The 72,089-nt window shown below is 47.0% G+C and overlaps 3 protein-coding genes across 7 annotated transcripts; 2 read left to right on the forward strand and 1 right to left on the reverse strand.

Moving 5' to 3' along the window:
- The first annotated feature begins 9,377 nt into the window (after positions 1–9,377).
- On the forward strand, positions 9,378–11,978 carry LOC117863193 (uncharacterized). 2 transcript variants are annotated; one of them, XM_034746809.2, is made up of 2 exons: positions 9,378–9,661; positions 10,572–11,978. In XM_034746809.2, exon 2 carries the CDS (start codon positions 10,601–10,603, stop codon positions 11,729–11,731), a length of 1,131 nt encoding a protein of 376 aa, XP_034602700.1. In that variant the 5' UTR covers positions 9,378–9,661; positions 10,572–10,600; the 3' UTR covers positions 11,732–11,978. The 2 variants fall into 2 exon arrangements, with proteins under 2 accessions (XP_034602700.1, XP_034602701.1); XM_034746810.2 differs by lacking the exon at positions 9,378–9,661 and adding an exon at positions 9,699–10,476.
- A 659-nt stretch (positions 11,979–12,637) lies between these two features.
- Positions 12,638–20,407, reverse strand: LOC117863192 (uncharacterized). Of its 4 annotated transcripts, XR_004642159.2 has the most exons (5): positions 20,106–20,407; positions 16,453–18,060; positions 13,575–13,697; positions 13,378–13,484; positions 12,638–12,877 (listed from the first exon to the last, which is right to left on the reverse strand). XR_004642159.2 is itself a non-coding variant. In XM_034746808.2 (2 exons), the coding sequence occupies exon 2, from the start codon at positions 17,935–17,937 to the stop codon at positions 16,762–16,764; it is 1,176 nt and encodes a 391-aa protein (XP_034602699.1). In that variant the 5' UTR covers positions 17,938–18,060; positions 20,106–20,407; the 3' UTR covers positions 16,113–16,761. The 4 variants fall into 4 exon arrangements, 1 of the variants encoding a protein (XP_034602699.1); XR_004642158.2 differs by lacking the exon at positions 12,638–12,877 and having other exon boundaries at positions 13,174–13,484; XR_004642160.2 differs by lacking the exon at positions 12,638–12,877 and having other exon boundaries at positions 13,174–13,484; positions 13,575–13,741.
- Positions 20,408–35,619: 15,212 nt separating this feature from the next.
- Positions 35,620–36,821, forward strand: LOC140223431 (uncharacterized). Its single transcript, XM_072295272.1, has 2 exons — positions 35,620–36,058; positions 36,487–36,821. The coding sequence occupies exons 1-2, from the start codon at positions 35,620–35,622 to the stop codon at positions 36,819–36,821; spliced, it is 774 nt and encodes a 257-aa protein (XP_072151373.1).
- Positions 36,822–72,089: the final 35,268 nt, after the last annotated feature.

The following is a 72,089-nucleotide window of genomic DNA, read 5'->3' on the forward strand; positions in this document are numbered from 1 at the left end:
GTGTTGAACTAGTTTATCCAAATTGTTGAACTAGTTTTGAAAAAATGTTGAATCTCTATATTTAAAGATATTGAATAAGAATGTTGATCTTTGTTTTCGCAAATGTGTTCTAAACTGTTTTATGATATTGGACACCACTGTGTTTTACGTCGGAATAAAGAAAGAAATAAAAAAGGATGAAAATAAATAAATTAACAAAAGTCTATGCTTTCGTGAGTTGTAGCATGTACCTCATGCTCACGCTGTCGGTGTTTAGACCCGGCAACCTAACGAGGGAGGTGCCCGAGGTAGTGTTTTGGTTAGTGGGGCTTGTTGAGATCAGAAACTTGAAGGTGACACACAATTTAGATTGATTCGGGTCGCTAGATTGAGTAATACCCTACGTCCTTTGTGTTGGTTGGATTGAATTGCTTTGGAGGGGGTCCCTGCCTTGCCTTATATTGCCGGGGTAGGGTTACAGGTCGGTTGGTTACAAGAATACTAGTCGGATACAACTAGAGAAGTTCTACTCTTATTACAATGAGTACTTTCCTAATCCTTGACTAGTTCCTATCTTTCCTGACTAGTTCCTATCTTTCCATATAGGCTATGCCGTCCTGCGCCATGGTCTCCATGTTAGATGCGTCTCGGTGTTCAGCCCCATATTTAGGACTGTCCAAACCTTCTGGTGGGCCCATAGATATATGTACGACAAGCCTCCAAGTACTTTTTAGTCAAATGTAGCAGTTCTGAGTACTTTTGCAAACTTCATCGACTAGTTTTGGTGCTCTTCGAGTACTTCATCTAGTTGAATCTTTAAAGGTACCTAAAAACTACCATGCAGCTAGAATGTGCTCAAACCTCATTAAATTCAGTCTCATAGTCTTCAATCTTGAATTTTATATGGAAGTGCGATGAAAGTCTCACTCCATATGGAGTAGCCCCCAAGCCTTAGGTTGAGTTGAAGAATCAGGCTGAGGGTCAATCTGTAATTTGCATCACTTTCCCCTTAAAACCTGGAGAAAAAACTTTTTTTTATCAATGGACACATGGCACAAAACCCCCGAGTCTTTTAGCCGACTAGTTCAGTGGGTATAAGGGTCAACCTTTGCTCCACGAGACCATCTCTGAGAAGAGATCTTATCTCCTCCTAAAATAAAGGTAACTGCCAATCAGGTGTCCAAAATTCTAAGATCCTTTAAATCAAAATCCCTTCATTTGCGTCATTGTTACCGTGCCGCTATGATAAATAACAGAGGAAGTTACCCCTTTTGTGTTACCCTTGCCATTTGCCTTTTCAACTTCCACACTTTAGCCCTAGTGCTGCCGCCACTATTCAATCTCAAACACTAGCGCCGCCGTCCTCCCACCAAGCAGCCGTCGAGCATATGCAACAGAAGAAGTTCGTGGCATCAAGGATGGGTAGGAAAGCTGCTGCATCCAAATCATGCGAAGGTGAGAAGAAAAAAAACATCTGACAAGAAGAAAGAGCTGCAGTTGCCGGCGCCCAAGTACAGGAAAACCAATCAGACTGCACCGCCAAATGCCATATGTGCCTGGAAGCGGTCAACTCTGAAGAAGGAGGATATCAAGGCACTCATAGCCGCAAATTTACTCCAAGATCAGGACTTCATCAACTGACGATCTGCATATGCCAATGCCTACCCTTTGGAGTCCTATCCCGATGAGACGGTAATTTTTGCCCATTTCATGGAGCGAGGCCTTGCATTGCCCTTTTCAAGTTTCTTCTAGGGTTTGCTGCATTATTATAAATTAGAGTTGGTGCATCTGAACCCCAATGGGATCCTCCATATTGCAATCTTCGTTCATTTTTGCGAAGCCTTTCTGGGGATCAAACTGCACTTTCAATTATTCTGGAAGTTTTTCCATGTGAATCCACAACCTTCAAAAGATTGTACTCTCTTGGTTGGAGGCGCCGGGATCCAGATGCGAGAGATAGCGAGCGGCCAGTATCTAGATTACGAGTTGATAGACTCCAATACCGGGTGGAAGGAAAAGTGGTGCTACATTGGCAACCATGATTTGAAACTACCCAAACTAACAGGGAATTACCCTTATGGAACAACCGCTGGCTTGATGAACCAAAACATGGAGATTGCCTCCAACTACCCGAGTTGATTAGTAGAATAGCGCAGTTGAAACAAGAGGACCTTACTGGAATCGGAGTGATGTCCAGCTTTATGAAGCGATGCCCCCTGTAGCAGAGGTGCCATGGCTATCAATACACCGGCCTGGACGATCCCTCCAGATTTTCTTTGGAAGAGATTAGCACTGATGAAGTCATGGCGAGGCTCAAACGGCTGTTCAAAAATGTGGGCGAGATCCCCACTACTGTGCGGGAATTCAGTGCTGCCAACCTGCCAAAGCCTGTAAGTACCCATGGCCGTAGCCCCCGAGTACTTATTTGAAGTTGTTGGGTTTGCTAAGTTGTCTTTCTTTGTAGGAAGATATTGATTTGTATTTCTCTGCTCCCCCTCCTCCCGGATCCGAAGAATCCTGTGAAGCTGCTCCTCGCGTGTTTACGTGGGAAGGCATGATAGGTGATGACCAAGAGGAGGAGGTAGTCGAGTCCTCTTGTGGCACTAGTTCTGATGCCGCAGATGAAGTCAAGACTCAGCCATCTGCTAAGGCTAGGTCTTCCTCCGGAGCAAAGAAATACTCGGCTGCTGATGAGCTTGAAGCTGTGATTCCTTCACCACCAAAAAAGAAGCGATCTGTTATCGCGAAATGGGTCATGAATAAGTCTGTACCCGCGGAAGATGTGCCTCCCATGGTAATTACTTATGAGCAGGGACAAGATCCTAAGTATTATGTACTCCCAAAAGGTGTTTTCAGTTGTCCGGGGTGGGTGCAGCGAGCACCTTCAAGGTCAGCATTGAGGAAGTCGGCTCCACCAAGGCCCGCATCAGCGTCAAGATGTGGGATCCTCCAAGTCGCTTGGTGAAGGATGCAACCGGGGTGGAGGAGAGTGGGGTTAAGGTTGGGGTTGTGCCCGATGGTGGGCTGGTTGGAGCAGCTGTGCAGAGCGGGTTGGGGGCGGGAGGCGGCGCCGCAAAGCAGGTTGGGGGCTGGGAGGCAGGAGGTGGTGGTGCGGAGGGAATTAGGTTGTGGGCGCCCAGGTTGGGGCGCTGGGTAGGAGCAGGGCCCGTTGGGGATGGGCTTGGGGGCGGGGAGGGGACGGGATGTGAGAGGTGGTGAGGAGGGGACGGGATGTGAGAGGCGGCGCGATGGGCTTGGGGGCGGGAGGCGACGCGGAGGGGTTTGTGGGTGGGTGGCGGTGCGATAGGGTTGGGGGCGACGGCTCGTTCGTGTGTGTGGTAGATGGGCCGAGTGGGTTAGGGTTTATTAGAAGGAGTTCTATTTTTCTTCCTTTCGGGAAATTTTTACCGATGGAAATTTAAGCACCGAACGTTTACTGGTTGCTACGAGGCAAGTGCGCATGGAAAAAAAGGCTCGCAAAAATCAATAAATGGTGCCAAATAAAAATATTTTGTTCGTGGGAGGATCAACAATCGGTTTAGTTCCCTATGTCAATTTACCGACGGACCGTTCAATGTTACATACATGAATGTCGACTGACCGTTCATGTTTACATGTGAAAACCTTTACCCACGGACGGTTTCTCTACAAAACAAGAACTGCCGACTTATCGCACATTGGGAAGCTTCACCGACTGACTGCTCATTGTTAATATTTGACTTTTACCAACGCCGACCATCGCCCACCGCCAACACCGACCCAATGCGCGCCAACGATGGTGACAAAGCCGATCAGGACGGTGCCCGGGGCAGAGGCCGACGGCCTATGCACGCCCGCAATCTACAAGTTGACCTCAAGGAGGCCGGCCTCAACGTCTTCACCACACTCCAGGCTAACCTGGGGTCTGCCTTCGCCGATCTGGAAAACCTTCCAGACTCGGAGCCACACCGGCGGATCCGGACACATATTCGCTTCGCCAACGCCTAGATCAAAGAGCAGCCTTGGAGCCGGTCAACATACTCCCGGTCCACATCTACCCGGTACTCTCGAAGCCGATCCGCTCATAGCAGATTTGGTCACCACCGAGGTGACCACGGTAACCGCGCAAGAGGTCGGTTGGAGCCCATCCGTGAAGAGGAGGTGGAGCAACCTGCTAACCCACCCGCCAACAACGCCCATCAACTCGACAACCGCCACTGTGGAAGGAGAAGCGATGGTGAGAACCGCGGCAGACAAGATCGGCAAAATGACCTCCGCAAATAGTTACGCAACAGCCGCGACCTCCACGCCGACCTCAACAACCGCCACGAAGAGCAGGAAGAGGCCGAGCTCCGCCACGGCGCTGAGTACGACCGCGACTATGGTGCTCCTGGACTCGACGGCAAGCTAAACCGTGACGCAGAACAGGAGGACCTTCGATGTCAAGAAGAGGAGATGCATCACCGTGCCGACTACAACCACATGTATGGCACCCCTGAAGACGCCTACATCCCACCTAGGCACAACAATGGTGGACACCCCAAGGCACCACCCGTCAAAACAACCTCGAGGACGACAATGACACGGCGATGGATGGTTTCGCCACTTTCACTCCCCGCCTCAGGGCTATTGAGTGGCCTACCTCGTTCAAGCCGGCTGTCAATGAAAAGTACAACGGCTGCTCCGACCTCACTATATGGCTCTAAACGTACAGCACCGCAGTGAAAGCCGCCAATGGCACCTACGACCAGATGGCCGCCTATTTCTCGGTGGTGATAGGTCCCGCCTCTCTCCTGTGGCTAGAGAACCTCCCACCGAGCAACATTGACACCTGGGTCATCTCGCCAGGGCTTTCACCTAGAACTACCAGGCTACCTACAGCCGACCTAGAAACACGGAGAATCTTGAGCAAGTCCGCCAGCAGAAGAATGAAACTCTCCAAGAGTACGTGAACCACTTCTTCGAGAACCGCAATAGGTTGGTCGGCGTCGAGGACCGCGACATCATCTGGTACTTTCACTCCAGCCTGATGAACCGCAACATGTTCTGCAAGTTGTATGAGGCTGCTCCCAAGATGGTCGAGTAGATGATGCAGCTCGTCAACCTTCAGGCCGACACAAAGGAGGTGGCGCAACTACAGTTCCAGGGTGGCAAGCATCACTAGAACAACGACCACGAACCACTGACCCATGAGGAATACCAAGCACAACTAGAGTCCTCCTGACTTCGAAAAAGGGCCCCCGAGGTCCTTACTGCCGAAGCCGATCCTGCCAGACCAACCACCTTCCTCCGGGAAGAATTTAATGACACCCTGAATGCTCCGTGCTCCTTCCATAAGGATGCACATCACAATCTCTAGGACTGCACAGTCCTCAAGAAAGAGCTCGGCACCCCGGTGGAGTACAAGCGACCTCACATAATGACTACCGCAGGGACAACAACCGTCGCGGCAACGGCCGCCGCGATGACCATGATGACCGCGGCAACCGTCGCCGCGACGATCGTCATGACCACCACCACGACGACCATGACCACCGCCGTGATGATCGCGATGATCATGACCGCCGCCTCAATGACCGTGGCAACCACCAACGCAACGACCGCAATGATCAACACAGAGAGGAGCAGCGTGACCAGCAAAACCCAGACGCCCACCGGGCCGGTAGCGACCAGAACGGGGAGTTCCAGCAACCAAAGCGTCAAGTCAACGTCATCATGGGCAGCCCCAAGGCATTCTGTAGCAACCGCAAACACAGGCTGCACCAGCGAGAGGTGCACTTCATCTCCATTCGGCCATTCCAGTATCTGCGCTGGTCAGAGATGCCCATAACCTTCTCCTGGGAAGATCACTGGGTACACATTCCACATCCCGGGTCCAACCCGGTGGTGGTTTGCCCGACCGTAGACCGGGCTCTCCTCCCCAAAGTGCTAATTGATGGTGGCGGCAGGCTTAACATCATCTTCACCAAAACCCTGAATCGCATGGACTTCAATTTCGACCGCCTCTAGCCCTGTGAAGACCCCTTTTTCTACAGCATCATGCCTGACAAAGGGTCCTATCCTATCGACAAAAGATCCTATCCTATCGGCGGAGGAAATGCGTGTGTGCAGATTGGAAAGCACGGCGGTGTGGCCTAGGGTTCACGGGTGCGGCGGCGGTGTGCTCCGTGGGCTGCGACGGTGGCGACGCGAGTGTGGCGAATGGAAATAAAAATGGAACCACGCCCCTTGGGCTTTTGAAGGATGTGACGGCGTAACCCTAGCGACGAAATCCGCAGGTTCGCCGTCTCGGCGCATGTGTCTGGGACGGAATCCACGAGTTTTCCGTTACGGTAAACGGCGTGCCTCCGTGGCTCCACCAGTCCTCGTACTAGGGGGCTGGGCGCCTAGTTTAGGTTAGCGTGCCTCCGTGGCTCTACCAGTCCTCGCGGTCAGGGGCTGGGTGCCTATTTCAGGTTGGCGTGCCTTCATGGATCCGCCGGTCCTCATCCTCAAGGGCTGAGCGCCTATTTCAAGGACGTGAAGATACTTAGAGTGCAAGTCAAGGAGGCCAGATGATTCAAATCAGCCCGGATATTGCGGGATACTTGTTGTAATCCGACTTGGGTTGCTTTCCGTGTAATAACCGGCTAAATTAGATTCAAACCGACTTGTAACCCTAGGTTGTCATCGTATATAAGGCGGCCAAGGGCGCCTACGATCTATTTGTCGTACCCGCGCAAAGCAATACAAACCAACAAAACACAGGACGTAGGGTATTACTCTCCGGAGGCCCGAATTTGTCTAAACTTTTATGTTCTCGTGATTACCTTCGAGTTCTTGATCTTGCAATCCTTCCTACCTACAAATCTACCACTTAAGTAACCCCTGATGGACTGCCGGGCTACTAAATCCGACAGTATCCATCCTCGCTGACCAGCGGAACGTCGGGCATTCACCGCTTAGACCTACCCCTTTTCAGCGAACCTCCAAATCAAGCTCCCAGGATCCGCCCTCTTCTCTTCCTCCTCTGTGAGACGCCACACCTGCAGAGTGTGGATGGCAAGCCTTGGAGAAGTTGCGACACAGACAAGACAGCAGGCACCATCCTCCATGTCCCCGACCACATACAACGCTGGGACTTGGGTCAAGCCTGGCACCGGCGGAAGGTCGGTGTAGGATAACTGCATCGACCCGTTGGATGCAGCCGGCTGAAGGTAGAGCAGCTTCCTGCCTCGTTTGCAGTAGATGCGCCCGGCGGCGTGCATTGCTTGTTTACATTTAGTTTGCTTCCTTGCGCCAAGCGCCAAGAGTGCGTGTGCGTGTGAGTAGTGGGGTGTTTGGTTCCTTTTGCTTATTTTTAGCAAGTGTCACATCAAATGTTTAGATACTAATTAGGAGTATTAAACGTAGGCTATTTACAAAACCCATTACATAAGTGGAGGCTAAACGGCGAGACGAACCTATTAAGCCTAATTAATCCATCATTAGCAAATATTTACTGTAGCAACACATTGTCAAATCATGGACTAATTAGGCTTAATAGATTCATCTCGCCGTTTAGTCTCCGCTTATGTAATGGATTTTGTAAATAGTCTACGTTTAATACTCCTAATTAGTATCTAAACATTCGATGTGACGGGTGCATAAAAATAAGCAACCGAACCAAACCAGGCCTAGGTCTATTCATGGTTTTCTACTTAGATGCAAATTGTTTTTGGTTTTCTGTATATGTTTGATGAGTAGTTTGTGGTGCCCTGTTGGTAGTACGGTCGTTTTGCTATGTGGTAGGAATTGGTCACTTTGAATTAGTATGCTGCAGAAATGGTGCTTATTGTTGTGTGTAGGGGATGTGGGGTGTAATTTCAAGAACAATTTTAACACTTCTCATTTTTGTTATGCGACATGAATATATGGTGTAGTTTTGGCCAATGAATTTTGACTCTAGTGTTGACCAATTCCTGAGCTCGTCACTGTATTATATCATGTTAAACTATCGTCTAATGGATAAGGCGAGCATTTTTTTTCCAAAAAAAACTCAAATTACCTAGAAATGCTCGTCTATTCATCACGGAAGGTCCTGGGACCATGCTTAACAATTTAACGTAAATATTTTCATACTTGTACTGATATGCAAATTATTTCTTCCTTGGTTTGATGATCTCGGGGTTAGAATGAGATGGTTATCTTGGTATCATGCTCTCCTCTATTTTTAAACATCCAAAGAATAAAATCCACATTGGAGCAGATAAAAAGAAGGAACCATGAAGCACCTCTTTGCCTCTTCACTCACCAAAGTGAAGTAAGAGGTGGGAGTGGGACTGCTCCCATGCAGTTGGCTATTCTAGAAAATGGTGAAGTTGGGTGTTGGAGAGTTGAGACTGTCCACCACCAAACATGTTATTTCCAACATGATTTTTGCCGTTTTATTCAAATGACATGTTCACAATGAACTTAGTTTTTTGAACGTTTAACTATTTATATGTCTAGTACTTGTTATAACCTTAAATCTATGACGTTTAAGGCAACTAGTTATTGTTTGTAAACTAATTCCTTTATCTAAACGTCACGTATTAAGGACGGACCTAGAACTCTGCAAGTAAAGCATGTCTGGACCAGCTCCATCGTGACTTAAACAGTTTGATCGGACACATCCATAAGCATCATCATCAGAGGTCCAGCACGTGCAAGCAAATCCATCACCATCCATGTGGCAGCCAAAGCCAAGGAGAGGATTTCTTCGCAGCCACTTGCCCATTCATCGTCACCCCGTCCCAACCCAACACACCACGCAGCCGCTGGTGGGCACACGCGACGCGACACCACCAGCCAACAAACACTCCCCGTCCGTCCTGTTCCTCGGGCCGGCCGGCCGGCTCCCTGCCCTCTGCGCTTACGGCTTGCTGCCGGCTGGCTGCCACCTCCCGTCCTATTATTGTCAGGAGTTGACAAACACCGAAAGGAAAAGAAGGACGATTCGCAAGATTCAGAACGAAAAAGGGAAGAACAAGAACCAAATTGGCGAGGAATAGTAGCTGCTTACTTTACTGAATGAGATCCAGTTACACAACAATCGCCTGGGAGACCGATGATTCGCTAGCTACTACTACTCTACCAACTACTAGGGTTCTGATAATGTTCTTCAATACCCATTACAGCAGGATGCCAAGTCCTAAATAGCATGGACTGGCTGATTAACTTAAGCAAATGTTTAAGAAGTAAACCACTGTTTAGTATCCGATAAGTAACAGTGTTAGGCGGGTGAAAAGGTAGACTTGATGCTAGCCCTCCATTGCGAGATGGACGGTCGAGGCGAAGTCGCTGAACCGTTCTCAAGGATGCCAGACTTCTCCCTTTGGCACTTAACTGACGAACTGCGCTTCTGAATGGCAAATGCATTGCTGATCCTGACAATTATAGACGAGACGCGCAAGCAAGCGCAACGGGGGCCGGCCGCCCCCGTCCCGTACTCCCGTGCCGTCCTGCCCCGCGCTCTCCATCCCCGCTCCGGCCCTCCCCCACACGGCCACCACCGCACAGCTAGCTACCGTCCAAATCGCGGCATATAATGTGGCCCGGCCATGGAGACTTTCCTCTCCTTCCCCTCCCCTCTCTCCTTCTCCCCTCACCGCCACCCCCGCATCTGGCCCGGATTAGCCTAGCCTGGCCGTTCCCCGGCTTCCCCTCCCCGGATCGCCCCACGACCCACCGCCAGCCACGCCAGGTACGTACGACGACGCCTCCTGTTCTCTCTCGCCTGGTTCTCCTTCTCGGCCACCACCCTGCCGTCGATGGGTGCCGATTGGGCGGTTCTTCTCGCTGTTCGGCGCCGCGGCGCCTCGGGACGGGCGGTTCTCGAACCTAGATGGGTGCGGCGCACTGTTTGGTGGTGGTGGCCGCGGGGAATGTTCGTCCGTTGCTATCGAATTCAGTAATTGTGGCCGTACGGGGCGATGGGAAATCGTACAAAAGAATAAGGAAGGCGTCGGGGCTCGGTTGTTGAATCCTGCGCCGCGCCTGCCGTCTCTAATTCCCTCTCGAATTTGTCGAGATGCGGATTTGGATCATCACCACCACGCTGCTGCTCATTCGTGATTTCTGGCATTTCGCTTGCTCCTCCCATCCTGTACGGCTGCTAAGAGAATCTCGGCTTCATTTCGTTTGGCCACGTTTTTGTTTTCTGCCACACTTGGAAGGCGCAATCGATAAGTTCTTGATGTCCGTAGTGGCTATTTCTCTAGTCTCTACGTAGGTATTTTATTCGTGGGGAATATTTGTTGAAATGCTGGTACGGAGGACGCTCCGAAAAAGAAAAGGAAGAATCAGGGGGGTTGTTGGGTTGGATTGGAGCCTGTGCCACATATTTTAACTCCAAATCCGTTGGGATAGGATTCTTTTTTCGGGCCTCTTTGTTTCTTTCCACTTTTTGCTGGAGCCGCCGATCTTGATGTCTCACCAAGAGCACCATCTCGGCTCTCCATTTCATCGGCCTTGTCTCTCAACCGGGGACCTCGTGGTGCCAACAAGATCTGACTAGTTGTCTGTCTATTCGTTTCAGCTTCTTCATTCTGTTTATGCAATTTAAAGCTTGAGGCCCTGCTGATTTGATTTGCGTTTTGTTATTTCGTGTGCAGTTGATCTAAGCTGGTGCAGCTGCGAAACAATGGCGACATCCAAGAAGGACCCCCCAAACCTCGGCAGAGGCAGGATGTCACCCAACCTCAGGCCGTCCAGCAGCGAGTCCTCCGGGTACGGGTATGGCGCTAGGCGGGCGCGGTCGGTCCCAAGCTCCCCGGACCGCAAATTTGGCTCCTCGGCGTCATCAGTGGCAGCCTCTGGCTCCCCAGATGTGCAGCGTCCGTCATTGTCCAGCGCTGGCCGGTCACGGACCATGGGCTCATCCATCCATGGCAGCAGGGCACAGCCATTCCCCGGTGCAGCCTCAAAGCCTACCCTGTCAAGGGCAAAATCCGACAATGTGAGCACCAGTTCGCAGCGACCTCCAGCGCTTGCTGTGCCGCCAAGCAACTCCTTCAAGGACATGGCCAAGACTGCACCTAAGGCATCGCCATCCAATTTGCTGAGGAGTAAAGCCTCTCCAAGGCCTACTGCTGACAGTTGCAAAGCGGTGGCATCTCCGAAACCCAGCAGCCAGAGAGTGGCATCGCCAAGTACTGCTCGAGGAGACAGAGTCCAGCCGGTGTCCACTGCACGCTCTCCTGGTGCAGCCGCAAAGAAGAGATTGGATGCTGTTAATGGTGCTACTGCCAGCTCAAAGGCTAAAAGTGTTTCTCAGAAGGCAATGGGGCCATCTGCAAGCAGGAAGGAGAAAGACAAGGATCCATCAATGCAGTGTAAGGAAACTGAGGCCTCATCCATAGAAGAGCATTTGCACGAGGAGCACCCTGATCCAGTTGATCCGAAATCCATGGACGTGACTGTACCTGATCAGCATGAACCATCTTCCAATCAACCAGAACAAGTCAAAAATGCGGAGGACTCCAAGGGACACCTCTCTGTAGAGAAAGCAGGCGCCAATGAGTTGCATAATGGAGGGCAAGATGCCAATGGCAGCATCAAAACTATATATGAATGTGGGCTTGTTGAGAAGGTGGCTGACCAAAGAGCAGACAGGGCAGCGCCAAGGACTGAAGTGGCTCAGGCATGGAGGAAGCATGATCCCAGGAGCAATGAGGTGATTGAGGAAACCAAAAGTAAGCTACTGGAGGAGAGGAAGAGCAGGGTGAAGGCGCTTGTGGGGGCCTTTGAGACGGTCTTGTCATTCAAGGAATAGTGCTACTTTCTCGTCGGATCCGTTGTGTCCTCAATGTTGAGTACATCATGTCATGAATATATATGTGATCCCTGGAGCTGAGTGTTTATATGGTGATTTCCTTGGTTCGTTGTACTCAATCTTTTTCCTGGATGATCTTTGCTTTTATTGATGTAGAGTTGAATTAAATGATGGTGTTTATTCCAGAGAACATTTGGATCCTGTGAGGAATATTCATATATGCATTCTTTTTTGTTATCTTGCAAAATATGCTCCATTATTGTGTCAGGATATTACCGGTGCTGATTGCTGAATGCTGATATATATATCAGATAACGTCAGATGGCGGAGGGTTCTGTGCTTAAAACTTGTAAAAAATTAAAAAAAAATCATATGGTCCGTCAAATGCATATGCATTCTGCTAAATGTATGTTTCTTAAAAAGAACAGTTCCATTGGTGGTTGGAATAAGTGTAAGCTGGAAAAGTTTCAATTGCCATGCTCTTTTTTTTTTTTTGAAACCTTCAATTGCCATGTTCTGCTCTTGAATTGATTGCTTCAAGTACGTGTGCTATAAAAGTTTTCTGCTCACAGCCGTGGAAGGAGATTTTATTTTGACGTGGCATCTGAACTCCGTGGGATGGAAAATAGCTGCTGCCTTTACATTACGCAGTAACTCAATTATCATGTAAAAGTGAATCCATTTAGTTTAGGAGTACTCTCCCTATTTACCTACACACTGCTGAATATTTTTGGGAAACATATATAAACTACCATGAATCATTTTTGCAGGTGACACATGAGGACGACTTTGTCAAAGCAATTACGACGGTGCAAGCCAAGAAAACTACCAGTCTGAACTACTGCTAGCAGCCTAGCATGGAGGAGCTTATTTGTGAATTAGTCTATCATGTTAACCTGTCTACTCTTTAAGAAAAATACTTTTAACTTTTTCATTAAAAAAACCATGTCAATTCAGTTCCGTTTGAGCGACAAGAGTAACATGTTGGAACTGGATCAGCGCCACCAGAGGCGGCCGGCCCTCTGTTTGGATCTCCAGCCACAGCTTACATGTCACCGTGCTCGACCTGTAGATGCGCACAAAACCTTGCTGCTCTTTCGCAAAGCCTGCGTACTGGACGGTGGATGCTACCCCTGATCTCCAGTTCTGCTAGAATCAACAATGGAAAATGGTTGGTAGCTACCAAATCGATCATCCTGAAAGTCCATTTTCAGACCATCCTCAGCTACGAAACCCGTATATACACAACCCTCGTGTGTCCGTGCCGGGCACAAATTGGAGTCTCATGTTTCAATCGGTAGAGTTGTCACTGGGGATGTTGCCTATGCTTCACTGGGAAGATAGGCTGAAGCTATGCAATGCAGCAAGAGACTTCTGTCAGCAGTCACCTTGATGGAATTTAGAAGCATATATTCCATTCTATTGTAATCAAACAATGGATGTTGATAAGAACTTCACAAATTTTATTGCACTATAATTTATATCAACAGCAGTCAGAAAGAATTGAGATGCCCCATCATAGAACTTGGCACAACGAATACACCGGGTAAAAAATATGTGCAAAATTTGGTAAAGCCAACACTGCATATGAGTGGTTTTTCACAAATGTAGATTTGATTTCATTGTACAAAGCTATGAGTGCTTACACATTAGTCAACATGGATAAACCAGCGGAGTGGCTTGTTGCATTATTGCACTTCCGTAAGTGAATGCCTGAAGGCGGGAAAGTTTCCCAGTAAACTGTGATTATGAACTGCATTATGCAAAATTTCCACTATCTGTCAGTTCAGGGTTCCTAATAAACCAAAAGCTAAAAAATTCTGTCATGAGATGACAAGCCTACCAAATCGTTTGCAAACAGCGGAGAAAGAGCCACCAGGCTTTTATCTCACACTATCCTATCTTTGTATCACTTGCAGCAGGTTATCTGCAGGCAGCAGATGAGGTGGTAGGCCGTGACTCAATCCTGGAGATAACCATTTACAGACTTCTATCATCAGCATATAACCCCTGGAAGCTTGGCAGAATATTGACAAACATATAAAGCTTCACGAGTACCAAATAACACTGGAAAAAACTCAGTATATTGTACAGAACATGAAGCAAGCTGAGGGCATGAATACAAGGACTTACTATGACATAACCTATAAATGTCCTCAACTTATCAAGTGAGCTTTAACCAAATCATGCACAAACAAATAGCTCCAACCTCAAGCGTACATTTTACTTAAGTGGTAATACTCCAGATATAATTTCTGCTACTCATTTTTCATCCCAATAGAAGGAGAAAAGGGTAGTGAAGACAAGTAGGAAAAAGAAAATAGCACCTCCATGAACAATATGGAAAGGGAAACTTTCGTATGTGCTCTCCTTTTATTAGTCCTATCATCCTTTGAGGAAGAACTAGGTCCAGAACTACCTTTTTTGTACCAAAGCATTTGCATATCAAAGATACTGAATGTTCAGGGTTAGCAATTCAGCTTACTAACATGCATTCTGCCATGACAATAAATCATTGAACTAAGCAACAAAATGTCATTGTGAGACTCACTGTTCTCTGCACGATAGTAACCTAAGCATGAGTGCTTACAGTAGCTTTGTCATGCACTACAATGAATGGCAATATTAACTCATAAAGGCAATGACACTGACAATTGGCCCAATGACAAGGATTAACGAGGTTATCAACTCAAAATATATGAGATTGTTTTGGTATCTCCTCTATTTGCCAGGAATGAATTGTTTAGATCGACTAATTATAATTGTTAGCACATCTATATAATGAGATGTATTGCAATCATTCAGATATAGATCTCCTTCCCCTCTAGATCTATTTCTTATCTACCTACCAACTTCGTTTTTTTTCCAATGATCAAAAGATCATTACAGAAAAAAATTCAATGTAAACTTCAGACAAGTTCACAATGCAGTTTCCCTGCATCTCTATTTGCATCAAAGAGATTGAAAAGTTCCTCAGAATGATTGAGGTTATAGTGTAACCCGTAAGATACTGCCTCCTATTTGCTTAGCAGGAACCAGTGACGGTACATTAAGATCTACCTTTTTAACCTGGAGTCCCGGATAGTCATCAAACCATCCAGAGACTGCAAGGCCTATCACATTGTGTTAAGATCCCCAGATCTATTATATCATGCCAGAAATCCAACAAGATACGTAACAAAGACAACTCTGAACTTTTTATTTGTTTGTCAACATGTGTGCAATGAGATAACTACCAGATAGGAATAGCAATCACAGAGGAATGATCACAAATAAGTGAGACAGTGGCTTGAATGATTTTGGATATGGGGAGATATAGAATTTGCTGAAAGAATTTTACGAAAGCATAAGACTAACTCATTATTGTTGAATCATTCATAACGGATATAAAACTTGTCTCTTATAGGATGACCCCACTGACTTGTAAGAAACGATTTCTAGACTTAAGGAACATTAGCCTAATACATAGAATATATTTAGTTTTCAACTGACAATGTGATGTGGCACTTGCACAAACAATGTGGGCTATAATGAATACCTGTGTAGATATTACTGTAACTTTAACGTAACTGTAACACAATTGACAACATGCACATTGCCCCCCCCCCCCCCCCCCCCCCCCCCCCAAAACACACACACACACTATATTGCATTGATAAATGTGGTTTTCATTGACATTTTGCCAGTGAAACAACAAATATATTGATTTATAAAATGTTAAGACACACACTACAAATACTTTAGTTCACAATTTTTATGTAAACAGAGCCATCACATATACAGTTTACTATTATTATACTCATTTTAGCTATTCAGACCTATATGATGCCCTTTTCAAGTGAATCCCTCCTATTCCACAGAAATTTTTACCCTATCCTCATTTGATACAACTATATTAACAGTTTCTACATCCTTAAAATGTGTTCATTAGTTTGCTTCTTTTATGATAGGTAAAGAAGAAAACAGGATCCCTTAAGCTTAGGGCTGAACCTCCTCAAAACTACCAAAAACAAATCCCAGAAACTTAGACTTGGATGGAACTTCTAGGAAACTTGGATAAAAACTTCTAGGAAACTTAAAACTTTTTTGAATAAAACCTCTCTGTAACTGGTGCTGGCTGCTACCCCATTCTGATGGGATCCCATTGGTTAGCAGTGCTCCTAAAGAATAATGGCCACTTAGACACATCTTCACCTTAGTAAGGAATATATCCTCATGCCAACTGCAAATGATGCAAGACACATGCCAGCATGACTACAACATATGGCAGTATGGCACTCAAGAGGAAGAAGAAAATATACTTGATACCACATGACTACTTTGTCTCAGAAATAGCAGAGAACTACATGGAAATTGTATGTTTCAGTACCACAACACGAAAGATGGAAAAAAATATTATTAGCATATAAGGGCCAAGAGCCCAATGTATAAGGAACTATTTAACAAAAGGGTGTTTCCACTGTTTATCTTTCAGAGACAACTGTTGTATCTTAATAGTTTGACACAACTACTGTCAGTTTGGTCCTTGTTTCCACCAATTCTGATGAAAATATACTCATACATCAACACTAAAAGTGTTGCCAACATACGCCTGATAAATAATTCTATTTCTAGTGACATTGAAACAAAACTGAGTGCAAATAAAATCTAGGAACTGCTATATCTATGCTAAAAATATAAAAGTTGAAATGCACAAGCACATATTAGTGCAGTAAACTTACAGATCAAATCTGTGATATGGCTCCTCAATTTGTTTAGCCAGCACCATAGTTCTCGCTGAAGCACTTTTGCAATAGTGGTGCTTAGGTGCATGAAATGAATAGTTCTAAAATGCAGCACCAGTGGATAAGCAGATCTTTGCTTATTCTGGAAAATTGCACTGGAGCTGAGATGCCAAACAATCAGGACACTGCACACAGAATTCATCAGCATTTTCCACCTAGTGGCCTGACTAGAACAGCCATGAAGCAAGACACGCCATCAAGATCCTAGAACCTTGTGAGGAGATCATTCCAACCTGCTCCATCCAACTAGTCGTATGAATTAATCTTTTCAAGTAGCAGTGATGCATTAACCCCAAGCAAGCAAGGGTTTAACTCCATCACTGCCTTTAAGTCCTGCATGGAGATGGAATTTGTCTCTGGAGGTATAATACCACCTTGCCCAGGAATATGATTTTGCAGTGACACACCATTTATTAGTTTTCGGCGAAGTTGCTGCTTCAATGCCTCATTTCTTAGTTTGCCAAGTTGAGACCTTGCTGTTACTAATTCAACGCAAGGTCCAATCAACTGCTTAATGAAAACATCTATACCATTATTCAACAAATTGGCACACTCTATTGACACCCCTTCCAACCCTTCTGATTCTGCTATTTTGTCCATCCTCTTCTTCACCGACAAAGTATCACATAGTTCACCAAATTCAATACAAGTATCAGAGGTATCCTTTGAACTGATAGAAGCAAGGGCTGAGGGTTTTTGGAACCCAGCAAAACTACCAGGACGTAACTGAATGCCAAGTGGGGCTTGAACTGGACCTTGGGATTGGTGTATAATTTCTCGTCCCAGGTTCTCTCCTGAAGGCAGAGCAGATCCATTGCTATGCAGGGAGTGTAAACTGAATGGTTCCTTCTCCAGACGCGGTCGCTTGATAAGCGGTTCCACATGTTCACCTTTTTGAACTTGTGTACATCTCTTCAGATCACTCAAATGATGAACACCATTCTCCTGAATAGTCGCACAATGGTTCAGTGATGACTTTTGGGTTAATGCATTTTCCCTTCTGCTTGATGGTTTGTTCTCTTTGACATTCTGGTTCAAAGCACTACCGTTGTCCCAGACAGGAGGAACAAATGCATGGCCAGATGGGGTGGCACCTCTGACCAACTTAGGATCATTAATTACAGGTGGGCCACATGCTCTACTGGCATTGTGTAGGATAGAACGTATGAGGTGGTTATGCAATGGGAGATTCTCATGGCCAAGTGCCACAAGGCACAGCTTTTCAAATTCATTTTTGCTCAGTCTTGAAGATAAGAACCTCTCTAGGTGCTGAAAGTACTTTCTTGCTCGTTCGGGCCCAATCCTTTTAAAAATCTTGGACTTGATCTCACGAACATCAATACGTGTACTCTGTCCTGCAGATGATGGTACTGGTTGAACGCTTGGTGCTGGTTGCACTGATGGTGGTGTAGAGGACGGCATTTCTCAGGCAAGTGATTCCATATAAATACAGCTGAGCCACAAAGAGAATCCCACAAAATGCCCAGTAGAAACTTTAATTTCCAATTTGAAATCTGATACTACACTGCCAAACTTGAAATGTCTCTGCAATGAGCAAATATCTGATTCAACAACATAATAACCAATGTAAAGTAACAACAAAAGTATGGAAAAAAACAATGCCACCTGTAGCCAGCTTACCCAAGAACAATTAATCAGTCTCTCCAGCTAATAAAATACTAAAGATGTGTTTGGAGGATCTAATTGGTATTGAGATATGAGGTGAGTGTGGGACAAATAACCCTCGATAGGAAGCGATTGAGGATTAGGATTAGCCCACCCCCTATCCTAATCTCTATCCATAAAACCAAAGAAGCCGTAGTGATACAAACTTTTACAGTACAATACAGGCAATATAGCTTGCACAAATGTAGATAGCAAGGACTTTGAGCGGACGAATGATCAAATAAAAGTGGGAAAGAAAAGAGAAAACCCGCTACCTGACCTCCATATACAAATCAGTAAAATATGATTACAATTGCCAATAACATTAATCTAATATAGGAGCAAAATGGCCTACTTGATTACTCTAAATGCATAGGTTGCCACAAACTGTTTTTTCTCCAGTGGGACATTAGGCTTTTGACAGGTCCAACTGCTGGCCAACTAAAAATATGCTTCATACAGAATGTCAATATATCAATGCTATGACAGGAATCTTTATTTGCTAACATATTATATAGTCCACACCTCCAGCAGTATGTATTGGAGGCCTACTGTATCATTTGGTAACATCTAAAGCTACTTCAGGAAATTTTGCAGGATATTAAAAACCTTTGGTTGTTTGTGACCCATTCGTAAGACCTAAAACACCCACTAAACCAATAATATGGAATCAAAGACAATGCTATTGACATGCTTGGAGATCAAAAGAAGTCATGACTGGTGGCACATTTTCAAATAATCTTTAGTTAGAACAGGCGAACAGCCAAGTTACTGCAGCATTTTCCTTACAAAATATGAACTTTGCACTCAGAGAAAGACATCGTTTTTGACAAAATGAGACCAACATAGAAACTCCACTACAAAATACTCCCTCCATTTTAAATACATGCTAATTAGCTTGTCCTAAACATCAAATATTTTAAAACAAAGGGAGTTAGATGCTAAGAGCTTAAAACAGCAAAACAAGATACAATAAGAGAAACTACAGGAAACAAAGGCACTGCATTTCGAAGGAATGGGTATCAAAGCCATCGAGACAATCAATCACATACAAACAGACTCCCACTATCGATTCCATTAAAATAGCATGCCAAGGTCAACTCAAAACTAAAAGGAGAGCAACTCTGAAATTGAACCTAAAACAGAATAACGCATGCTTCGCTGATGTGACCAAAGCTGCCTTTATTCACAAATGCACAAAATTCACACTTGTAAGCTTAGATTTCCTGGGTTAAACAGAACCAAACTATAGATAACCAAGAACATTCTAATCCAGAATCTAAAAAGAAAAAAAAATGCTGCCATCTGCTGCATGAAGCAAACCTAGGTAAAGTCTGGTCCTACAAAATCATCAAAGTTCAAAGGGGGAGAAAAAAAGAACATCCAAATACCCACTAAAAAGAAAACCCAAACAGCAAGCTCTAGAGCGACCAAATTTTGAACAGCACAGTGCTGCAAATTAAATCATATCTCAAATTCCGACGAACCCAAGCTTTGCTGATCCCATCCAAATCACCTGAATCAAAGAGACAATAGACGCTAGGGTTTCGCACGAAATTCAAACTCCCAAGCTCGAATCCATGCACACAGCAAGCACCCATCGATCAAACAGAGGGAAATAAAGAACCCGCATCATAGCTTCCATCGCAGCACCAAACCTTGCCACGACAACGACGCAGAGCTCAAACTCCCCAATCCCCAGCTCGCCCCCTCTGATCCAGTCCGGGTCACCCCCAATTCCGATCCGAACCGAAGTTTCCGCACCCGAATTCGAGCTCCCGGCGCCCGAATAGTGAGGCGGACGCCACACCGGCGAGCGGCGCAGCCGCCATTGGCCGTTGGCCCGCCATTGCCGGCCGTGGTCGCGCCGCGCGTGGGGGCGGATCAAGGCAGGGGTAATTGGGACGGAGGCAGGAAGCTCTCACCTTTGCTTCTTCTGCGCGCGCGCGGACGCGGGCGAGGCGGAGGGTGGCGGGAGCGATCGGGGCCTGCTGCAGCTCCCGTCAGGCTCCACGCGCTGCTGCAGCTGTCGCGAGGGGCCGCCGAGGCGGGCTATCGCGGGACGCTCCGCTTGCCGAGTAGGGACGGCGGGGGCTCGGGTGGTCCGGGACGGCGCCGGCGCCGGCGGCTGCAGGCCTGCCGCTGCGTCGGAGGAGGAGGGAGGTGGTGGTGGTGCGAGAGTTTGCTGGCTGCTGTTGGGTTGGGCTTGGTGTTGTGCTGCGGCCGTTCTCCGTTCCGTCTCGGTCCCGATGTCGTTGTACTTGTTCACTCTGACTCGCCCTCCCTTCTCACTTGCTGCAATCTCTTCTTTTTTTTTCTTCGATTTTTGCTGCCTTATTTTTGTTTTGCTACCTCTAATTTATGTCGACTAAGTGTAAACAACTGACGTACACCTCACATATATCTCCAGTATTACAAGTAACAAGCGCATCCACATGCTCCAAAGAAAGTTTTGGACACCGTTAAGAAGCTGACTAAGAGCAACTTCAAGACTTCCCTTAAATTACCTCTAAAACCTTAATTAGGAGAAAATAGGAAAAAAAAGTTGCTCGAACAGGTCCTCAAACCTACTGCAAATTTGCCTCCGTCCGCATCGAGAGCTATTCCGCTCGCAAATTTGAGCGGCGCTTCTCCTCCCCCAATCCGCCCCTGCGAGCCCGCACCTGCCATTCGCGCTATTTTTTCACGCGCGCCATTCCTTTCCCGAGCAGCGGCAGCAGCTCTTTTCCCAAGCAGCGGCGGCTGCTCCTTTCTCGAGCGGCGACAGCGGCTGCTCCTTTCCCGGGCAGCGGCGGCAACTCATTTCCCGAGCGGCGGCGACGCAAGAGGCCTGCAGAAGGAGCCGCGAATGTCAAGTGGTCCCATCTGGCAAGGGCAAGATCGGTGCGGCAGGTAGAAGATGCGCCAGGTCATGGCCGTTGGCGGCCCCAACGCCTAATGGAACGGTGGTGTCCAAGATTTCCAGTTTGTTGGCGGTGAGTACCTTGGCCAGATCGATGGAGGTGAGATGCGAAGTGAAGGACAGGGTCGACGACCATCGTGTCCTCCGATGGCAGGCCTTGCTGGCAATGATGATGATCCCCTGTGGAGCAGTATCCTAGCAGCGACGCCCCCTCGGCATCCTTTGAGCACATGACCAACAGCAACTCTTTTTTGAATGGTATGGTTCTCATAATCTATTACCCTAATTCGTCAATCAAATTCACGTTTTGTTCTTGGATCCTTGGTTTCCGTAAAGATTTGAGTTAATTTTGCTAATGTGCAGTGCTCTGTACATGAAATTGGCCCAATTGACTAGTCTGAAGAAGCCACATATGCTGATAAAAAATTCAGAATAGATAAGTAGATAGGGAGGATGCTTGATAAATCATTGAAGATCCTAGATGATAATGGTTTGTTTCCTTTAGAAAAGGAAGTTAAACATGATGTGTTTCAACTCTGAGAAGCATGGAAGTCTCTTCTGTACAAGTATAAAATAAGACATGTTTATAGTCATAAAGGATGCCCAACTTAGCATATCAGATTTGGTGACCTTTCAGAAGTAGAAGAGGTAGTACGTGGACTTGAAGATTCTAAAGCCAACCGACTGGGGGGTGTTTGGATACTAGGTGCTAAATTTTAGCAGTGTCGCATCGGATGTTCGGATGCTAATTAGGAGGACTAGACATGAGCTAATTATAAAACTAATTGTAGAACCCTGTGCTAATTCGCGAGACGAATCTATTAAGCCTAATTAATCCATCATTAGCAAATGGTTATTGTAGCACCACATTGTCAAATCATGAACTAATTAGGCTTAATAGATTCGTCTCGTGAATTAGACTCCATCTGTGCAATTAGTTTTGTAATTAGCCTATGTTTAATACTCCTAATTAGCATCCAAACATCCGATGTGATAGGTGCTAAACTTTAGCAGCGAGTATCCAAACGGGACCTAAGTCATACATCTTAATTTGGCGTGAATTAATGTCAAGCTACGCTAGAATTTGGTGTTTAGCCTATTTGCAGTGATGTAATTATTCTTGTCATGTTGATTGCTTTCTTATCTGAAAATAGTGCCTATTTAAACCTTTTTCAGTTTGGATTGTTTTTCATGCAAGAGCACTTTGATTAGAATTGTTACTACCTACTATTGACTGAAAACAGGCTGCTCATTATCGTCAACCTGAGTTATAATTCTGCATCTCTGTACTGATTATGTGTGGACCAAACAGAACAATAAACCAAGTGTTGTGGCCAACAATATATTCTTGATTTCTAAAAATTGTTGTTTTGGTTCAATGGACCTCTGCCAGGTACTCTAGATGGTTCTGTTTAGTTTTAAGGGAATGGGATGCTGGTTGCTGAAATAAATGGCAGGTAACGAGCGAGAAGACTTCACATGTTGGAGTACTAATTTGGGTTGTTGAGTTTCCACAGAATATATCACTTCTATACGGGTATCTTAACTTGACCGCCAAAGATTATCTGATTGTGGAAATTAGTTTGTCATATATAGAGAACATATCTCTTCTGGAAATAAAACCACTGTAGTTCATCTACTGTCATGAGAACTCTGTTCCCGGTATTGCAAATGCTTATGCTGCAGCCTGTGCTGCTATTCTGCTTTATAGGGGTCCAATTTTAACACCTTGAAATATTTAAATCATTTTATTTTCTAGATGAATTGTATCAGTGCAGCTCATGCTCAATAGCATCTGTCCACGGCGCAACTTAGGGTGTTGAGCTTGATGACATGTGAAGTGTCCTGGAACTGAACCAATGAGGTCTATCAATGTGTTTTTCTATGGGGAGCAGAATGGCTGCTTCCAGTGTGTTGAAAGAATTAAGTTAGAACATCAGTACAGACTATATGGGACACCACAGTTACATTGTACAGAAACTAAAGCCAAAATAATGGTTTCTAAGTTATGGAATGCCTATAGCAAAGCCTGGTACACCTTCAGCTCCAGTGCTGCTAGACTCCAGTTCATATAATTTGCTTGTTTAGGTTTTGTGGCTTGCAGGTTATCAGTGTCTGAAGATTTAACTTGTTCTTCTGCAGATAGGTCTCTGTTTGGCCTTAAGTGGATGATTACTACTGCTCTATGTGTTCTGTCACAGGGTCATATCTATTCGTTGAGCTTTGATAGAAAACTTATCAGTTATTAAATGCTTGCAGGAAATGTATATTTTTCCAACATGATGATGGATGAAACCAATTAAGAGGATTTTGATAATTATAGCAACATATATGCTGACCAACAGTCACATGCAATTAAAGTCGTTCCAGCAGCTCCCTCTGCGAGACCAAACCATAAGAGATCCAAGAATTTCAGTGACAGGGTAGCTGAATGTAAGCTTGGATCCGGTTGTAGGAAAAGATCAAAAAGATAACAAGTATTGGTCTTGTATCTATGAGTACTTCCATGAACACAAGATGTGCCCCTCAACGCGTATCATGAATTCTCTCATGTATCGGTAGGTGTCGGGCATACATCCCCAAGCCCACGAGTAGGCCTTGTACGGCCCACTCATGGATGTACTCGGACGAGATAAGGATATGGGAGGCTACACCGCAGGGTAACGTAGCCTCCACAGACTCCTGAAGAGTAGTCGGAATAGACAAGGAAACTACTCTACCGATTAGGAGTAGAACTCTGTAACCATATTCGACTAAGACTCCACCCTATAACCCTACTCCCCCGACTATATAAGGGCGGGCAGGGACCCCCTCAAAACGATAGCTAAGAAGTTCAATACAACCAACACACAGGACGTAGGGTATTACACGATCTAGCAGCCCGAACCTGTCTAAATCGTGTTCCTTGCGTCATTATCGACTTCTTGATTCTCGACGACACCCACCGCATAAAAGACCACCTAGGGTACACCCTAGGCGGGTTGCCGGTCTAAAACACCGATAGATGGTGCGCCAGGTAGGGGAAGTCGCCGAGTTTCTCCGCGCGAGATCGATGGCATCAGTCATTGTCAAGCCTGCTTTTACCTTTGAGGCAGGCGCAACCTTTATCTTCGGATCCTGGCTTTGCATCGCCGACGGCCCTGGATCGTTTCAGCGACGCATCATTGGCAAATAGGAGAAGGAACATCTCGACGAAGGCTTTTTTCAGCAAGAAACAAAAAATTTCGCCAAGAAAAACCAATTTTTCAACGTCAACAACAACGCGTTCAACTACGGCTCGGACTCGACCTTGACTTGGACTAGCCCGCATAGGCTAACACGCAAGTCATCCTGCAAGTCGACTTCAGCTCGAAGTTGATTCCCGTATGGACTTCGCAACACAGCCATAGTCCACCAAGGATTCCTCACTCGAGCCCAATCCAAACTCGGATCACTCAAAGACTGTGACTACGACTCGAACTACATCCAAGAAATTTCATTATCAGGCCCAGCTCAAGGCTTGGTAGTTACTTCAACCCCGCAAAGCAGATTCGTTTATTGGTTGGGGATGAAGCCATCCTTCCTCGCCTATGATTACGAGTCGCGACTTGTCGCTCACATAGACAACCTCCCGTATCAAGAAGGTGTCCCGCTTACTTCAAACCGCGAAGAAAGCACTACAGAGATTGCAACATCAAGCTCTGGAAGCTACTACCTAGACAGGGAAATTTTCGTCATCACACAAAACAATGACGTGGGTACCAGCCAACAGAGAACTCCTCAACGGATAGCACAACTCGATGACGTTTCAGAAGATGAGTCATCAGCTAACGCCCCGCAGGACAAAACTTCTGAATAGAGAAATCAAAGAAGGGCACACAATGTTACTCAGGCTGAACATTGCCGACTACTAGCTGCAAACATCCCTATCATGAACCTCGAAAGAGCATTCGACGCAGTGCAAGCCCAAGAACACAACACTCCACTCGCAGCAATTGTCTCAATCAATCTTATATCAACTCTCATACCTCATGACAGAGACAACGAATTAACAGCTCAACTCGCGCAGCGAGGCAACAGGTTAATTGTGAAACTTGCAGAGCAAGCTTACAAACTACTCGATAAAGAATCCCCAATCCCATCTATTCCTCACAACTCGGCCCATCAAGACGGCAGCAGAGATGTCGCGGTCCACGCTAGCCATCGAGAGGCTCAAAGAAAAAGCAATGAGGTAGTCAACCAACTAAGGCAACATAGATAGGGACAAAATGAACGCAAGGCCCCAGGATGAAATAAGGACGCTGGAGATGCTAGCTGCACCAATTCTGCGAAAAGCCCTCGCCATTGTAGAAAGGATCGCGAAGCGTCAATTTTTAGTAATCTAAGGGAAGTAATCAATAGCCGTCGCGAACGCGAACGCGAAGTCAACAACTATAACCATTTTCCTGCTTTCACCACGTGGGTAATGAGGACTAGGCTACTCGAGAAGTTCAAGCCAACAGGAATCACCAAGTATGATGGCAAGCAAGACCCAGTTCAATGGCTACGGTGCTACTCACTGGCTGTTCAGGCAGCCGGAGGCAACAACGATACAAAGGTCATCCATTTTCCAATATGCATGGAACCCGCGCCATTAACATGGCTTAAATCACTTAAGCCTAGAACCATTGACTCTTGGGAAGATTTGACAAAGGCTTTTACCAATAATTACGCGGGCTCCATGTCCCAACTAGGCAATAAAATCGATCTGAGTCAAGTTAAACAGAAAGAAGGCTAGGCACTCTACGACTACCTGCGCCGATTTTTCGAAAAGAAGGCTACAATAGTCGACATCTCAGAAATAGATATCATTGAGTGCTTTCAAAATGGGCTCTACGATCGTCGAACATACCAAGACTTAAGCAGACGTTGTCCAGTCACCATCAAAGATCTCAAAGTCGTGGTACAACAATGGGCAGACGAAGAAGATAAAGAGTGTGAGCGATTTGGCTCCCATCGCAACCGCGGTCGTGACAACAATAACAATAGTCATGAACAAGACAGAAACCGAAATATTGATACTCGAAACAACTACTCGGCTAATCCAAGCCGCAAGCGCAAACCCGACAACACTGTTGCTACTATGACCAACTCAGGGAAGAAAGGGTCTCGCAAACACGATGAGGGACCCACCTTCACCGAGTTACTCAAGAAGCAATGCCCATGGCATCCAAACAGCAAACATTCAGTGATAGATTGCTACAGCATGTGTCGAGTAATGCAAGATCTACCCACACCACCACCTCCCGAAGACTATAGTCAGAAAAAGGATAAGGGCAAAGGCAAAATCAATAAGGATGAAGAAGGCGAAGGAGAATTCCAGACCGCCTCCAAGGCAGTCAACGTCATTTTTAGCGGAATCTTGGGTACCGCATCTAAGCGATCCAACAAGCTAGTACTTAGAGAAATTATGGCCATCGAGCCAGCAGCTCCCACACCATTCAAATGGTCTGAGGTACCCATAACTTTCAGCAGAAAGGATCAGTGGACAAGTTTCTCAGAACCAGGCCGATTCCCTCTAGTACTCAACCCTGTTGTTGCAGGCTCAAGATTGACCAAAGTACTCATTGATGGTGGAAGCGGACTCAACGTCATCTTCGCCAAAACATTAAGAAAAATGTGCCTTGACATCACAAACATGCTCACTCCAACGGGCTCACAATTTTACGAGATTGTCCCAGGAAATGCAGCCATACTGCTAGGTCAAGTTGTCCTACCAGTAACTTTCGGCACTAAGGAACATTACCGAATCGAGTATATCAGATTCGAAGTCGTCGACTTCGAAACTTCTTACCATGCCATACTCGGGAGGCCAGCCCTAGCCAAGTTTATGGCTATACCATATTACGTCTACTTGGTACTCAAGATGCCAAGACCTAAGGGAGAGTTAACGCTACGTGGAGACTTAAGGCGATCATATGAGTGCGACACTGAAGCTGTGGAAATCGCATCAACCTCTCAAGCACCTAGCCCCATGGAACAAGTCTTCTCGGCTTCAAAGAAACTTAATCCCACGGAACTCGAAATTCCAGAAAACAAGTCGGGATCAACAAAAGTCAAACCAGCAAGTGAGAAAGACTTCAAAACTATTGATCTCTAGACTGGTGACCCATCCAAGACAGCTCTAACTGGAACAGTGTTAGACCCTAAATCGGAAATCGCGCTCATCAGTTTTCTTCGGGCTAACCACGATATCTTCGCTTGAAAGCCAGCTGACATGCCCAGTGTGCCCAAGGAACCAATTGAGCATTCACTAAATGTTGATCCCAAGGCTACCCCAAAAACATAACACCTGTGCCCAAGGAACCAATTGAGCATTCACTAAATGTTGATCCCAAGGCTACCCCAAAAACATAACACCTATGTCATTAGCAGACTAAAGCGGCTTCACAAAAGCCACGACTACGTCATTAGTCATTTTTTACTCAAAAAAACACAAGATTGATGCAACCATCGGATGAGTACTCAAGATTGCATTTTTTGCATTACATAATCTCCACAGTTAGATCCGAATACTCAATGAAGTTAGGGTACACAAAATACAATACAACAGCACAACAACGACTACAAGCAACTGCCTGCTGGTAGTCTGCATAGAAGTCCCAAGCTTTTACTATATCACAAGGATATATAGGCCTGGCGACTACTAGATCACCAAGGTGTAAGTAGTGTCAAAAGGCAGGACCTGCACACGAGGAAGCTGCGCAATACGCAGCCATATCTTGGTCCTCGTCCCTAACAACCCCAGGAACTCCTTCGCTGCCGCTCCCTCGACAGCGGCAATGATGAATCCCCGACGCAGCATAAGGGAGAAAAATACCAAGACTGCTCCCTTGCTAGCTTCAGTGCATAGATCCAGACTGCATGCCACACCTCTACCTCTGACCAGAGAGCCGGATAAAGAGCACGTCACTCATCACCCATCACTCGCTAGTTCCAGCGTGGACTCAGCTGGATCATGAGCTGCACGATGAGGCACGCGGCAAACCCTCCTACAAGAATTCTTCTAGCATCGCGGCTATCCCTACAAGTGCAAGAGTATGTGGAGGGAAGGTGGCTCTAATTTATGAGGAATCTTCTAGCACCGGGGCGCTCATTGAAAGCTTTCCACTATCAAACAATAGCAACCTAAAGCAATCTATCGCTACACTGGAGAAGCATGACCTTGGTCGAGCCCCTAGGGGTCTATTTATAGCCAAATGTCACAACCACCACCTACTTAGAAGTTACTGCTCGCTCATGATGATCAGCCTGAAATGCTGACAAGGGTCAGCAAGACGCTTTCTGACTCCACTCACGTGAAGGCACTCAACCACAATGGACAAAAGTGAACAGTTCGCCCGTGCACTCCTCTCAAAGTACAAAGAAAGGTCAGAGTACCTTCAACAGCAACACCAATAATTGATGATCGCAACAGATATTACGACTACTCGAGTACTTGGACTTGTTCTTCCCGACTACAAAGATCAGCCAAGATAAAAGATCATCAATCAACAATTCAGACTTCAAATAAAATTCAAAGAATTGTTTTGAGTACTCCCACGAAGTACTCCACAGGTTACAACTCAAAAGTTTAACAAGACTAAGGCTCTTCTAAAGATAAAAACTCAGACATCTTCGAAGCAATCGGCTCAGCCTCCTCAAAATACTGCACATAGGCATCCTCTGTGCAGTTCTGAGCAACTCCATCACCAGTTGCTGTCAAATCTACCCTCAGGTAATATGACTTGACCACCGCAAGGACTTGTTTGCAGACAGCCTTACAGAGCCTAGCAACTTTACCCAGAGCAGCTCTCAGTCTCTCGACTAGTGAGTGAGGCCCAGCATCATCGTTAAGTGGAGCAATGACATTGACTACATCCTACGTAGCACTGGTCAACTCTTGGAGCTTACCTTGCAGTCTCTCTATGGTCCTACCGTGGTCCCTACAAGCCACCATTGCCATAGCAAGCATAACTCCATTTTGATTCTTCCTGTTCCTCTCATGCTCATATGCAGCCTGAGCCTCAGCTAGCGACACCCAGAGATGGGCAGCCTCATCAGCTACCTATTCATGAGCGTTCCTCCAATCAAGAAGTTGACTACTCGCAGTGGCCTCTTTTCTCTTGAGCTCTGCGCCAAGCATCACAGATCAGAACCTACCACTACAAGTCAAACATAATCAAAAGATTATGAGTACTCACCCTGATATTTCTTGTTCAAATATTTATAGCGATTCTCCATGGTCATTCCGCTCTACTACAAAGGACTTTGCAGCCTCCTCATGAACTCTCAAGGACTCTGTAAGTCGGCTACATTCTTGCTCTAGTTGTGCCACTCGCTGCACGGTGTCATTACGCTCCTGGAGGGCTCGAGTATTTCTTTGGGCTCTGTCATACAGGTCCTGCAAGCAACTCAAAATAAGTCGTCAAGACTTGTCAAAACACAATTAGTCAAAAGAAAATAGTTCACACACCTGAAAGCTCTGGATAGCTCTTCGAAACTCTAATTCCGACGGCGGCTCGAGTACCGGACCCTCGGTATTCTTAGCAATTTGAGGCTCTAGACTTTCACCCAAATCAGCCCCTGACAATAAAAACCCATGGGTCATTATTGGATACAAAAGAAATCCCCTTCAAAGCATCTATACTCTAGCAACATACCCGGTATGCCGACTTCACCCACTTTAGTCGCATCAACTAAAGCCAAGGTGCCATCAACAGTCGTTGAAGATAGCACACCCCCAGAACTCGAGGGAACTGTTGGGCCCTCCACTGAGCAGATAACTTCTTGCAGCATGGAGATAGTGGTACTAAGACGACTTGTGTCTTCAACCTCAGGTGCATCATCCATTGACAAGTCGACTAAGGGAACAAAGATTGTAGTCGGAAGACCAGCCTCTACTCTTGTATCCATGGGAATGGTATCCTCAGAATCCCTAGGTCAAAACTCGAGGTCATCATCCATTTTTTGGAAGTTCAAACAAACAATCAAAAGGAAAGATCACATAAAAAATCACCGGGATGATCGCGGTGGCAATCGTACATGTTTCTTCTCATTAACTGCCAGTTGAATACTCGGCACCACAGGGGCTGTGGGAGGTACGACCTCCACTCCTTCGCCGAGTCTTGAAAAAAACCAAGGCTGAGACTACATACGCAGGACTATCAGAATAAATAAGTACTCACCACTGGCGAGAACATCAGACAACAAGGCACCTGCAGCAACCACCGGTGTCTTCATGACATCTACCACCTCAAAAGATGTAACCCTGGTAACCCGCTCGGGGGCTACCAACTTGGGGGGCTGTCGATGCCGATGCTGCCTGCTCAGAGGCTGCTGCTTCCGAGTTCAAAAGCGGCACCCCCACAGGTAGCTCTTCAACAGCCGCAACACTGACAACTGCATCTTTTGCAATCGCGACTACTTCACTAGAAGTAGCCTGATCACCGCCGGTGGTCAAGTCGCCGGCCTTCCCAACCGACTAATATCATTAGCATTTTGCAAAGAAACAATTTTCCAAAAAAAAACCTTAAATACACGACTATGTACCTTGGCACTGTGTGACCCCTCGGGGGTCAAACTCTATGAAGAAATAGGCTGCACAACAGCTTTCTTTTGAACTACTCACTATTTCTGAGCAGAAGGAGAGGGATCATCATCAGTGTCAACCACAACAATGTCCCTGCCCTCAGGCTGCGGCAAGAAGCCAAAAAGCACCCGGGACTGCAAGCCAACAATTGTTACTCAAAAAAGTGTTAGCATGCCTCGACTACACAAATCAAGGAAAGGAACATACCTCCGTTGGTCCATACCAACCATCAAACTGACAAAGAACTCCTGGAAGTACTGGTACCCCTTGATAGTTCTTGAATAACTTCCCCAACAACGCCTCAATATCATCATCAGATATGTCATCAGGGGACATCTGCGATGGGTCATCAAAACCTGAGTACTTCGAGCCTGAGCAAGCTCGTTGTTGCAAAGGCTGAACCCTCTACTTGAGAAAATTGGTGGCCACATTGATGCCAGTTAAGCCCAATAATTTCAACTCGGCAATCTGAGACATCAAGTTAGCAATTTCAGGGGTGTCCTCGGGCTTGCTCACCCAATTATCCGCATGCTTTGGAGCATGATCGGTGACTACTGGCAAGACAGGATCATGATTCCCAACATAAAACCATCTTTTCTTCCATTCGCCATGAGAGTTAGGCAAGATAAGCACTCGAGTTCCTTAGCTGAAACCCAGCCCCTCCAAACATCTTTGTCCTAGTTGCACTGGGCTGCGGCTTACAGCGAAACAACTTCCTAAAAAGATCAAGATTAGGAGGGACACCTAGGTACACCTCACACAAGTGTACAAAGATAGGCATATGGAGAACACCATTGGGATTCAAGTGTACTAACTGAAGGTTGTAGTACTTGAGAATACCTCTGAAGAAGTCGGAGGTGGACACTATTAGTCCTCTCTCGATGAAATGTGCAAGCATGACTGTCTCCTTCGGGTGCTCCTCAAACTGCCACGCATTCCCAAATGCAAGCCTCCACTCGAGTTCAAGCTTTGGTTGAAGAAGCTTAGCATTGACCCAAGCCTGGACCGCAGGTTCCTACATCACAGAGTGTTGCCAGGTGATCCCAGGCGGCGGCGGCGCAGTCTAGTTTGTTGGACCACACTTTGGCACCGGCATCGCGAGCTCTTTGCCTTTCTTGGATTTAGATCTCACCTTACTGGTGCCCGCGGCTTCCCCCTGGGTTTTCTCCGGTTTCTTCCCCATCTTCTTGACATGCATTAGTCAGTCTCGGGAAAGGTGGATGCGGGAAGGAGTGGTAGCAGATCTGCCTCAAGGGCGAGGACAAAGCAACAATGGTGGCGGCGGCGCAGGGAAGAGCGGCAGCTCTAGATGCACAGGAAAGGGGCGCAAAAAATAGATCTAGTAAAAATGACGTACCGCTAAATCACCACTGGCCCCCCCTGTTATATCTGCATCACCTCCGGATTCCAAGCATCAATCAAGCAACGATCAGATATAAATCAGATTTACCACCATAATTTCGAATGGATACTCTGACCAAAGGTTTGACCCCTTCATCGACTACAAGTAATCGCCTAAGTGCTCGGGGGCTGCGGATACCATACCTGCTGGATAAAGTTTTCTTTTTTCTAAAGACTACATAAGTTAGAGCGAAGTCACAAATTTGACCCTCAGTGTGATTCCTCAATTCAACCTAAGGCTCAGGGGCTACTCCATATGAAGTGCAATTGTCATCGCACTACCATATAAAAAGTTTCAAGGAAAAGGTTACTCAAACATTGGAGGATGCTGAGAGTACCTTCCAGTCGCGCGACAGCACCAGTACTCAAAGGATCGGCCGCGTCTACAACTCATAAAGCACCAAGGAGAACTCAAGCGATGTCCTCAAGTATCCGGAACTGTTTCTCTTGACTGCAAAGTACTCGGGGGCTTGTCAGGCATACAACCCCAGGTCCATGAGTAGGCCTTGTATGGCCCACTCAGGGACGTACTCGGACGAGATCAGGATATGGGAGGCTACACCGCAGGGTAACGTAGCCTCCACGGACTCCTGAAGACTAGTCGGAATAGACAAGGAACTACTCTACCGATTAGGAGTAGAACTCTGTAACCATGTTCGACTAGGACTCCACCCTGTAACCCTGCTCCCCCGACTATATAAGGGCGGGCAGGGACCCCCTCAAAACGACAGCTAAGAAGTTCAATACAACCAACACACAGCACGTAGGGTATTACGCGATCTAGCGGCCCGAACCTATCTAAATCGTGTTCCTTGCATCACCATCGACTCCTTGATTCTCGACGACACCCACCGCACAAAAGACCACCTAGGGTACCCCCTAGGTGGGTTGCCGGTCTAAAACACCGACAGTGGGTGACCATACAAAAATGTGTCAACAAGTTTTGTGGATGTCTATCACGGAGTAAGATGTTGAGCCCTAGTAGATTGAACTTGTGCCAAGACTGAGTGTTAGATGTGACTTAATCTAGCATAAGAGTGTTTTAAGTTAGCCTAATCACCATTAACACAGCTTAATGTAGAAGATAAATGCTTAGTATCTAATCGAAGTCTTTAGTCATCATGGATGCTTTCATAGTCGTCGCAGAGTTTATTAGTCGTGAATCTTCACTGAATCGAGAGCTTCTAGCTTCTGGTTGATGAAAAACTTGCGTAGATGAAACATTAACCTTCACCACCTTAGGAATTGTTGCTCCTATATGATGAGTAGGACTGGGCATAATTAAGCGAGAACTAAGGACCGAACCGAAAAATCGAGGATCGAACCGAAAGAACCAAAACCGAGAAATTCGGTCATAGGTTCGGTTCTGATTTTCAACTAACCGAAATTTGATTGGTTCTGACCCTCGGTTAACCGAAGAACTGAAGAAACTGAAGTATGTACAGCTAACAACAATAGTTCAAGCCGAGCCCAATAATATTTCCAACAGGCCTAGTAACTCTCATAACTCACAGCTGCACCCCAACCTTCCCGAGACCCTTGCCTAGCGACGCTTCTTCTTCTTCGTCGGTTCCTTTCCTCCTCCATGCGTGCTCCTCGTCTCCTCCTCTCTAGTCCCATCGCCCCTCCCTACATACCCTCCTCCTCTTTAGTTGGCACATGGCTGCTTGGCTCGTGCACCCCATGAGCTGCTGGCCGCCTTTGCCTCTTTCTCTGCATATGGAAGCGAGCTCTGCCTAACAGGGGTTGGCAAGCAGTAGCACCTCCTCTCCTCTCCTGGTTGTAGGCATGCGACTCTAGCGACGGCTCTAGGCAATGGCTCTAGAAGATGGCAGATTTGGTGAGGTCTGCCACTGGAGCTCCACCTCCACGAAGCTCTACAAGATCCATAGGCTGTAGATGGGCAACAAGGAGGTGGCAATAGTGCTGCAAGTAGACAAGGAAGGCTAGTGGTTTTGATTTTTGTTGTTGATTCTTGTGATTTTCGAAGTTGATTTTGGTTGTTGATTTGGGATCGGATTGATTCAATGTTGGTTAGTTCAATTGGAACTGAGGACCGAACCGGACTAACCAACACCAAAGCTGCTGGTTCTCAAAAATTTCAAGAACCGCTCGGTTCTCATTTTCAGGTAACCGAATTTCATCGAAGACCGAAGAACCAATTGGTTTGATTGGTCTAACCGAATGCCCACCCCTAATGATGAGCTACCAACCTCTACAATGGCCTAATCAGTTGGTATTTTCATTCCTCACCTAGAATAGTCGATGCACAAGGTACCCCCTTAAAATCGTGTGTGAGTGTGTGTGTGTCAGTATTGGGTTCGGGCCGAGTCTAGATGTATAGGTTAGGTGTACTTGGTACAGGGTGAAACTCACAACATTTTTCATGGTGGAAACTTGCACCATAGGATGGTTTCCTAGTTGTTATCCATGTAGCTCACAAAATCCTAATCTTTTGGGCTGAGCCCTTGGGGCTCGACCCACTTCAGCCTGCCAAGGCCCATCTTGGGCCATCTGCTCTTCACAGTGCCGCCGTCGCCCCGACCAACTTTGGCATGCGTGCCACACCAAGGCTCCACCTTGCCCCTATAAATAGCGAAGCCATGTCCTCTGCTTGCCCTGCTGCCCCCGCTCACGATTGCGCCATGCCTTGCCCTTGATCACCGGACGTTATGAAGCGAAACCATCTAACAAGAAGGATGTTATGAAGCTCATCGGCATGATGGCAGTTCTTAGCCGCTTCATTAGCAAACTTGGAGAAAAAGGTGTGCCCTTCTTCAAGCACCTTAAAAAGGTGGACAAGTTTGCATGGGATGACAAGGCCAGCAAGGTGCTCAAAGAGCTCAAAGCTTCCTCACCACTCGTCCCGTTATGATGGCCCCGACCGACCAAGAAACACTGTACCTCTACATCTCTGCAACAACGCATGTTGTCAGCACCGTGCTAGTTGTGGAGCACCTGGAACCCGACCATGCTAATGCAGTGCAACAGCCGGTGTATTACATCAGCGAAGTCCTCAGCAACTCCAAGACCTACTATACCCAAGTGCAGAAACTACTCTATGCAGTACTTCCAAGCGCACAATATTTGTGTGGTATCCTCGTTCCCCATTAGTGAAATACTGCACAACACGAACGTTAACGGCCGAGTTGTCAAGTGGTCCGTGGAGCTTGACGAGTTTGACCTTGATTTCTACCCACGCCATGTAATCAAGTCACAAATCCTAGCCGACTTCATGGCAGAATGGACAGATATCCAGAAGCCACCTTCCCTAGAAATGCCAGAACACTAGACCATGTACTTTGACGGTGCTCTCAACCTCGAAGGAGCTGACGCAGAGGTCCTTTTCATATCCCCCAAAGGTGAGCAGCTCAAATATGTGCTCCAGGTCCACTACAAGGCCACCAATAATGGCACTGAGTATGAAGCTTTGATCCACGGCCTCCGCATCGCCGTATCCCTCGGAATTAAGCGCATCCTTACTTATGGCGACTCCAAGGTTGTCATCGAGCATGTCAACAAGAACTAGGGCTGCACCAAGGAATCCATGGATGCTTACTGCGTAGAAATCCACAAGCTTGAGGCCCACTTTCATGGCCTCGAGTTACATCATGTCCCCAAGGACCATAACATTGCTGCCGACATCCTATCCAAGCTCGGCTCCATTCGTGCGCAGGTTCTGGCCGGTGTATTTGTACAAGACCTCCATAAGCCTTCCATCAAAATCCTAGACCCAGACCAGGCCAATGACGCCAGCACTCAGGCTCCAGCCGACCCAAAACCTACTAACGTAATGATGATTGAGGTAGAAGAAGATTGGCGCGCCCTGTTTACAGCCTTGATTACCGACCAGATGGTGCCAGAGGATAAAATAGAGCATGAAAAATTAGCTCAGCGCAGTGCAAACTACGTCGTCATTGGCAAAGAGCTATACAAAAAAGCTGCATCCACAGGGATACTGATGAAATGTGCTCTATGCAGCAAGGGTATTGAACTACTGCATGAAATTCACTCAAGAGCATGTGGCAACCATGCCGCCTGAAGCACTTTGGTTGGCAAAGCTTTTTGCTCTAGTTTTTACTAGCCAACAGTAGCAGCCGATGCAAAAGGAGCTCATCCAATGATGCAAGGGGTGTCAATTTTTCTCCAAGCAGCAGCATCTTCTGGCTCAGGCCCTGCGTACCATCCCATCATCTTGGCTCTTCGCATGCTGGGGGCTGGACATGGTCGGACCCTTCAAAACCGCTCCAGGTGGATATACACATATCTTTGTGGCAGTTGACAAATTTACAAAGTGGATTGAGGTCTGTTACAAGTATTGAATTAGCTAAAGCAGCTCAGTTTGTGGAAGAAATCATGCACCTCTTTGGAGTGTCTAATAGGATCATAACGGACCTTGGTGCACAATTCACAGGGTCCGAGTTCTGGGATTTTTGCCCAGACAACCTCATTGATGTGTACTACTCCTTAGTAGCTCACTCGTGTTGCAACGGCTATGTGGAGTGTGCAAATGGGATGGTCATCCAATCCCTCAAGTCACGTATCTTTGATGACGCGTTCAAATACACTACCAAGTGGCTACATGAGCTGCCCCATGTCATCAGGGGCCTAAGAACACAGAAGAGTCGGGCTACCGGCTACACACCTTTCTTTATGGTATATGGTTCAAAGGCCGTCTTGCCATCTGATGTGGCCTTCGGCGCCCCGCGTATCCAATACTACGAGGAAGGTGAGGCAGAAAAGAGTTAGCACATTGACATTGCTAGCCTTGAAGAACATCGTGTGGTGGCCGTCATCTAGCATGCATGCCATGAGTAGCAGATATGGTGCTACCACGATTGGAATATTAAGGAACACTCCTTTAACGTTGGTGACTTGGTGCTTCGCCGGGTCCAGTCCACCAAGAACATGCAAAAATTGGCCACCCCTTGGGAGGGCCCCTTCATCATCAAAGAGATCATCCAACCAGGCACCTACCGACTACAATGGGCAGATCGTTCTGGCATCCCCAATCCATTGAATATCGAGCGTCTACACGCTTCAACGCTTAGAATATAAAGCTATATGCTCTGTTTCCCTTCTATATTGAATAAATAAAACCCATGTGGTTCTTTTTACATACCTACTGCCTTACTATTCTTCTTCTTGAGCTATCCCTGACGCTCAGGGGCTGTCCGACCTATTCAGCAGCCCTCTCGCTCACAAGCTCGGTGGCTCCCCCCTGGCGCCAACCTCTGGTTCATGCCTTTTCTCTCCCCTCCCCTCTCCTGAGGAAATACGACTAACTCGTGTAGTCAATGTCCTAGCTAGCAAAACCTAGACAACCTCACGTTCACCCCTCCTACAAGCTTGAGATCCGCTCTCAGCAGGATGTTGGTCAGGCGAGACTAAGTGCTTAGCGGCTATAGGCCTCAGCTACACTTTGTCCTGCCGTATACACCAAAGGAGGGACGGAATTTTTTCATCACATATTAATAAAAATGTTGCATTCATCGTTCCATCAAACAGTTTAATACATCTTAAAATATTTTCCTACAGGTCAAGGTCATTTACAATAGTCTCTGCCACGTCATGGTACTGCTCGGCTACTTCAAGGATCTTGTCTTCCTCGAACTCAGCCGTGATTCCTTTCACGGCACGTTCCAAGGGAATCGTCGGGAAGTGTGACGCCAACAACTCAAAAGTGTTATTGACACACTCAATCGTAGTATCCTGCAGCAGCATCTTCAGCTGACCTAGTGCAGTCCTGAGATGGTCCAGTAGCGGCGTTGGCTTGGATGGGTCGGCATTTGCTTGGATCATGTCCATAGCATAGCCAGCTGACTTAAGCAGCTCCTCCAGCTATAACTCCAACCCTGCAATCACATGTTGGTCATTCTGGAGATTACTTACAACGCCATCTAAGCAATGCTCAATTTCCTTGTGTGCATTGGCTTGATAGCCAGCTTCTAGGATACTGCATCCTCATGATTCACCGCAGTGTCATGCTCCTCCTAGAGGTGCTTGTTGGAGTCTTTGCACTCTTTGAGGTGCCGCTTGAGCTTCTCCCCCCTCCTTATGGAATCTATTTGTCCGACCAAGTCTGCATCAGCATGATGATATCCAAGAGAAATATGATTTAACAAGTCAGCACAACATACCTAACAAGTTCAAGCTGAGGATCTCCTTCTCAAAAGCAAAGTCAATCTTTGCCTTTTGTAGGTCGGCTTGAAGGTGCACTTTGGCATCCTCACACTCCTTGAGGTTCCGCTAGAGTTTGGCTACTTGCACAGCGGAATCTGCCTAACCAACACAGGATTGCATTAGCACCAAGACCGCTAAAGCAAAAATTAATTAAAACAGGTCGGCACACAGCACCTTTCATAAGCCCATCATGCACTATCTTCTCGAGGTTCTGCCGAGATAGCTGGCTCTCGAGATCTCCCTTTGCCTTCTCGAGCTCGACCTCCAAGCGTGCTGCCTTCAGACGATATTGCTCGGCATGGTGGATTGCGTCCGCCCTCTTGTGAGCACGCTCAGCTAGACCCTGTTTACATTCTACCAATCAGAGCTCTGCAAAAAAAAACTAGCCTTCAGATATAAAATCTCTCGGTTGGTCAGCCCACTTACGAAAAGTAGCTCGAAAACCTCGAAGGATGTCTGTCGCAGCCGGGCAAGATCTCTCCTATCCTGCGCTGCGTCCCCAGCAAGGTCAGCCCCGGAGATGTTGAAGGTGTCAGAATCATTTCCTTCATCCAAGGCGGGCAAATCTGGCAGTGGATCACCCTGGGTGGCTCATCATGCTGAAGCTCGGCCCTGGTGTCCTCCTCAGCCTCCTCTTCAACAATGACGTCCTCCTCCACCTCCTTCACAGCCTCGGGGTTGGCCATGCTGTTGTCGGTAGCCTTAGTGCCGACCTCAACCTGTTGTGGCATTGGACTCGGTGCAACTTCTTTAGTCTAACCACCATCACCAGTCCGGACCTCTGTGGCTAACGGCTGCTCGACGGTGCAACCGCTGGTGGCTTCGGTCTGGCTTGAGCACCTTGTCAGCTGTGCGCTGCCGTTGTCAGACCACACGCCAGTTTTGCATCATCATCACAATCCATGCAAGATTAGACTGCAATCATAAACATAGAGAATGTAAAAACGACAGCGCTTACAGAGTGCTCTTCTTCCTCAAGCGTAACTTTGGGCACAATTGCGGAGGTGGCACGGATGTGTCTTCGCTCGGGCCGCCGTGCATCTTCACCTTCAACGCCTCCTTGAGGCGTGCCGCGTTAGCAGTGGTAGTCTTCTCGAGTTCTGGCTCATTGTCGTTTGCAGCCTGGCTTGGCATGTTGGACTCCGCCTCACTGAGCGACCTAGTTGTGGTAGCAATACTCGGCATGGCTTTCTCCTTCTTTCTGCCAGCTAGCTTCTTCTTTCCTATCGGCTGAGGCGCCTTGGAAAGGGGTCACTTGCGCATGACCTATCGGGTCTGCCATCCGGCGCCCTGATCCTCGCCGCCGTCATTGGCCATGAGGGATATAGGTACCCCATGGGTCCCCACCGACCAGGATACTGGCTAGACCTGACAAGAAGGGCATGCGGGCCGACAACATCAAGATAATTGGAGTACACGTTAAGGCAACTAAACTATCCAAATCTACCCAGATATCGTGGGACGCGTATTGTAATCCAACTTAGATTACCTTCCATGTAATACCGAGTAGATTAGATACAATCTGATTAAGGCGGCTAGAGGTGCCCCCTAAGGGCAACCAACGAAATGAACAACAGATCCTCAGATCAATCATGAGCAATACAATCCACCAGAATATAGAACGTAGGTTATTACTCTTTGGAGGCCCAAAACTGTCTAAATCTCTTGTGTCTCCTTTGTGTTCTCGTGATCACCTTTGAGTTCTTGGTCTCGCAATCGCCCTCACCTACAAATCAACCACTTGGGTAATCCCCAGGTGGACTGCTGGGCTCATAACTCCGATAGTTTGCGCGCCAAGTAGGGGAGGTTGCAAGATTCGCTTTTGTGCCCTCGATGGCATCCCATCCCGGCATTGTTTTTCCTGAGAGCATGAAGGACTTTCTCACCAACTCAGTCCAGATTCAATTCGGGACCATGCCGGCGGATTTAGATCCGACCACCTTTTCTGTCAACTCGGCAACACCCGCCGACTCAGCAACTCTTGCTAACTCGCCGAGTTCTGGCGACTCAGCAACTCCCGTCGACTTGGCTGCTTCCACCAACTCAGCGTCCAGCATCAGCTCAGCCCCTGATGGATCTGTTCCAGAGATCGTCATGCCTCTTGCCCAGTGAGTCGATGAAGTTTCCCTCTCTGAGAAGGTCCGAGATCTCCTTGTCAGCACTGTGGTGGAACCGCCCAAATTAACCTGACTAAAATGCATTGAAGTTGCTTGACACACGATTATGCACTTTAAGCAAGTCAACCTGGTCGAGCGTTGGATTTCATCCGATGAACCACGTAAACAGGATCGAGAGGCATTGCTCACACGAAGGTGAGTAGCACAGAGATTACAGCATTCCATCACATTAACTTAGTCTCACAAATTATTACATCAAAGTTTCTGAAATTCAAACAAGTTGCAAGGTTCGAAAAGTCGGATAAAACAAGCAGAAGCTAAACGTCGATACATGATATCATGACGAAGCCGATCATGACATCAAAAATCCCTTCCCTCGCCGTCCGAGGAGGGATCCCACTCGACTGTCCAGTCCGGAGGGAGCTAGGTAGGCCAAGTGGTACCAGCAACCAAACTATTGACATCACCTGAAAAGATTAAGCCACAACAAGGCTGAGCAACTAATACTCAGCAAGACTGACCCGTCGAGTGAATTGCTTTACCAAGACCTAGACATGCAAGGCTTTTTGGCTCTAGGATTGCTTTGCCAAAAGCGTCTACAATCGGTCCTTACTTTCAATATTTTAGCTCAAGTTCTACGTTCTTTAACCAGTCTAGATTAGCAACTTATACTAAGAAAGCATAGTTTCCAAGCAGTTAAATAACAAGCATGAAATTAATCTTGTAATCGTGTTTCATCGTTACTCAGTGCAGAATAGCGATCAAGTAGTCCCAAACTGTGAGAGGCAGATGAATGGATTCGAATTTATTAACCATGCATGGCGAACCTAATCTCACAACATCCGTGCACCACGAAGGTGTGACGACCGGCCCCAAATCTCCCAAGTTAATCTTAATCCGAGCCCCTGATCACCTGTCTAGTTTTCCACGCCTAAGTGTTCAGTTCAACCTTCCGACCGGTCCCGACCCCTGAGACCCGACCCCTCCCCGCTTCGCTCCGGTTGCGACCCCGCCAAACCCAGCCCACCGTCGGATCCTTCTAAGTCTTTCCCAAACATCCGTTCTATCTGACCGGTGGACCCGCGAGATCTTTTTCCCCCAGATCTTCTGCGACCGGCGCACTCGAGTTGCATGCCTGCTTCAGAGTCTCCCCGCCGCGTGGCTCATCTGCTCCGACGCCCGCCGCTCAGCCTCATCTCTGACCCACGACCAAATGGATTCTCGCGCCCCCTTCCACAATTGCAGCGGAAGCCCCTCTGCAACCTTTCTGCAGCGCCTCGCCTCCCGTGCCCATCATCACACCGCCAGATCCCGACCGCAAAGCCCGATGTCGCCCGTCTTTTCCGTCACTTCGAACATAGTCACGCCGCCTGGTCTTCGCTACCCGATGATTCCTCCTTCGCCAACCCCGACCACGGCAGCGACAGCTCCTTTCCCCGCCCTGTCAGAAGCCGCCCGACAATCTGTTGCTCCGCGCTCGCCCGCGCGCTCGCGGCTGCCTGTCTTTTCACCTTTGCGCCCTCGATTCTAGCGCCGTTAACCCGGTCGCTTCCATCAAATCTACCACACAACGACGCCCGCCTCCGCCAAATCTCAACCACCGGCATACCCGCTCCTGCGCCGCCCTGACGCCAGAGCCCAATGATCGCTGGCGTCATCCCCGAAGTCCTGCACCACCGCCCTCACCGCCCAGGCAGAGCACTCCATTGCTTCTTCCCTGGCCTTCGCGCCTCTCCCCTTCTTGCTCCTGCGCCGCTTCCCTTCCCCCGTCCCAGCCGCTATAAAAGGGAATGCACGAGCCCGCCGAAGTTCCCTCCGCCATTGCTGCCTTCCACCATTTCTCTTGCTCCCTGCTCAAGCTCCTAGCACCACACACTAAGTTCCTCAGGAACTCTCCTCTCCGCTCCACTCCGTTTTCCCCAAGCCACCCAGCCGCTTGCTCATCCGTGCCGCGTAAGAGCTCACTTGTGATCCACAAGAAGCACCGCTGCCGCCGGAGCACTGCCGGACTTAGCCGTTGTTCAAAGCCTTAGTCCCTCCGCCCAAGTCTGCTTCTCCCCAACCCCAAGCTTTCCTTGTAGGAAGAAGGTAAGTTGCTGACCCCAGTCCGCTTCGCCCGACCCCTCTTATCCGCCCGACCCCGGTTCCGTCTCGCCCGACCCTATCTGTTCCGCCGACCCCTAACCGCCTCGCCCGAGGGCTCGGCTGTGATCTTTTTCTTCAACCCGAGGGTGTATGTGTAAAACTTGGGAACCCTTCAGCGATTGAGTCTGAGGATCCCTAGCATACCAAATCCTCTAGTTTAAGGATCAGATCATAAGTTCCTTTACAACCCTTACCTCTTGATCTCCACCAGCTCCCTTGAACCTCCCCACCCTCCTGCTCTTTGTTGCGAGTTTCTGGGCTCAGACTTGCAAGTGTTGCTGTTGAAATAACTGTCTATGCTAACTCTTGCATTGCATTCGTGTAGAGTTGCGCCTCGCCGACGGCTTCTACGAGTACACCCGGCGCCAGAAGACGAAGCTGTAGCTGAGCTCCTGCCCCCAGAAGCCGAAGCCGCCCCCGAAGTCGAGCAGTTCTCTTCCTCCTTGCTTGAAGGCAAGCCCCGGGTGCATGAAAACCCTGTGTTGTTTTCCAAACTTGCACATGCCTTCCTTAAAACATGCTTGTGCATTTACGTATAGGAGTTGTTTGAAACCCTAGATGCATGACCTAGTTTCCTATGATCTGAACACTAGCTATTGGACCGACTAGCTGCTTGCTTAACTAGGAGACGGTAAAAGCCGAGTGATTTCCTGTCACTCGCGAGTTGTAGGAGTTGGATGTCTACCTTCCTGTTACAACTATAAGGACGATGGACGGGGCAGGGTTTTGGGTAACTCTCTTTGGTGGTCGGATGATCGCCCCGTCTATCTATGGAAACTTGCTAAGGCCCGACAGTGGTGGTGTTCGTGATCAAGTGTTTGAAAGTAATAACCTCATACTTAGTATGGGATGAGGAAGTCGAGTACCGGATTGAACCTAGACGTGAGCGGTCGCCCCATTGTTCTTGGAACGGAGTTTCCCCTGCTGGTTGTCGCACGTGGTGGCAAGCGTGGTCACAGAACGGCAGAGGCCGGGTCTGTGGAACCTTGCACCAAAGGAAATGGGCCCGACACGGGTTAGGGGATCGATGGGGAAGGCCGACACAGGAAGCGACCTCCGGGTGCGCGGATGTCGTGAGGTTAGGTTCACCATGCATGGTTAAAGAACTCGAATCGATTCGTCTGCCTCTCATAGTTTGAGATTGCTTGATCGCTATATCACCCTGAGTAAATGAGGAATCTGATGATGACATGGTTTTGTTGATATATCTACATATCTTGTTTGGTTCTATGATTGCTTAGAATAGGTTGCAAAAACCTAGATCGGTTAATGAACCTAGAACCAGAGCTAAAACTTGAAAATAGGGTTTTACTTAGCGCTTTTGGCAAACAAACCCCCAGCCAAGAAGCCCTGCATATCTAGAAGAGTGGAGTAGTTTTACTCCTGTCGGTTGAGTCTTGTTGAGCTTAGTAGCTCAGCCTTGTTGTGGCTCCTGTTTTTCAGGTGAAGTTGCTACTCCCAACTCTTCTCCTGCTGGTACTTGGCCACCCCAGCTCCCTCCGGGTTGGACGATCAAGTGGGATCCCTCCTCGGACGGCGAGGAGAGGGATCAACGATGTCCCGGCTAGCCTCACCAGGACGTCCGACCCCGACGATTGCTTTCGCTAGTGGTTTTATTTTCTTTTGTCTTTCTGAAAACCTTGTAAGACTCTGATGTTTATTTCGCAACTAAACTAAGTGGTTAAGTGGTTAACTCGGTGGACTTGTTGTACTCTCTGGAACCGCTCACCTTCGTGTGAGTCTGCTAAAATGGTCCTGTTCAAGTGGTTAAATCGGAGGAAAATCCGATGGCACTTCGTGTTTACTCGGCTTAGGCATGAGCGTCGCGTATCAGGCGGCTAAATCATGTTTAACCAAGTAGATCCGAAGTGGATCCGCCACAGAAGGGTCGCTTCATTTGTCAGTCGTCCCCATTGATCCCTTAGGCACGTGTCGGGCCAAACTGCCTTTGGCGTGCAATGCTCCACAATCCCGACCTCTGACGTACTGTGGCCGCCACTGCACCCACGTGATGCACCATGGGAACAACGTTCCAAGGACAGCAGGAGTATAAGCCATGACCCAGTTCAATCAGGTACTAGGCTTCCCCATCCCATACTAGGTATGAGATTAGTACTTTCAAACACTTGATCTCGAACGCCGACACGTTTCAACCTTAGATCAATTTCCTTTAGACAGACGGGGAAAACCACCAAGTATCGAACATAAGCCCGACCCCGTCCATTGTCCTTATAGTTGCAACATAAATAAACATTCAACTCCTATAACTCGCGAGTGACAGGAAATCACTCGACTTTTACCGGAACCTATTAAGCATTGCATCTACTCGACCTTAGCACTAGGATTCAGATCAAGGGTACTAACTTCATGCATCTAAGGTTTCATTACAACCCCTAGAAACATAAATGCGCAATCAAGTAATCAATAATATTGCAAGTATTCAAAGATAGGAATTTATGCTCCGGGGCTTGCCTTCAGGAAAAGTTAGCGGGTCCTTGGGGTCTTGATCCGGTTCGGGCTCGCCTTCCAAGTGGTGAATCTCCGCAGCGGGGTCTTCCTCCGGTGCCGGGTGGAGCTCGTAGGTTCTGTCGGCGAGATTTGCTTCTATACGACATGCACATGCAAAAGTTTAGTTGGACTCGCACGTTTATTCAATGACACAAGGCATGGCTTAAAGACGAGGAGTCGCAACAGCCACAATCACTTTGACGAGGTTCAACTTTCTTGTAACTTCAACGAGTGTGGTTGTTTAAACTTGAGTTCGAGTTGATAGGCGATTGTGTACTTATATAGTTGCACTTAGAGTTGCATAAAGAGAGCGAAAGGTCATGTTTGGGTGATTCAAGGGCATTAGGAGAGTTACTTACTTCTGAATGTTTTTATGTACCTCTTTCAATTTCCACTTATTTATTGTATTAGGATCTGCACGTTTTCTTTTATTACTTTAGGTTGATTAATTGACCAACATGACTTCATAGCCAAACAGTGGCTAAAGGCACTGATAAAATTACAGCACCTCACTAAGGCCATCACTAGGTTACTGCAAAAGTTTGGGGGCCATAGGATGACTTAAAAAGGAGTTACATGCATTTTATTATTAAAGGTAAAATGGGCTTAACTTTTTCTATCTTCAAAGTTACTGTGCAACAGAGGGTGAAACTTAACCAGTGTGTTAAGGGTATGTTACAGGAGCTTTGGTGAATTTTTCATAATTTTTGGAGAAGGTTAACTATTTACTCTATTTCCTTTTTAATTAAACATGCTTAACAAGGAAGGTGTTTTTCTTTCTGATTTGCACAACAATTTATATTTTTCCTGCAAACTTCACAGCAAAACAAAATTAACCCAACTAGTTTCACATTTTTCTGAGCTCTGGATCAAAACTTATGCAAAAAGGAAGATTTATTCTTAGATTCCCAATTTAAAGTCAAAACAGTGACTTAAAGTGCTAGACCAGAGCCCTAACCGTTTTTCTTAGCTTCTACACATAGAAACAAGCATCACAGAGTTGGTTTCACATTTTTCCCACTTTTCTTCTATTTATTAGGATTTAAAAGGCCTAAACCATGATTAAAAGCATAGGATATTATTTACAACAGTAACATGGGCAAACTTATTTTTCTTAGGAACTAGACACAGCAAGGATTCCAACAAAAGTGTCTTGGCATTTTTATAATTATTTACTGGGCATTTCCAAAGTTCAACCATATTTCTGCCTATTATTTAAAAGAAAAGCCGTGGCAAACTTACAAGCTAGCCCCTGGATCTATTGCTTAACTACATAGAGGTCCCTGAGTTTTGCGCCCAGGCCCCTGGAAAGGATGGGGAAGACGCAATGTAGCTCCCGGGGGTGCGCGCGGCGGCGGCGAGGAAATCCCCGGCGGTTCGCCGGCGGGGATGGGGCAACAAGTGGCCGGAGGGGCGCGGGGGCTCACCTGAGCTCGGTTTGGCGGGGTTGGGGTGACGGAGATGGCCGGCAGGGATCGGAACGTGGCGGCGGCGACAGAGCTCGGCTCGCGGCGGTGCAGGCGGCGTTCCGGCATACCGGCGGTGTCGGGGAGGCCACGGGCTGCTCGGAGACGTGCGCGGAGGGGTGGCGAAGTGGGCGGCGAAGTTGCCGGAGTGCGGGGTGGTGCGGAGGTGTGAGCTCCACGGGAGCTTAGCGGCGGCGCAGAGGAGGAAGCGGTGGCGCGGTTGTGGGTGGTGGCAAAAGGTGGCGTTGACGGTGAGGGTGACCCTTTTATAGGGCAGCGGTGGAGCGGAGGGTCGAGGCGGGGCTCTGGTGGAGGAAGGATAAGGTCGGGAGCGGCGGGTGCGCGGGCGAGGCAGCCATTGGCCAGCGGTGCCATTGGGCAGGGGAGGCGGAGCTCCGGGTGGTCTCCGGCTGTGATTGGCCTTGGGCGATGCATGTCTGAGGCCTCCGGTCTGTCGGGCGGGCGAAGCGGAGGGCCACCGCGGGGGTTGGGCGAGCGGGCGGAGGCGCGGGACGTTGTTGGCGTGGCGGCTTCTCTGGCGGGCGGGCGAAGCGCGGTTGGGTGGAGCAGAGACGCGGTAGGGGGAAGGGCACGCGCGCGGCCGGCGGTCGGCCAGCCCGGCGTTCACCTCGTCATGTCGCAGGTGCGGGTTTTGCGCCGTGGCTCTCGCCCTGTTGCTATCTCGCCGATGATAGGGCGCCAGCGAGCTGCCGGTGGCCAGCGGCCACGCGGTGCGCGGCGAGCAGGCAAAGATGCCCTGGCGTGCGGGCATCGAGGCCCTCCTTCGGGCAGTAAGCCCGACCAGCTTTGGGAGCTCCTTTCTCAGGATTTTACAACACAACTTCCAAAACTCTTTTAAACAAACTTGTTCAACTCTGGACGTATTTCAAACTTGGTTTAAGGCGCTGGTTTAGATTGTGAAAATATTTGGAGATATCTCGTGCCAAAGTTTGCCAAAAATCTAGAAATCCAGACTTAGCCAATTTTGGCCGGAGAGGTGGAATTTCAGGAACTTAGCTATGTTTGAGTCGATTTTAGGGCAGCTTCCAAGTTGAATTAGACTGAAGTGTTATTGAAGGAGTTGTTCTTCAAACTGAGGATTTCAACTTCTATTTAGGATATTTATTGAGTTTAGTTCAGAAATTTGGAGGAACGCCCTCACCAAGAGGTGTACTCTGAGCAGTTTTTCAGACTTGGGGGCTTAGGGGCTGAGTTGACTGTTTTACCCCACTTTGACCAAGATTTTGAGCAGATTCTGGTTCGATTTGGACCTGGGTCAGTGTAACAAAGTTGGAACACACTCGAGGAACTACAACTTTTATTAATAGCATGACTTGAGTTTAGATATGAAATCGTGAGATAAAGGCTTGCAAAGTTGGAGGAAAACTTGAATTCCAGGACTTCAGAGGTTTATAGGGTTCTTTAGTACTTTTGTTTTGATTCCTGTTTTTGACTTCCTCCCACTCTTAATTAGTTAAAGTGCCTTTAACAAAAGTTGTTTGAAATTAAAAGTTTTACAACTCTTATTTGGGAATAAATTTAAGTTTATACATAAAATCTCAATTTTTATTTCAAACTCCAAAAAGAGCTTCTTAGGGTTAAAATGGTCATTTCACTTCTTTTACTTAGTGATTAACCACTGGTTTATATTTAAAAGCACTTAATTTAGGTAGAGTTGTTACAAGCACGTGCCCACCCATGCCCTCTGACCTGACCGTGGGGCTAGATCGTATCATGAGCACTATCACTGAGTGCATAGAGCTATCAGAGGCAGCACTGCGTGAAACCAAATCAATGCAGGGTCCGTACCGCCAAGCTTGACCAAGTCTTCTGAATCCAATCTGGAGACCCACCCAAACCCACCCAGTCTCCGGACTGTGGTGAATTCCTGGTGCCTCGCATCGTCTTGATGCCAAACCCTTATGGAAGCGACAATGAGAGCAACTCTTCCACACCAGATCATGAAGCTTTCGTTGTCTCCATTAATGAGCCACCTTACGATGGTGAAATAGAATCTCAAGAAGAAGGTCGTAACACTAGAAAATGAAACCGTGCAGAACAATGTCAACAGGAGCAAGCCGGTGCTCTGCATCAACCTGTCGCAAGTGCAAACGTAGCAGGTGAACAGCACCAGCAGTTGCACAAGGAGCATTATAACGCCAACCAAGGTGGCGCTCGGGAAAGACGCAGGTCCTCTGCACGTGCCCGCAATCTACTTGCCGACCTCGAGCAGGCTGGCTACAGTATCTTTGCTACACCTCAGGCCAACCTGGGGGCCGTTGTTGCCGAGTTAGAAAATCTACCAGACTCCAACCAAGTCCGACAAGCTCAAGCATGACTGCAAACCACCAACGTCCAGCTTGAGGAGTAGATCAACAATCGACCTACACACTGTTGGTCTACTTCATCCAGGCATTCCCGAAGCTGGTCTGGGCACAGTAGATCCGATCGTTGTCGGGGCGAACGCGCAAGTGGTCAGCTAGACCCAATCCATGAAGAAGAAGTGGAGCAAAATGCTGTCCAGCCTCCCAACCCACCAGCCAACAACAATGCCAACTCGCCGCGCAATCCACCGGCCAACAACGCCAACCCGCCTATTAACAACACTCGCTAGGAAGACAACAACGGCAACCGCCCCCGCGGTGGGAGAAGCAATGATGGAGACCAAGGCCAACCAGAACGCCAATGTGATCTTCATGATGAGCTACATGAGCTCCATCAGAACCGTGACATACGCGCCGACCTTAATAATCACCACAACGAGTGCGGCGAGTATGAGATCCATCACCGTGCGGAGTACGATCGCGACTACGGCGCTCCTATGCCCATCCGCAATGCGGCGCATGATGACAGATGTTGCAAGGAAGATGAGATGCGTTGCCACGCTGACTACGACCGTGCTTATGGGACCCCTGGAGGTGCCCATGACCCGCCTAGGCACGATTACGACTATGAAGACGCATACAAGCCACCCAAGCGCGAGTACGACTATGAATATGCCTACTACCCGACGAGATGCAACTATGGCGTATGTTGAAGGGTTCCTCCCTATCGGCTAGCACCCTTGGGCCCACCAGAAGACTTGTACGGACCCACTCAAGGGAACATATCTGAAACCTACTCGGACATGAAGACTACTCCGCAGGGCGCATAGACTTCATGAACTCCCCAAAGACTAGTCGGGTCAGAAGGAAACTACTCTACCGAGTTAGAGTAGGACTCTATAAACATACTCGACTAGGACTCATACAATCCGCCCTATAACCCTACTCTCCCGACTATATAAGAATGGGCAGGGACCCCCTCCAAATAATGAACAACAGAGAACAAGATCAATACAATCTACACACAGGACGCAGGGTATTACGCGATCTAGCGGCCCGAACCTGTCTAAATCATATTGCTTGCATCACCATCGACCTCTTGATTCTCGACGACACTTATCGTACAAAAGGCTACCTTGGGTACTCCCTAGGCAGGTTGCCGGTCTAAAACACCGATAGCTAGCATGGTAAGTAGGGGAAGTCGTCGAGTTTCTTCGCACGAGATCGATGGCACCAGTCGTCATCAGGCCCGCTTTCTACTTTGAGGCGGGCGCAACCTTCATCTTCGGATCCTAGCTTTGCATCGCTGATGACGCTGGATCCTTTCAACACTGCAAGTCGATTTCAACTCGAAGTTCGACTACGGCTCGGACTCGACCTCAACTTGGACTAGCCCACACAGGCTGACGCCCAAGTCATCCCACAAGTCGATTTCAACTCGAAGTCAATTCCCGCACGGACTTTGCAACACAGTCATGGTTCACCAAGGTTTCCTCACTCGAATCCAATCCGAACTCGAGTCAGTCGAGGACTACGACTATGAATCGGACTACGTCCAAGAGATCCCTTTATCAGGCCCAGCTCAAGGCTTGGTAATTACTTCAAATCCATAGGTAAGATTCATTTATTGGCCTAGGATGAAGCCATCTTTCCTGGCCCAAGATTACGAGTCACGCCTTGTCGCTCACATAGACAACCTCCTGTATCAAGATGGCATCCCGCTTACTTCAACCCACGAGGAAGGAAGCACTACAGAGATTGCAACATCAAGCTCTGGAAACTACTACTCGGATAGAGAAGTCTTTGTCATCACATCACAAAACAACAACGCGGGCGCCAGCCTCCAGAGAACTCCTCGACGGGTTATACAACTCAACGACATTCCACAAGATGAATCATCAGCTAACGCCCCGCAAGATGAAACTTCTTAACAGAGAAATCAAAGAAGGGCACGCAATGCTGCTTGAGCAGATCATCGCCGACTACTAGCAACAAACATTCCTATCGTGAACCTCGAAAGAGCTTTCAATGTAGTGCAAGCTTGAGAGCACGGATCAAGGTGAAGCCCATCACCAGCATTTAGTCGGCCAAAGCATCCCAATTTGTGGAAGAAATCATGTATCTCTTTGGAGTGCCTAATAGAATCATAACCAACCTAGGCACACAGTTCACAGGTGCCAAGTTCTGGTACTTTTGCCAAGATAATCTCATTGATGTGTACTACTGCTCAGTAGCGCACCCATGCTGCAATGATCAAGTGGAACGTGCAAACGGGATGGTCCTCCAATCCCTAAAGTCTTGCATCTTTGATGACGCATCCAAGTATGCAACCAAGTGGTTACGAGAACTGCCTCACGTCATCTGGGGATTGAGAACATAGAAAAGTCGGGGCACCGGCTATACCCCCTTCTTCGTGGTATTCGGTTCAGAAGCTATCCTACCATTAGATGTAGCCTTGGTGCTCCGTGCATCCAGTACTACGAAGAAGGCGAGGCAGAAAGAAGTTGGCAAGTTGACATTGATAGTCTTGAAGAGCACCGTGTCGCAGCTCTGCTGCAGCACGCGCGTCATGAGTAGCAGATACAGCGTTATCATGACCGCAATGTGAAGGAGAGATCCTTCAACGTCGGTGACTTGGTACTTCACCGAGTACAATCATCCAGTGATATGCACAAACTGGCTGCCCCTTGGGAAGGCCCTTTTATCATCAAAGAGATCATCCAACCTGGCACGTACCGGCTCCAATGGGCAGATGGATCTGGCATCCCGAATCCCTAGAATATCGAACATCTATGATGATTCTACCCTTAATATATACAGCTATGTACTCTATTTCTTTCTTTCATATTGAATAAATCAATACCCCTGTAGTCTCTTCTTTTTTGCGTACCTACTGCCGTAATGCTTTTTCCTCTCTGAGCTACGCTACATGCTCGGGGGCTGCTTGACCTGCTCAGCAGCCTATAACTCAGGGGCTTCCCCTCGCTGACCGCTTGGTCATCAACTCTCCTTTCCTCCCCCCTAGGCTATACGACTGATACACGTGGTTAGCGTCCCATCTAACAAAACCTAGACAACCTTGCATTCACCCCTCCTAAGCTCGAGATCCGCTCTTAGCAGGATGCTGGTCAGGCAGGGATAGGTACTCAGTAGCTGCAGGCCATGGCCACTCATTGTACACGCCAAGAGTAGGATGGAATTTTTCCACTTATCAACACATAAATAAATTCCTTTTGGCATAACACAAAAGCAGTTTGATACATCTTAGTGCTTTTTTTACAGGTCAAGGTCATTTGCAATCGCCACCGCTGTATCATGGTATTCCTCGGCCACCTCTGGAATCTTGTCCTCCTAAAAGTCGGCGGCAATACCACTCATAAACTGCTTGAAAGGCGTGGTCGGGAAGTGCGAGACTGAAAGTGTAAAAGTGTTCTTAAGGCACTCCACAGTAGTGTCCTTTAGCAAGTTTTTCAGATGACCTAGTGCAGCTCGGAGGCGATCAAGGAGAGGTGTAGGCTTGGTCGGGTTGGCGTGGGATTTGATCATATCCATTACATAGCTGGATGACTTCTGGAGCTCCTCCAACTCCAGCTCCAACCCTACAATCGTATATTGGTCACTCTGAAGAGCACCTGCAAGGTCTTCTAAGCAGCGCTCGAGGTCCCTGTGGGCATTGGCTTCATATAGCAACTTTTGGGATACAACATACTCATGATTCATCAATGCATTGTGTTGCTCCTAGATGCTCTCATTGGTGTCTTCACATTGCTTCTGATCCTGCCACAGCTTCACTTCCCTACTCTTCAAAGCTACTTGGCGAACCAAATTTACATAAATACATAAGCAATGAACACAAAGATGGTTTTGCAAGATCAGTCAAACTTACTCACCAGCTCCGAGCTGAGAACCTCTTTCTCTGCAACAAGGCTAGCCTCACATTGCACGCTAGCATCTTCACTTTCCTTCAAGGTCCGCTTCAACCTTACAATTTGTGCCGAGGACTCTGCAATACAAACAGATCAACACCAAAGACTAAAAAACAACAGCTCATTAAGACAAGTTGGGGCATCACACCTTTCATCATCGCATCATGAGCCGCCACCACAATGTCATGGTGCGCTTGTACATTTTGTAAAGCCTTCTTCGCCTGCTCAAGCTCAGCCTCCAACTATGACACCTTCTCATAAAAGCAGTCACACGTATCTTTTCTCTACTGGGCATGCTCAGCCAACCCCTATTCAGGCTTGTACAGTCAAAAATACCATAGACGAAATAGAAGATCTACCACAGATACAAAATTTGATCGGCACACTTACGCGAAGATACTCCGTGATCTTGACCCCGACGTCCTGCAGCCCAGCAATAGCTTCCCTATCCTTCTGCTCGTCCTTCTTAGCCTTGACATTAGTGTAGAGGACGGCGTCAGGGCCATGCGCTTGGTGTGCAAGTGGCATAATTTGCCGAGACGGATCATCCTATTGGCGATTGGCCTTGGTCCCACCTTCAGCCTTATCCTCCAACACCACATTGTCACGCATGGCCTGCTCAGCCTCCGCGTGCTCACGGACCGCGTCTTCAGCCCTGATGTCCTCTTGGACTTCATCCTCCACCTCGGCGGTTTCCTCCTCCTCAACCGCATCCATGAGCTCAGCATCCTCCTCACCACCCCGGTCAACATGTTCAATCTCGACATCGTCCTGAGGTGGGAGCTAGACCTGTTGAGCTGCATCCTGACCTCTGACCTGCACCTCCACTTCCACCCCCCTCACTACACCGGGGTCGGCCATACTATCCTCAGTGGCCTTGGCACCAACCTCACTATGCCCCGCCATACAACTTGGCACGACCTCTTCTGTTTGGCCGCCGCCGCTCACCCCGACCTCAGTGGTCGGCAACTGTTCAGCGACATGACCGCTGGTAGCATCAGCCTGGAAGGAACACCTGTTCAACTGGGTGCTGCTATCATCCAATCGCAACCTAGACCTGCTTCGTCATCACAGGAACACAAGCCACAAACAACAAATCAGATTACCACAGCAAGTTTAGAGGTCACAGGGGGATAAGAATAACTTACAGATTGCCCTTCCTCAGGCACATTTTTGGCCGCAACTCCTGCGGTGGAGAAGAAGCATCGCCGCATAGCCGCTCTGCATCTTCTGCTTGAGTGCCTCCTTCGGGCGTGCCGCATCTGCTGTGGCAGTCGCCGCAACCTCCGGCTTGACCTCCTGCACAGCTTGGCTTGCCGTGCTGACACTTGCCTCACTACCTGACTTTGAGGCAGCAACAGAAGCCAGTGCATCCTTCTTCCGGCCGGCCAACTTTTTCTTCTTCCCGACCGGCTCTGAGACCTTGGAGAGGGGCCGCTTGCGGGTTGCTTGCCGCGCCCCCCCGACCTGCACCCTGGTCTCCGCCATCGTCAAGACCTAAAGAAGAGTCCAACTCGAATACGAGGTTCTATTGCAACGCAACCGGCACATCGACAGGCATGACCTAGGGTGGCGCTGCCTGAGCTCCACCCGGCAACGGTGGAGGGTAGAAGTAGATGCAAGGATCACTCTGCAAAATAAAGCAAGGCTCCAAATCAGAAATGATTGAAAGAACATCTCATCACAAGAAAATAAACGTAGTCTCACCATGTTGGTTGGCGGATTCTTCAGCGAAAAGGCTTTGGGAGCGGTCGCGTTACCAAACTCGCTCTTAAACAAACCCAACAACCGATAGTAAATCTCATCAACATCCACTGGGCCATCGAATTCCCAAGTTGGATCCCCAACCCCCGAGTTGTATGATGGATGTACTCGGTTTTTGATGGGTTGAATGGCCTGACATTAGAAATTGATCCCAATTGCCATGGGAGTCGGTCCTTGAGCCTTTAGGTCAGCAATCTTCACTAGAAGCTCATTCACCTAGACCTGCTCGGTATCGCAGTTCTAGTCCTGCCATGAAGAATTAAACACAGGACAAAAACCGAATCGTGGTGGCAACTCGGGCTTCTAATTGGCAATTAGGAACTACTCGGCGTGCCACCCTTTGTGTGATTCCTTAAGCTGGAGATCAAAGTACTCACGCATTCTCTTCGGGCGCAAAGAAAATCCAGCACCACCTATGCCCTATCCTTTTTGTTCTTGGTATTCACGGGCTTCAGTTGATATAGATATCGCCTAAGATTGAAGTGGGGGGAATACCCAGATACGCTTTGCACAAATGGATAAAAATAGCAACATCCAAGATTGAGTTAGGGTTAAGATGCACTAACTCGATCTTGTAATAGTGAAGGAGCCCGCAAAAGAAATCCCCAGTTGGGACCCCGAACCCGCATTCGAAGAATGGGGCAAACACCACAGGTTGCTCCATGTCCTTGGTGGGAAAACCTTGTCCGTTGGTGGTGCGCCAGTCCAGCAGTTCCTGCAGGCCAAGGAGCCCGTGGTGATGAGGTCTTGAATCTTCTCATGCGTCATCACGCTCTTCATCCACATGAAGGCGAGATTCAGGGCATTGCTTTGCCATCGCCTTGCAAGCTCGTGGATTGGATCTCAAATGCACTAGGGTTTTGCTACGCATAAAAGTTGCACAACGAGCAGCGGTGGAGGAGGCGCTACAACCCTAACAGCGGCAGCAGCGCGAACACAGTAAAGGCTCATGGACGCAGCGGCGAAACCTAGGGTTTGAGCTCGGTGGTGGAGCGCTTCGCGTGTTCTGAATGACGGCATAGCAAGAGAATGAAGACAAAGAATGGCAACGGTTGTGCAACACCCACACCTTTAAAGGAGATGACGATGTCATTGATGGATGGAAATTGCGGTCCTTCCATTATCACCGTGTAAACGTGCTAGGTGAAAAAAATGGACCTTTCCATTAACCCGCCGTACGCCTAACTGAAATTTCGAGATTTGTTTGCTTCAGAACACATTAGTGGCCTTAACAATCTCTCAACCTTAGGGTCATGGCACCTTCCTCTACTTGACGTGCCTCCGCGGCCCTCGCCAGTCCTCTTTTCGGGGGCTAGGCGCCTACTTCTACTCGACGCGCCTTCATCGCCCTTGCCTGTCCTCTCCTCAAGGGCTAGGCGCCTATTTCTACTTGGCGCGCCTCCACGGCCCTTACCAGTCCTCTCCTTGGGGGCTGGGCCCCTATTTTTACACAGCACGCCTCCGCGGCCTTTGCCAGACCTCTCCTCAAGGGCTGGGTGCCTAAAATCTACTTCGTGCGCTCATGTGGGCATCGCCAGCACTCTTCTCCGAAGCTAGGCATTCAAATACTACTCAGCTAAGCACCAACAACCCAATGAACAAAACATCAACATCCCAACAACAACACACCTCCATGGCGCAATAGAAACAAGAAACAGAAATGAATATAAGCTTTCATTGAGCTAAAATAAAAAATCCCAGGCTTTTAGAATATCACAAAGCGTGTGTGGACAGTTTTGGGACTACCGCGACCCCAGGATAAGCAGCTTCAATGCAGAAGAAGAAAAAAGAGCAATGCAAAAAAGCTATGCTCAAGGCCTACCTTTTCGGTGTCCTGGACAAATTTCGGGGCACACGATGCACCTTCCTCACAAGGATTCTTCTAGTATCATGACCTCCCGACTCGATCGAAGAGAATGTAGAGGAAAGGAGCACCTGGGCATCCTTCACGAGAATTCTTCTAGCATTAGGAACTCTATTGGACACTACTCCTACGAAACACTACAAGCTTCAAGCCAACAAGCACTATAACTCGAGCCATGAACATCCGGGATGAGGAGGCAGTCCTATTTATAGCCAAAGCAGCTGGCTACCCTCCAAAATGCTACAGCAAGCACCCGTGAATGCACGGCAAGGCCTCCTGCGCACCAACGTGCCCATACAGTATTCACGTGATGACCGTCCTTATTGTCAGGACATTGACAAACATTGTTCTCATGTGGCCCTCCTGATAAAACAACATTCATGCGCACATGTTCTAGCAACAAAAGAATCCCAGTACTACACAGTGACAAAGCAAAACCCCATGTGTGACTACTCCACCATAGCCATCAGCTTTCCAGTAAAGAAGGACTTTGTTGTTGTCTACCAATGATTCCTTATCCCCAAGATATTTTGTACATGAGTTTTTTGGTCAGCTAGCTTCCACAACAATATTAAGACAAAGAGAGCTACTCCAAAAGGGCAAAACCCTCTCATTTGACCATTGCACTGATTATATTCATCGCTTCAATGCTCGGGGGCTACTCCTATGGAGTGCGTCTTGTGACACCCTCTGTAACCTTCGCTTCGACATGTTGGATGTCAGTATCCATCATCTCAGCACTCATCTTGTTCCACACGTTGGCTCCACATTTGCTCAAATTTTCTTCATTTTTTGAGCCCTATGCAACCTCTCCGTCACCTTGATGTTGTCACACCTTCAGCTGACCTAAACTCAAGCTTCGTTGCAATGACTTCAAGTTCTTGTTCGCCTACACATCGCTCAGGAGCTTGAGGGATGTGGGTACCCCATAGGTCCGCACTGACCAGGATGCTGGTCGGACCTAACAAGTGGGCCCGCCCGACCAGGGCGTGCAGGCCTAGGACACGAAGTTACTTGAAGTGCACAGCAAGGCAACTAGGCTATCCAAATCTACCTAGATATTGTGGGACGTGTATTGTAATCCGACTTAGAATACCTTCCATGTAAAGGCCGAGTAGATTATATCCAAACCGACTTGTAACTCTTGGTCATTGGACTATATAAGGCGGCCAGGGGCGCCCTCCTAGGGCATCGATTGAATCATTGAGTAGTACAATCCACCGACATACAGGATGTAGGGTATTAATCTTTCGAGGCCCAAACCTGTCTAAAACTCTTATGTCCTTTCATGTTCTTGTGATCACCATCGAGTTCTTGATTTCGTGACCGTCCTCACCTACAAATCAACCACCTGGGTTACCCCCAAGTGGACTGCTAGATCTGTAACTCCAACACCTGCCTCACCTTATATTGCCGGGGGTAAGGTTACAGGTCGGTTGGTTACAAGAATACTAGTCAAATACGACTAGAGGAGTTATAATCTTTTTACAACGAGTATTTTCCTAATCCTCGACTAGTTCCTTTCTTTCCATGTAGACTACACTATCGTGCACCATGGTCTCCATGTCAGATGCGTCTTGATGTCCAGCCCCATATTTAGGATCGTCCAAACTTTCTGGTGGGCCCATAGATGTATGTACGACAGCTGCAACCTTATCAAGGAGGGAGAAACAATAGGATAGTTCAACCTTTCAAACATTACCTTGGGCATGATGTTGATGCTTGCTCCAAGGTCACAAAGGGCCTGCTCGATGTAACAGCCACATATCGAGCAGCTGATCATCGAGTATCCCAGATCTTCCTTGCTTGTAGCTACTCGTTCATCCCATGATTCTTTCCTTGGTGTATGGCTTTTCCTGCGTGGTTACCAACAAATGGTCTCTATGATGGCTTACCCTATTTGGCGGTCACCGCACTAACATTTTCACAAGAAGACTCGGGTTGCCCCAAGATCTTCCCGATCTTAGTAGAAGGAACAGCAACGACCAACTGAGCTAACTAGGTTTCTAGCATTTTTTGAAAACTTAGCTGGTTCTTGAAAGTAGAATAAAGACCATCAAGTTTTATGTTAAGGCTATCCAAGGTTTTCCCATTGGCTTGCCCAAAACTTTTTAGTGAAACTTTCATTGATCTTCGCTTGCCCAAAAATGAGATCTCTGAAGGAGGGTTGGTTAGGATTGAAAGAATTACCGTTGTTGCCTCCTTGGTAAGGGTGTTGTTGATTCCACCCTTAGCCTCCTTGTGGTCGACATCTATTGTTGTTGCCGTTCTTGTACCACACATCCTCTTGAGTCTCGGGGCAATTATTCCCTTAGTGTCCAGTGTTTCCACAAACCTCACATGTCATGTGAGAATCCATAGCTTGGATGGTGTTGGACATGGTAGCTTTTTCTTTGGTGTAGTCATCCAATCTCTTCATGAGGATGTCCATCTTAGTGGTAAGCATGTCCACTTTCGTGATGGTATGTATACCTCTCTGACGGGTTGGAGTCGTTCATCGCTCCACCCTTCATGAGACCATCTTCTCGATCAATGTTGTAGCAGCATCAATGGTAAGCGAGAAGAAGGCTCCTCGAGCAGCAGCATCAACATGGTCTCAGGCTGTCAGAGTCAACCCGTTGTAGAAATTCTGAAGAATGAGCCAATTATCCATCCCGTGGTGAGGACAGGTCAGGATGTACTCCTGAAGCCTTTCCCACGCCTCGGGAATTGACTCTGTAGCTACTTGCTTGAAACTGAAAATCCTCCCACAAAGGGCATATGTTTTGCCCAATGGAAAAAACTTCGCGAGGAATGTCATTGAGCATTTGTCCTGCGTATTAATTTCCAAATGGCTCACATAGAACCATTGCTTCACTCTCCCAATAAGAAAAAACTGGAATACTTAGAGACGAATAGCATCTTCACTCACCCCGCTTATGGTGAAGGTGCTGTAGAGCTCCAGGAACTGATGCAGATGGGAGCTCGCGTCCTCATTGGCTTTCCCATAGAATGGGCTAGCCTGCACCATGGTAATTAGACCCGTCTCCACCTTAGGGCCTTTTAGCACCTCAAAGGCTGAGGGAGCAGAGTACTCACGAAGAGTTTTTTGGGCCATTGCGGTTGACGTAGATGGTGCAACGGAAGCTGGGTCGACTGCCGGGAAAGTAATCTAAGGAGGAACGACACGAGATCGTACCCTTCTCACAAGTGACTCCAAATTCTTAGTCAGCAAGTCGAAACAAGTCATACACTACCTGTTTTCAAATCAAAGATAAAGAAGACATATCAAGGTTAGCATGTTTGAGTAAATATCTACTAACTATGAATATGAACATATACAAAGCAAAAACTTTTAACCAGTGCCTTACCCAGCAACGGCGCTAGAAATGCTTGTTGGTATAACGATCACGAATAAATCCGCAAGCGCACGGATATACCGTTGTAGCATTTCACCCAAGAGTATTCCCAATGGTATCGTATTTCCCAAAGGAAGGTAGGTAGGTCAAATGAGTTTACTATGCATATGAGTATACCATAGATGGATAGATACAATACTCAAGGCAGGGGTAAGATAGATAGATACATAGTGTGACACACATGATTCATCTCAAGATAACTAAGCTAGGGAGAAGGACTAAGAGTTAGCTCTAGGTTTATATGTACTTTCTATATACTGCACAGATCATTCAAGCATAACATACATACACATTGTATAAGGACCAGGCCTATGCACCCAGGCACACATGGGGAGACAGTACCTGTACTGGTTCTACCCAGTAAAGTTATTGCTAATTTACGAACTCCTACAGTGTACCCGAACGTGGAGCATTACAAAGGACCAATAGTGCTATCACCACCTACAGTCTACCTCTATGGCCCATGGGGCAAACTCATATCCAATGAAGTGAAGCAAATCCAAGCACCATGTTTGCATTGTTAACAACACTCCAGCCATACCGGGCTATCGTATCAATGGCTGAAACCACCATAGAAATGTCCATTGAACCAATGTCGTAGTATAGATCAACTAAGCTATACAAGGTGTTGGAGGTATGCCCTAGAGGCAATCATAGAGATGATGATATCTGACTGTATCCATGATTTGTATATTGTGTTCATTGAATATCCATTAAAGACTACTTGAATTGATCTGCAATTATGTGAATTGTATGTGGAACTCTTTACTTGTATGGTTATTCTAAAAGTTGTCTCTAGTCAGAGTTATTGTGTGGACACACATCAATATTAGACTAGTACATGTATTAGTTGATGACTATGTTTCACAAGTCATGGACATGGAGATGTCAAACTAATAATGTAGGCATATGTAGAGACATGTGCTAGGACTGACCCCACGCGAGAAGTAGTTCTATCTTTACACAACATGTACGCTTTGTCCTTAGACCTGAGATTGTCGCATGTACTCAAGATGTGGATCGACTTACTTAGGGGCTATCAAACGCTACACCATAACTAGGTAGTTAAAAAGGTAGCTTTCGGGTTTGTCAAGAAGCATGCTGTGAGGCATGGTCAATCAAGATGCGATTTGCCCCTCTCTGATTGAGAGTGATATCTCTAGGCCCCTCGAGTGATCGGATCCGAAAATGCATGGCCATACTACGTACGGTTAAGAGTTAACCTACAAAGGGATTCCGAATCACAGGATCGAGAAAGAGTGGTTGGCTTGGAGCTAGACCAAATATCGTGAGGCAAAGGGAATAGCATGTCGTGATGTTATGACGGTTCGTCTGATATGATCTTCGTGTGCGTATAGAAGTTGGCACGTCTTGCTAGAGGCCGCCACCGACTATTGGGCTGAGTAGGAGTACTCGGGCCATGTCTATACGTATCCGAACCCATAGGGTCACACACTTAAGGGGCTGGAAGCCCAATTTGGATGTGATCCAAGTTGGATCAGGTTTAGAAGTACTAATGGACCTTGAACCCAGAGGCCAATCAGGAACCTCTATAAATAGAGGGGTGGGGCGCCCTAGAGTTGACACCTTTTGGCGAAAGCATAGCTGCCGCGCCTCCCATGCCCTCGCCCTGTTGCAACTCGCGGACCTAGCAGTACGGCTTGCGACGCTTCCTCCCTGCACATGTGGATACCTTGGAGGTGTTGCACCTGCAGCAATTGGACGAGCCGCCGACGAGCCACGACGAGCCGCGGCACGAGAAGGACCTCACTGTACATGGACGAGCTGCTGAGGAGCTGCTCGACGTCGACATCATCGACTACGTGCTCAACTATGGTGATCGATTCTACATCTTGCGCACCAGTGCATCGAGTGGTAATCCCATGATTCATATACGACAGTTTTCCTGGTTTACGTGGTAAAAAAATTTTGTTTTGCAATAACATAGCCTACCTCGTATCCCTTCAGTGGTATCAGAGCCGTAGCTATTTTGTTATGGGTTCGGGATGTGTGCATATGGAGATATGCGAGATGTTCAGATTGATCTATGATCTGGTTTCGTGTTCTTGCTACAATGGTAGTGTAACGACATACTCCTACCGGTTGGATTTCCGCCATCGGAGTTAAGTGATACATGTAATGCCAGTTGCAGCGAGCGAAAATCAATGTGATTGATCGAATCAAAACCCAGGTTCATACGCTAGGTGCATGAGATGTGCAATAGTAGATTGGATCTACTACCGGGTCGGAATTTTGCCGTATGCGTGTGCTTCGGTAAAATAGCCGTAACTTTTCGGCACGATCTCAGATCGAGGCAAATTTTATATGAAAATTGATCTACAGAAAAAGTTACACATAAAATTTAATTGCTTTGCCATTTTCGGCAAAATTAGATTTCCCAAATTCGGCTTGGAACATGGAGTTATGAGCCTTTGAAATTTGGAACGTTAGAACGCCTAGCTCTTTTTTGCAGGATGGATGGATCTTGTGATCAGTATGATCCTTTGTGTATGTGATGAATATGTGTAACTCGTTCGTGACCTGCGTGTCGCGGGTATGGCAACACGGCTTGAGCCATATGTGTTGTTACTTTAATGTATTTAATGGTCTGCGTACCAATCTGTGATGATCCAAGCAACTATGTAATCTTCATTACCAGCTATTAGGTGCAATAGCATGTTCTTGTTCTTGGAGGACTCATCACCAGGAGAATGGCGCACATAGAACATGGAGATGGAGATCACCATGGTGAACAGGTTCTATGGAGATAGAGATCACCATAAGAAAACGGGCCATATGTGTCACAACTATGTGAATGCTATTCTATTTTTGTTTTACTCTTACATGCTGTGATGTTAGAAGTAGAACGATCCCTCACAAATTTTAAGTTAGTATGCCCTCCCAACTAAACCTTGCACCGTCCCATGTTTTGTACAATTGGTGGTGGGTCTATGAAATTAGGGTGCCACTAGTTTTCCTTGACTAGACAGGTTTGTGTCGGACACTTACACGCATAAGGGTTGGTTTGCTTAACAAGGTTATCTTAACAGTTAAGAACCTTGGGGCATAAAGGTTGGGCGCCGAGACATGGAGATGTCACCGAACAACAGGAGTCATATGTGATATGATTAGCAAGAAGTTGCTTACCGATCTACCTTGTTTGCTTGTGGTGATGCTAAAGCTCACTAGTAGACTTGTTAGTTGTGGATCCTGAATCACTAAGTATCAATAGAGGGATATTGATTTTAGTGGGAGTAGATTCTGTTAAAAAATTTAATGTGATTTACTCTATCATGGATACATTTGTCTTAGTGTATTTTGCATTACTTTTGTTGTAGATTAAATGGCACCTAGCAACACCACACCGTTTGTTTTGCGTTCGGTCCTTGATAAGGACAAGTTGAATGGAACAAACTACTCGGATTGGATTAGTAACCTGAGAATTGTTCTCAGGGCCGATTAAAAGGAAGATATTCTAGACACCCCATTACCACAAGTACCTGTTGATGATGCATCTGCTGCCGTTAAGGCTGCTTACAAGAAAGCATTTGATGCCAATCTTGAGGTAAGCTTCCTTATGCTCGATTGCATGGAACCTGAGCTGCAGATGCAGTTCGAAACAAATAATGAGGCACACGATATGATCGTGGCGCTCAAGGATATGTTCCAGACACAGGCCAGGACTAAAAGGTTCAATGTGTCCAAGGCTTTTCTGGAGTGCAAGCTAGCAGAAGACGCAACAGTAGGACCACACATAATCAAGATGGTTGGTTATACTTAGCGATTGAAGAAGCTGAGCTTCCCAATAGGCAAAGAGTTGGCCACTAACTTCATTCTTTCGTCTCTTCCGCCTAGCTATGGGAACTTCATCTCGAACTACCATATGCATGGGACGGAGAAGGATCTGAATGAACTGTGTGGTATGCTCAAGACAACAGAAGTTGACATTAAGAAAAGCGCTAGTAGCAGCCATTTGATGGCTGTGCAGAACAAGCCTAGCTTCAAGAAGAAGGGCAATTCTTGGAAGAAGAAGGGCAAGGCTGAAGTGTCCAAGACAAACCTAGCATCCAAGGCTAAAGCTAGAGCTGCTCCAGATAAAGAGTGCTTTTATTGTCACGAACCTGGTCACTGGAAGAGAAATTGCAAGCAGTACCTAGCTTCATTGAAGAATGGCGGAAGTAAGAGTACTTCCACCTCAGGTACGCTTGCTGTTAATGTTATAGACAACATATTTCTCGCTGGTACAATTATTAATTCTTGGGTATTTGATACCGGATCGGTTGCTCATATTTGCAATTCGATGCAGGGAATGATAAGAAGTAGAAGCGTTGAAAAGAGAGAAGTTGATTTCCGCATGGGTTGACCATCGGGACGATGCAACTCCACCTCCCGTCAGGATTTGTTATGGAATTGAATAATTATTATTTTGTTCTTAGTTTAAGTTGAAACATTATTTCTCCTTCATGTTTGATGAAGGATGGTTATTCATTTGCGAGTGAAACAATGGTTGTGTGATCTCTAAGAATGATATGTTTATGGCTTTTACACCCATTGTGAATGGATTGTTTGTTTTAAATCTTGATGGTTCACCTATCTATAACATAAGTGCTAAAAGGCCTCGGCCTAATGATTTGAGTACTATCTACATGTGGCATTGTTGTTTGGGTCATATAAGTGAGAAATGCATGAATAAGCTCCATACTGATGGACTTTTAACTTCGTTTGATTTTGAATCATATGAGAAATGTGAGGCTTGCTTACTAGGCAAGATGACCAAGGCACCTTTCACAGGTTTTCCTGAGAGAGCATTAGACTTGTTGGAACTTGTACATACCAATGTATGTGGACCAATGAGCACAACAGCCAGAGGAGGGTATCAATACTTCATAACTTTTACTGATGATTTTAGTAGATATGGATATGTCTACTTGATGAGGCACAAGTCTGAAACCTTTGAAAAGTTCAAGGAATTTCAGAATGAAGTTAAAAATCAGCGTGGCAAGAAAATTAAGGCCTTGAGATCTAATCGTGGAGGCGAGTATTTGAGCCATGAATTTAGCAATCATTTGAAGAGTTGCAGAATTGTTACACAACTTACGCTGCCTAGAACACCTCAGAGAAATGGTGTATCCGAGCGACGTAATCGAACTTTGTTAAACATGGTTCGATCAATGATGAGCAAGTCGGACCTACTATTATCATTTTGGGATACGCTCTAGAAACAACAGCTTTCACACTTAATAGGGCACCGTCTAAATCTGTAGTTAAGACACCATATGAGATGTGGACTGGAAAGACTCCCAGTTTGTTATTTCTAAAGATTTGGGGATGTGAAGTGTTTGTCAAACGACTTCAGTCGGACAAGATCACACCCAAGTCGGATAAGTGCATTTTCGTGGGATATCCAAAGGAAACTTTAGGATATTATTTCTACAACTGGTCAAAGGGTAAAGTGTTTGTCGCTCGGAACGGGGTTTTCCTAGAGAAAGAGTTTCTCAAAGGAGAAAAGAGTGGAAAGACAGTGCATCTTGAAGAAGTTCGAGATGAGTTGATCTGGCAAGAATCAACGAGTGATGCTAACGTAGCAGAACAAGTTGAGACACCCATGGCAAGAGAAGTATCGCCACAACCACGAAGGTCAGCAAGGCTCCACGAAATGTGGGAAATATTATTGTTGGACAATGATGAGCCTGCGACATATGCAGAAGCAATGATGGACCCAGACTCCGAAAAATGGCAGAGTGCCATGCAATCCGAAATAGAGTCCATGGGAGACAATCAAGTTTGGAACTTGGTTGACTCACCTGTGTTGGGATACGAGGTAGGCTACACTAGCGCAAATCAAAATTTCTACCGCGTATAACCAGGAAGAACTGCCGTATAAGGATCACGGGATTACCACTCGACGCACTACTGGTGCGGAAGATGTAGATATGCGTCGATGCAGTGAAGACGATCACGTAGTCGTACATAGTCGATCAACGTAGTCGTACGTAGTCGATCACGTCCAGCAGCTCCTCAGCAGCTCGTCCACGTGCACAGCAAGATCGCCTCCGGTGCCGCGGCTCGTCGTCGGCTCGTCGTGGCTCGTCGGCGGCTCGTCGATGGCTCGTCCAAGTGCTGCAGGCGCAACACCTCCAAGGTATCCACACGTGCAGGGAGGAAGCGTCGCAAGCCGGACTGCTAGATCCGCGAGTTGCAACAGGCGAGGGCGTGGGAGGCGCGGCAGGTGTGTTTCGCCAAAAAGGTGTCAACCCTAGGGCGCTCCCACCCCTCTATTTATAGAGGTTCCTGATGGGCCTCTGGATCCGAGGCCCATTAGTACTCCTAAACCTAATCCAACTCGGATCAGATCCGAATTGGGCTTCCAGCCCCTTAAGTGTGTGACCCTATGGGTTCGGATACGTATAGACATGGCCCGAGTACTCCTACTCGGCCCAATAGTCGGTAGCGGCCTCTAGCAAGACGTGCCAACTCCTATACGCACACGAAGATCATATCAGACGAACCATCACAACATAATATACATGCTATTCCCTTTGCCTCATGATATTTGGTCTAGCTTCAAGCCGACCGCTCTTTCTCGATCCTGTGATTCGGAATCCCTTTGTAGGTTAACTCTTAACCGTACGTAGCATGGCCATGCATTTTTGGATCCGATCACTCGAGGGGCCCGGAGATATCACTCTCAATCAGAGAGGGGCAAATCCCATCTTGATTGACCATGTCTCATAGCATGCTTCTTGACAAACCCGAAAGCTACCTTTATAACTACCCTGTTACGGCGTAGCGTTTGATAGCCCCTAAGTAGGTCGATCCACATCTAGAATACATGCGACAATCTCAGGTCTAAGGACAAAGTGTATATGTTGTTTAAAGAGAGAACTACTTCTCATGTTGGGTCAGTCCTAACACATGTCTTCACATGTGTCCACATTATTAGTTCAACATCTCCATGTCTATGACTTGTGAAACATAGTCATCAACTAATACATGTGCTAGTCTAATATTCATGTGTGTCCTCACATGAACTCCGACTAGGGACAACTTTAGAATAACCATACAAGTAAAGAGTTTCACATACAATTCACATAATTGCAAATCAATTCAAGTAGCCTTTAATGGATATTCAATGAACACAATATACAAATCATGGATACAAATGGAATATCATCATCTCTATGATTGCCTCTAGGGCATACCTCCAACAGTCTCCCACTTGCACTAGAGTCAATCTAGAAGGTACCTAATACCCATAGCTCTTACATGCGCATCATGCTTAGCCTGCGGGAGTGGTTTTCTCAACGGATCAGAAATGTTCAGATCCGTGTGTATTTTGCATATCTTGATCTCACCCCGGTTAACGAAGTCTCAAATGAGATGAAATCGCCGCATTACGTGTTTGTTCTTCTGGTGGTTCCTTGGCTCCTTTGCTTGCGCAATTGCCCCATTGTTATCACAGTAGAGATTCAATGGGCTGGACGCATTCGGGAACACACCAAGCTCAATGAGGAAATTCCTTATCCAAACACCTTCCTTCGCGGCTTCCGAAGCCGCGATGTACTCGGCTTCTGTCGTAGAATCGGCCACCGTCTCCTACTTGGAACTCTTCCAACTAACAGCACCACCATTCAGTGTGAACACAAATCCTGATTGTGACTTTGAATCATCTCTGTCGGTTTGGAAACTAGCATCGGTGTAACCTGTTACAACGAGCTCCTCCTCACCTCCATAGACGAGGAACATATCTTTAGTCCTTCTCAAGTACTTAAGAATGTTTTTCACCGTTGTCCAGTGACTCTCACCTGGATCAGATTGGTGTCTTCTTGTCATACTTAGCGCATATGAAACATCTTGGCGAGTACTTATCATTGCATACATGATAGATCCAATAGCCGAGGCATATGGCACTCTACTCATGCGATCCCGCTCATCAGCAGTCGAAGGACACTGAGTCTTGCTGAGATGTATGCCATGTGACATAGGCAAGAACCCTTTCTTTGCCTCTTCCATGCTGAACCGCTTCAACACTTTGTCAATATAAGTATCTTGGCTCAAACCTATAAGCCTTCTCGATCTATCTCTATAGATCTTTATGCCCAGAATATATGCCGCTTCCCCTAAGTCCTTCATCGAAAAACTATTTTTCAGTGAAGTCTTTACGGACTCAAGCATAGGAATGTTATTTCCAATCAGTAATATGTCATCCACATATAAGATTAGAAATACTACAGAGCTCCCACTAACCTTCTTGTAAACACAAGACTCTTCTTCGTTCTTGGTGAAGTCAAACCCTTTGACCACTTCATCAAAACGAATGTTCCAACTCCTAGATGCTTGCTTCAATCCATATATGGATCTCTGAAGCTTGCATACCTTTCCAGCATTTTTTGGATCGACAAAACCCTCGGGCTGTATCATATACACGTCCTTAGCTAGGTTTCCATTCAGGAAAGCTGTCTTGACATCCATCTGCCATATCTCATAATCGAAATATGCAGCTATAGCTAGAATAATCCGTATGGACTTAAGCATCACTACGGGCGAGAAGGTCTCGTCATAGTCAACTCCTTGAACTTGTCGAAAACCTTTTGCGACAAGTCGTGCTTTATAGATGTGAACATTTCCATCCATGTCCTTTTTCTTCTTATAGATCCACTTGCACTCTATGGCTTTAACACCATCAGGCGGGTCAACCAAGTTCCAAACTTGATTGTCTCCCATGGACTCTATTTCGGATTGCATGGTACTCTGCCATTTTTCAGAGTCTGGGTCCATCATTGCTTCTGCATATGTTGCAGGCTCATCATTGTCCAACAATAATATTTCCCGCATTTCGCGGAGCCTTGCCGACCTTCGTGGTTGTGGCGGTGCTTCTCTTGCCATGGGTATCTCAACTTGTCATGCTACGTTAGCATCACTCATTGATTCTTGTCCGATCGGCTCATCTTGAACTTCTTCAAGATGCACTGTCTTTCCACTCTTTTCTCCTTTGAGAAACTCTTTCTCTAGGAAAACCCCGTTCCGAGCGACAAACACTTTGCCTTCTGATCGGTTGTAGAAATAATATCCCAAAGTTTCCTTTGGATATCCCACGAAAATGCACTTATCTGACTTGGGTGTGATCTTGTCCGACTGAAGTCGCTTGACAAACACTTCACATCCCCAAATCTTTAGAAAAGACAAACTAGGAACCTTTCCAGTCCATATCTCATATGGTGTCTTAACTACGGATTTAGATGGTACCCTATTAAGTGTGAAAGCTGCTGTTTCTAGAGCGTATCCCCAAAATGACAACGGTAGGTCCGACTGGCTCATCATTGATCGAACCATGTCTAACAAAGTTCAATTACGTCGCTCGGACACACCGTTTCTCTGAGGTGTTCCAGGCGGCGTAAGTTGTGGAACAATTCCGCAACTCTTTAGATGATTGCTAAACTCGTGGCTCAAATACTCGCCTCCACGATCAGATCGTAAGGCCTTAATTTTCTTGCCACGCTGATTTTCAACTTCATTCTGAAATTCCTTGAACTTTTCAAAGGTTTCAGACTTGTGACTCATCAAGTAGACATAGCCATATCTACTAAAATCATCAGTGAAAGTTATGAAGTATTGGAATCCTCCTCTAGCTGTCGTGCTCATTGGTCCGCATACATCACTATGTACGATTTCCAACAAGTCTACTGCTCTCTCAGGAAATCCTGTGAAAGGCGTCTTGGTCATCTTGCCTAGCAAGCAAGCCTCGCATGTCTCGTATGATTCAAAATCAAACGAAGTTAGAAGTCCATCAGAATGGAGCTTCTTCATGCGCTTTTCACTTATATGACCCAAACGACAATGCCACAAGTAGGTAGGACTCAAATCATTAGGCCGAGGCCTTTTAGCACTTACATTACAGACAGGTGAACCATCAAGATTTAAAACAAATAATCCATTCACAATGGGTGCAAAAGCCATAAACATATTATTCTTAGAGATCACACAACCATTGTTTTCACTCGCAAATGAATAACCATCCTTCATCAAGCATGAAGGAGACAAAATGTTTCGACTTAAACTAGGAACAAAATAACAATTATTCAACTCCATAATAAATCCTGACGGGAGGTGGAGTTGCATCGTCCCAACGGTCAAAGCAGCAACTCTTGCATTATTGCCCACGCGGAAATCAACTTCTCCTCTTTCCACGCTTCTACTTCTTATCATTCCCTGCATCGAATTGCAAATATGAGCAACCGATCCGGTATCAAATACCCAAGAATTAATAACTGTATCAGCGAGAAATATGTTGTCTATAACATTAACAACAAGCGTACCTGAGGTAGAAGTACTCTTACTTCCGCCGTTCTTCAAGGAAGCTAGGTACTGCTTGCAGTTTCTCTTCCAGTGACCAAGTTCATGACAGTAAAAGCACTCTTTATCTGGAGCAGGTCCAGCTTTAGTCTTGGGCGGTGGGTTTGGCTTGGACGTTCCAGCCTTGCCCTTCTTCTTCCAAGAATTGCCCTTCTTCTTAAAGCTGGGCTTGTTCTGTATCGCCATCACATGACTGGTACTAGCGCTTTTCTTGATGTCAGCCTCTGCTGTCTTGAGCATACCACACAGCTCATTCAGACCCTTCTCCGTCCCATGCATATGGTAGTTCGAGATGAAGTTCCCATAGCTAGGCGGAAGAGACGAAAGAATGAAATCAGTGGCCAACTCTTGGCCCAGTGGGAAGCCTAGCTTCTCCAACCGTTGAGTGTAACCAACCATCTTGATTACGTGTGGTCCTACTGCTGCGCCTTCTGCTAGCTTGCTCTCAACAAAGGCCTTAGACACATTGAACCTTTCAGTCCTGGCCTGTGTTTGGAACATGTCTCTAAGCGCCACGATCATATCGTGCGCCTCATGGTTTGTTTCGAACTGCATCTGCAGCTCGGGTTCCATGCAAGCAAGCATAAGGCAGCTTACTTTGAGGTTAGCATCACATGCTTTCTTGTAAGCAGTCTTAGCAGCAGCGGGTGCATCATCAGCAGGTTCTTCTGGTAGTAGGTTGTCTAGAACATCTTCCTTTTTCTCAGCCCTGAGAACAATTCTCAGGTTACGGATCCAATCCGAGTAGTTTGTTCCATTCAACTTGTCCTTCTCAAGGACCAAACGCAAAGCAAACGATGTGGTGGTGTTGCTAGGTGCCATTTAATCTACAACAAAAGTAATGCAAAATACACTAAGACAAACGTATCCATGATAGAGCAAATTACATTAAACTATTTTAACAGAATCTACTCCCACTAAAATCAATATCCCTCTATTGAAACTTAGTGATTCAGGATCCACAACTAACAAGTCTACTAGTGAGCTTTAGCATCACCGCTAGCAAACGAGGTAGATCAGTAAGCAACTTTTGCTAATCATATCACATATGACTCCTGTTGTTGGGTGACATATCCATGTCTCGGCGCCCAACCTTTATGCCCCAAGGTCCTTAACCGTTAAGATAACCTTGTTAAGCAAACCAACCCTTATGCGTGTAAGTGTCCGACACAAACCCGTCTAGTCAAGGAAAACTAGTGGCACCCTAATTTCATAGACGCACCACTAATTGTACAAGACATGGGACGGTGCAAGTTTTAGTTGGGAGGGCATACTAACTTAAACGTTGTGAGGGATCGTTCTACTTCTAACATCACAGCATGCAGAAAGTAAAACATAAACAGAATAGCATTCACACAGTTGTGACACAGTATGGCCCGTTTTCATATGGTGATCTCCATCTCCATAGAACCTATTCACCATGGTGATCTCCATCTCCATGTTCCATGTGTGCCATTCTCCTGGTGATGAGTCCTCCAAGAACTAGAGCATGCTATTACGCCTATTAGCTAATAAAGAATCTAGTAAAGAAGATTACATAGTTGCTTGGATCATCACAGATTGGTACGCAGACCATTAAATACAATAAAGTGACAACACATATGGCTCCTGCCGTGTTGCCGTACGCGTGACACGCAGGTCACGAATGAGTTACACACATGCATCACATATACAAGGGGGCCATACTGATCACAAGATACATGCATACATCCTGCAAAACAGAGTTAGGCGTCCTAACGTTCCAAACTTCGGAGGCCCGAAACTCCATCTTCCAAGCTGAATTTGGCAAATCTAATTTCGCCGAAAATGGCAAAGCCATTGAAATTCATGTGTAACTTTTTCTGTAGATCAATTTTCGTATAGAAATCGCCTCGATCCGAGATCGTACCGAAAAGTTACGGCTGATTTACCGAAGCATGCGCATACGGCAAAAAACCCGACCCCGGCGGTAGATCCCATCTACTATTGC

This window comes from Setaria viridis, chromosome 7 (genome assembly GCF_005286985.2).
Source record: "Setaria viridis chromosome 7, Setaria_viridis_v4.0, whole genome shotgun sequence".
In the NCBI taxonomy this organism is placed as follows: Eukaryota; Viridiplantae; Streptophyta; class Magnoliopsida; order Poales; family Poaceae; genus Setaria; species Setaria viridis.

What these genes read in the sequence shown, in the direction of transcription:
- LOC117863193 (XM_034746809.2), top strand. Translation starts at nt 10,601, where the DNA reads ATGGCGACATCCAAGAAGGACCCCCCAAACCTCGGCAGAGGCAGGATG.
- LOC117863192 (XM_034746808.2), bottom strand. Translation starts at nt 17,937, where the DNA reads ATGCCGTCCTCTACACCACCATCAGTGCAACCAGCACCAAGCGTTCAA.
- LOC140223431 (XM_072295272.1), top strand. Translation starts at nt 35,620, where the DNA reads ATGGATGCTTACTGCGTAGAAATCCACAAGCTTGAGGCCCACTTTCAT. An exon ending in ATGTGCTCTATGCAGCAAGG is followed by an intron (nt 36,059 to 36,486) that starts GTATTGAACTAC and finishes CACAATTCACAG; the next exon opens with GGTCCGAGTTCTGGGATTTT.